The sequence below is a fragment of the Armigeres subalbatus genome, chromosome 1, assembly GCF_024139115.2.
Source record: "Armigeres subalbatus isolate Guangzhou_Male chromosome 1, GZ_Asu_2, whole genome shotgun sequence".
Classification (NCBI taxonomy): domain Eukaryota; kingdom Metazoa; phylum Arthropoda; class Insecta; order Diptera; family Culicidae; genus Armigeres; species Armigeres subalbatus.
Window position 1 is genome coordinate 189,286,188 of NC_085139.1, and position 72,089 is coordinate 189,358,276.

Sequence of the window (72,089 nt, forward strand, 5' to 3'; positions counted from 1 at the left end):
CCAAATGATATATTCGGCCTAATGATCTATTCGGCTATATGATCTTTTCGGACAAATGACTTTTGGCCTAATGATCTGTTCGGCCAAATAGTATATTCGGCAAACAACTTTCGGCCTAGTGGCCTTCGCTCAAATGGCATTCGACCGAACGGTATTCGGCCAAACGGCCCTTCCCAGATGCAACTATAAACGACTTTGATCCTCCCTACGTCATTGGCTCGAAATTGTTGCATCTACCACAGAATTTCGAGAGGTCACACCTCCGTTCCTCGTTGTTCGAGTGGTTATCTAAACAATGCTCACAAATGCATTTTTGGGCCTTGCATCGAGCCAAATGACCAACAACCAAAACATTGCATCGGAGAAGAGTAATAGGGCCTAGTTGGACACCTTAAGAAACGGTAGAAGATATATCCGGTCTTGAGGTCCCTCGGATGGTGAGGACGAGCAGGCATATTAACAGGTCAACTGTCCAGAATCCACTACCTTCCGCGAGAAAGCACCAGCTGTAATACATATTTTTTTTTTTGCAGGGTTCTATCGGGGATCCACAACACTGCAAACTCTACTGCCTCTCTTGGCAGGAGGAGGTAAACGGCACTACCTCAATGTCAGGCCTATTCAAGCACCTTTCACAGCCTTTTTTGAACTTTCACAGCAAAAAATGTTGGAAATTCAACGACATGCAAAAAAGCAACAGGGAATACAAATAAGCATTCGATAGTTAATTAATGAAATTGAATATTACAAGCTATGTCTGTTAGAATAGCTTTGTTTATTTGCCTGGTTCAAAAATGTAAATATACGTAAAATGTAAATATATGTAAATCACTAAATGTTGTCGTCTATTTTTTCTTCAGGTTCACATTTTCTTGTTCAAGAAACACAATGACTCGGAAAACGAATAAAATTATATTAAATTTTGTTTTAAAACTGGCTATAGCCTGATTTTTATTAATTTGAGCAGCACTGGTATGCATAGATGCTAATTAGATATTATTTTCGTTTCTCTTTGGATTCAACCGATGCTATTTATTATAACAAAATAGATAGGCATACATGCATGAATCTATTATCAATGCCTAAACAATAAAATATAATCATAATCGAATTTATAATATTTCCAATCTCTGGAAGTCTCTATAATAAATATTTCCAATCTGATCATCTAAACGTGGCTTTGGTGCGGGGTACCAGTTTTCCATTTAATTTCGAATGCTTCGACCACAAAAAAACTGTTTACCAAACAACGGAAGCAGGAAACCCTCAGCTTCACCATCTCTGCTATAGCTTTGCTTGTCTGCTGTCATTCCTTCATTGCCGCTGTCCACCTTCAGAAACGGTCAGAAGCGGGGGTCTGATGTTTTGGTTGTATTTTCGTAGTGTAGATGCAGTCTCGTTTCTACTGCTTGTCGTTTATGAAACTGTCAGTGTGGAACGCATCTATCTCTTTTTTTCCCACGATTCTTCTTATGGCTGTCAGTGCGGATTTTTCTATGTTGGCTACGGAATGAACTGTGGTGGAGGTATACAAGTGTCAGTCCCGTGGTCAGAAGAGCATCTACCGTCATGTCGTCATCTACCTACCAATCGCATTGCCTCCTCGTCCTTCCGACGATGACAAACTTTCTGATGCCTCGGTCGGCAGTATGGTGGCAGAGTGGTTGGTTTAAACTTAATTTAGGATTCGCCTTTGAAACTTATTTTAAAATTAATAGTGTGCTAAATAAATCATTACCCCGGCTGGGGTTTTGGACACGATGCTTGCCAGTAACGTGATTTCGTTCGAGGGACAATGATTTGCTTAGGAAAGATCGCCAAGAAAATTGGAGCTCGTCGTGTCTGTATTTATGGATGGGTAATGGTTTTTGGCGGGTTTTACGAGTAATGGAATGGAGAAACAAGGATTTCGTTGCAGCCAGGGAAAAGTTATAAGAAATATGGCCACCTTGGGACGTGACCGGTACGGGTGGGGAATATTTCTTGCATAGACAAGTTTTCATCACGAATCCCAATACAGCGTACAAAAGTCATGTTACTGTTAAGCGTTTGTAGGTCATAGTGAATGCATGTCACGCAAACGTAATATTTATTCCGTTTTAGTAGAACTGGTCAGATGTATTACAATGAACGTTCAAATTAATTTAAAAAAAAATCTGAAGGGTTATGTACAAGACACGACCGCCCAACGTAAACTACGTAGAACAGTCTGGTGCATTGAGGAATGTAGTCATATTTTAAGATAATTCATTCGATTACTTATGACACTGGTTTAGAACAAAATTACCATAACTTAAAATATAAAAAAACGTTGGATACCGTAGTCAGGGGTGACGTCCGAGCCTTCACCATTGTGTTCATTTGTCCATGTGGTGAATCCAGTGATCGTTGCTTTGTTCGGTTGCCATTAATCGAAGTACGTTGGAGGAATGCCTCCGAGAAGAACAGATTTGTCAGTCGTCATTAGGCAGCCGTGTCGGTGAGGCGCGTTCCCCAAAACGCCACCGTACGGACTGCGCTTCTGGCGACTGGCAAGGGTTTGGTGGAGGGGCTGGGAATCGAACCCATGACCATTCGCTGGATTAAATAATACTATTCTGAAATAAAAATAACTCACTAGCGTTACATGGTTATGATATCCCAAGCAGCACACGTTGAGCCAATCTTGTTGCAGTAACCATATTGTGAGAGAATTTGGGCATATATAAGTTACTGTGATCGATGTGCAATATGTTTGTTGCTGGGGGTGTATACTGGTGAGTGCGTGTACCGCGATTTAGCGATTTTACGACAGACAGAAGAATCTCTGCTCTGGATACGGACAAACAGGTACCTCTGTCCAATGGTAGTCAGAGCATCGAGTCATCACTGGTGGAAGAATACGAGCCTTGGACCTTTGGCAGAATCTCCGCCTTCTGTTATTTGGAGTGACCAGGAATAGTTGGCAGAGAAGGGATAGTCGTATTGTTGAGTTCGACAAAGAAGCGCGAGTCGATAAAACCCGGTTGCGCCAACTAGAAATCAACAAATACTAGCCATGTACCGTTTTGACTCAAATTCCGAACATGACTCATATTCCGAACTTTAGCTTTTAAAAGCCCATTTTAACTTTATTCGTGTAATTTTCTCCACAGGAGTTTCAATTCGTTTGTTATCTTGATCCTCAGTGCGGAAAACCAATGACAGTTTTAGTTTTAGGGCGCTAAAACGTCAGTGTTCGGAATCTGAGTCATATTCAGGATTTGAGTCAGAACGGTACCAAAAACCAAGCCATTCGGTTGAGATGCGCCAGAGTAGTAAACGCTAACTCCCACTATCTGGCAGTGGCATTATGGATAACACATTCGTGCAGCCATATTATTAATATGATTGCATGAATCTTAGATCCGGGGGCAAGAAAGTAATAGTTCTATTGTAACCTATAGCCCGTTTCAATAAAGTATGCGTTCCGAAGCTATAGCCGTATACAATAAGCCCCGCATGATTGTACCCACAGAGTATCTGAAGTGCATTCAAACTTCCTGAATTAAAATTGAAATCTTTTGATTTTGGCGCATATTTAATAATAAAAAACATATAATTCACAATTTGCAGTTTATCATAAAATGGCTTACCATTTTCCTAAGTTATTACATGTCTTATCTTTGAATCGAACATGTTTGTTCATTTTCATTGCGATTATCGCATTATGACATTGCATTGCCGTTGCTAACAATCGATCATCCTATCTTTGCACAAATATGCGCTTGTATGTATATCGCCGACTGCGGTCACTGCTCTGGCCCTACTTTTTGTGGCAAACTGGTGCGAAGCACCGCACAAAAAGAAGAGCCCAAAAACCAACTACACTGAACGACGGCCGAATGAGACTCACGTTGCCTGTCCAATACCCTACTTTAACGTTGATAATCAAATGTTTCAATATAACTGGAAAATTGGTGGAGAGTTTCCGAGTCGATTGATATATAAATCTCAAAAATCCATCGAAAGATGAATGCGCTATTAACGTTCAAAATCTTACATGATTTCGTGACGGTCTCGGATTTGGAAATTTTCATTTGTCACCCTGTATCAGAGTCTTCCCCTTAGACGTAGTTTACGTCAAAAGCACCAATATTTAATTATTTGTTATGGTCTAATCTCTCAGTTGTAAGTTAAATAAATATAATGAAAGAATAATTTATACAACTAGTTGCAAAAAGATGAGTTGTAAATTTATCCATTTATGCTTGCCGAGTTGAACAAATACTGCGAGTACTTTATACTACGTACATTATACTATAAATGAAATGTTATCATCATATATGTTCTTTTTCTATATGCAAAAATGGATGATTTCTTTTTATTTTCTTTAATACATCATGATCTTTTTATTTGAGAAACCGCAGTTACCCATTATTGAAATGTTTTGCAAGGAATCAGGGAAAACTGGTTTCAAACAAAATGTTATAAATTATTTTGATCATTCTGAGTGATGAATGATATTTGAAACATAAAAGTAAAGGCAAAACCAAGCAAAGTTTACAATGAATTACATTTCAAACTATCTTAACCATTACAAAACATTGTGAAAAGCACAACATCGTCGGGAAAGCACGTTTGTTGGGCACAATATAAGCCAGCATAAATGAAGTATTTTTACTGCAATTGGTGTGCAACGACCCATTTCGGTGTTTAAATTTTACAATGCACAACATCACATCACAAGGAATCATTATTTACGTTCGTTAATATCAACTAGGGAACGGTTCGGCACTTCATCCAATAACTCCTATTTCCATCCCATCAAAAACAAAGCAATGAAAAGGAATTTGGTTTGTTTCTAATTTTTTCATTTTTTTCACCGGTGAGCACGCGTGTTAGCAAAAAGAAATGACGAGATTGGTGTTATATTTCTTTGCTTTGCGATAAGATGAATATATATTCAGTGAGATGGAAATCAGAACAGTTCCCCTATATTACCTCCAAGCAATGCGTGATAAATCAATCATCACAAGTCTTTCCAATAATGATCCTTTATCTTATCGCTAGTCTTTCCCCATTCTGCTTATCACAATATATTTTTAATCAAATATTCTGTTTGAATCTCAAGCCTCAACTCAATCTACATTCTTATTGCTGAAAAGCCCACGATGGGGATCGAATGTCCCTCAATTTGTTGCAGCTATCAATCATACTCAATTATCGATATTGTTCAATTTCCTTGTCCGTTATCTCATACTTAAACGCCGATTACAAGCATTTTATTTTGCCTCTCGAAAAGAAATGCTTTGTAAATCAGCGATAAATCTTTTGTGATTTCTGTGTCCTTTGCGTTTTCGAGGTTGCTGCTTTCCTCTATACCCAATGCCGGGCTCATACAAAATAATAATATCTACCAAAACTAATAGTTTATTTGATCTAAAAGTAATCAAATATTTTTCATGCAGTGGACTCGAACTATGTTAAAATGTTTTCCTGGTATTAGAGGCATTAACGTGCCCTAATTACAATCTTTTTATGAGCTTTACCTCTTGATGAAGATAATATTTAGGGTAAGACGGTATAATGCGCCCCACCTAGCCAAAACGCCCCCCTTTGATTTCTAGAAAACTATACCTAACTAAGAGTAAAATCAGTTGGAACCTATAAATTTTGTAAAACCATTATACTATGTGAATGTGGAAGTATTTTTGTATTACACAATGAAAATAATAGCGAAATACAAAAGTTACAGTTTTGATGTAACTTTTCATATTTGTTTACTCAACATTCTGGAGCGACTCTAGCATACTGTCGCAAAACTTGTGGAACACTCAATTGCGCAACAAAATAACGCTTCTCAGTCATTAATATGATATAAAATTTCTTCATCTTCAAAAATATAACGATTTTCGAAACTGTTTCACTAGCAAAACGCCCCATTAATGGGCAGGACATATCCCTTACCAACTGTACACAGCGCAGCGAGCCTGCAGCAATTGCTTAAATTAATAGAACAATATTGGTATGCTCCTGCTTACTGTAACTTATGTGGTTTTTTAATGTCACAGTGCATGTTTGTAACCTTCTTATTATGGGATAGATAAAATACTTGAAGGGCTATAAACGTGTTTGATTATGGTGGGGCGTATTGCGGGCACTTTGAAACAGTTTTCGCGACTTTTCAAAAAGCTTTATACGTGTTCTCGTAATATTTTTATATTACTCTAGAGTAATGCATTTGCGACATTTGAACTACCAAATAACACAAAGTTTTGATAAATTACTTGAAAAGTGAAAAATTTTCATAGAGTATTGCCTAGGGGGCATATTATACCGTCTTACCCTATATTGAAGGAAATAAGATGTATCAACTTCATCCGATACACCGTAGATGGGTGATTTATTCCGTTGAATGGACGCATGAATGAAGGACGAGGCAATCATTTTTCCAGACAGTATGGCCGCCAGCTTGCCTACAGGTTAGTCTCTGTTTGCTTTGGAGGTCAACTGCACTCCGCTCCAGGCATTCTGACCAATGTGGCATATAAAGCCTGTCACGTTAAATTTCGACACCCATCTTCTTCTTCTTCTTCTTCTTCATTGGCATGACATCCCCACTGGGACATTGCCGCCTCGCAGCTTAGTGTTCTATTAACTTCACAGTTATTAACTGCGGTTTCTAAGCCAGTTACCATTTCTGCATTCGTTATCATGAGAACGTTGATGATACTTTTATGCAGGGAAGTCGAAACAATTCCCAATCCGAAAATTTCTGACCGGCACCGGGAATAACCACCACCCTCAGCATGGTCTTGCTTTGTGTCGCGCATCCTACCGCACGGCTGAGGAGGGCCCCTCGACTTACATCATACAATGCGATTTTTAAAATTTCAAAACTACCGAGAAGATCAATTCACACTGACAGATGAATCTCTCTCGCTCGTGATGCTTTCAGCATGTTTTCATTCTCGTCCAAATTGATGAAATGGCTTAAAATCAATTAGACATTGTCAAATTGTCCGAAGTTTAACGTGGACAGGCTTTAAGAAGGACTTCAAGACTTCTTATATACCACATTGATCAAAATGCTCGAATGGTGGGTACAGTTGACCTTCAGAAACGTAAAATCTGAAACTAACCCGCAGGCAAGCTGGTGCCCATTACCGCTCGTGGAAAACTGGATTGTAGAAACGGGTTTGCGTGAAAACCCAATACACAACAGCAAATTTACTCAAGAATGCGCAAATGCATTTTGCAGGTTTATCCCTTGTATTAGGAAAAATAATATTATTATTTCATGCGTTATGAACAGTATTTTGAAAAGAAGTCATATTAACGCATTCTTCAATAGTTCATACAGAAACCACCACAAATTGTAAAATTTGGTCAAAAGGGACATACGGCAGCAAATGTCAAACGACATATACGGGACTATAGCAGCCAAACGGCATTTTCGGTTCAATAAGCTTCTTGGCTAAATGACCTGTTCGGCCAAATAGAGTTTTCGGCAAAACGACAGTTGGATTTCAGCCAAATAGTTTTCGGCCTAATGACATTTTCCAATGGCTACTACGCCATTTCGGAATTTAATTGCCCCAACGAAGTGGCAAGATTTTCCACTCGCAGCAGACCCATTCAAAAGTTGGATTTTTCTTGATACAAATAGACTGATAACAATTTCGACCTTCGACCGATCCATGTTAGAGTTGAATTTTCTTACGTTGGTGAGTCAATTCCTTTAATTGAGTGCTCGAAACAACAATTACGGAAAGTACGAGTTGAAAGGAATCATGAGTAAAGATCTTTCAGCAAGTTTTATAATCTTCCAGCCACTCTGGATGGTTTTACAGATTCAACACGAAGATACAAAAATGCCGACGACTCTGCATATTTTGCATATACTGAACAAATTTCACAAAATTTAGAAACTTTTTAGCGGCATTCCACGGAATACTGTTTGCCATTGGCAGCAAAATCAAATATCCGTGAATTAAAAAAAATCGTAAAAAATAGAAAATTACCAATAAAGAAATCAGGATATGAGCAATAAATAAATATAAAATTTCCACAAGTAATGCAAAATTTCCATGAACAATTGGCAATTCTCCAAAAAACAACTTTTTAAGAAAAAATGAATCACAAAGGGGTATAAGTGAGAAAAAGCTTTTGAGAAAAATCGGCGCAAAGTGTTACAATATTTTTTCGCTTCATACAAATTGTATGAAAGCTCAAAAAATTAATAATTTTCAATGTATATTCACATTTTTTTTAAACATCGTACAAACTCTACCAACATATTGTCGCAAAGCTTGAGAATTAAAGCTTTTTGTGCTGTAGCCAATTCAATTTTGACCACAATGTCGCACTCCTCTGCAATTAACCCCCAAGAAGAATTTTCTATGGAAAAATCAAAATGTTCCACGAAGAAAAATAAAAAAAAACATGAATAAACCAATATCAGAAATAAACAGTCACAAACTTTTCCATATATTTTTTTAAATCCACAAAATAATCAATAAAGAACGGAGACGGGTCGTTTGGCGGGAACCCATCGAGCCGCAAGTCATTTCAGTCCGAAGTATCCGGCCGAATGACACATTTTGCCGAATGAGTCATTTATCCGACATTTGGCAGAATAGAACATTTGACAGAATATGACATTTGGCCGAATATGACATTTGGCCGAATAGAACATTTAGCCGAATAGGACATTTGGCCGAATAGGACAGTTGGTCGAATAGGACATTTGGCCGAATTTTACATTTCACCGAATTGGACATTTGGCCAAATGAGACCTTTGGCCGAATAGGACATTTAGCCGAATAGAACATTTAACCAAATAGGACATTTAGCCGAATAGGACAGTTGCTCGTATCGATCTCTCCGTGAGTCTGTACCGGAATTGCATGCATCGGCGCTGGGGTTCAGGTCGGGAGAGGAGTTCTACAATCCTCGAATTCCGCCGGCTATTGCCAATTGAGCCGTTTGTTGTGTCACGGGGATCATTCACCGAGTCCCAAATGAAGACGGATTACAGATGGCGGACTCCGCCTGAGTAGTGTTACACACTCAACAAGTCGTAGTAGCTTGGCTTTGTTCTTCTCGACCAGTATTGTCCTGGAAATTAAGATGGCGTCCCCGACAATAACTGGACGAGACAAAGGAAAGGAAAAAAAGGAAAAAAGGCCCTTTATGGACCTACCCAGACTTATTAGTTCACTCCACCCGTGATTATAATAATTTCGCTTTTAACCCAACCAATTTCGCCAGAAAATATAAAGTTTCTTATACACTATAACAAAGTATACATTTCATTACCTCTTTCTCCTAGATTTTTTATCACTTCTAACGTGTGACACGTGTACGACGAAGGTGGTTCACCTTACCCTAATTGAATGCACAAAGGGTTGAATATGTTTCACTATATTTTATAATATTACTTTTAGGTACCTTTTAATACAGTTGGCTAATTTTCCTACACAATGTCTACCACGCTGGTCTTGCTTCAGTGTAGACTGTAGACCTTACAGGCACACAACAGATGCTGCACAAAAACCACTACTTGTTCTTCGCAATTTAACTTGTTAACTTGTTACTATTTTAAAACCGCGCGCATTAACCACTCGCTTGTGCAGTCCGGTCAGAATTAATTTGGCGAGCGCTAAATTGCCAAGCTCGATCTTAACATTTTCACCTAAATACGAGCATACCGAATTTTCCGTATTTGAGTATTTAGGATATTCAAAGTCCATACCCCCTACTTCATTTGTGAGTTGAAAACCGCTCAAACCGCTGTCAACAGATTGCTTGCTTTGTGAGTGGTACCCATAGAGTGGGTTGGGATTTGGGAGAAAGAGCACCATGGTACCAATATTGAAAAGTTCTGGGGAAGTGTAGATATGAGACGTGTTAATCAGGCTGTTCTCCGCGAGTCACATCCCTTGCCGTTAATTGTTGAAATTCTAGAAGGTTTAGGCAATGCCAAGCTGGACCAAGTATGGTCTGTTCAGGTAACTGTAGATCAATTTGAAACAAAGTGAGATTAATAAATAAATTACTTTTAAATTCCTTGAACTTTCTCAGATACAAACGAGTTATATTCGGAATTTGTTGTGCTCTGGAACCTTTTCAAAAAGTAATGCACACACATGTCGCCGGCTTGGAAGGTGTAGTTGTCTACCTAGATGATATTTTGATTTTTGGCTCGACGCAAGAAGAACACGATAAACGTCTAGAAGCATTGATGAATCGCTTGAGAGTATGGAGTTCTCTTGAATTTGGAAGAATGTTTGTTCAATGCTATCAAGCTCGATTTCTTGGTCATGAGTTGTCACCTTAGGGAACTAAACCGATGAAGAGTCGCGTATTGGCAATTCAGCAATTCCGTGAGCCAGCAAATGCGGCGGAGCTGAAAATTTTTCTTGGGTTGGTAACGTACGTGGAACGATTTATTTCTCACTTAGCGACCAAATCTGAATCAGAATGCGAAGTTTCTGTTGAGAACTGGGAATAATTTTGAATGGAGTGACAGAAATTCGCATGAGAGGAAATTAAGCGAGCAATTTGTGAAATAAGCTATCTGGGTTTCTTCAATCCATAAGATCGAACAATTCTAGTTCCTGACGCCAGCCCATCAGGACTTGGGGCAGTCTTGCTCCAAGAGAATGCCAAAGGACTGAGGAGAATTATTGCTTACGCTAGTAAATCTTTTACTGACTTGGAGCGAAAATATTGTCAAACGGAAAAGAAAGCTTTGGCTCTAGTTTGGCCTGTCGACAGGATCACCTGACTGTAAACCCATACGGTTATTATTTAGTCCCCGCGCTAAATTATTCAAACCATAAATGACGGGAACTCTGTGTTTCCGAAGATATACTGCCGTTATACGCATATTTGTCCCATGTTTGCTGGGATTTCCTATACATGGACAGTTATGCTATAACCAGTATAGATACTCGCTGAGAGAGAAAGAATCGTTATTCCGTATTCTCTGCGGTCGATATTTATAATTGGCAAATGAGGGCATCCTGGAATAGTCGTATTGAAGCGGCGTTTGCGACAAAAAGTATGGTGGCCAAGTATGGACAAGAAGTCAAAGCATTCGTTAAAAGCTGCAAGAAATGCACTTTGGTGTCCTCACTTTCTCCACCAGAACCATTAGTACAATCTCAAATACCAGATAAACCCTGGATTCATATTGCAGTCGACTTTATGGAGCCGCTACCTTCAGGTCATAATTTGTTGGTCCTGATTGATTATTTCAATCGTTTTATTGAAGTAGTTATTATGCGAGAAATAACTGCAACAATAACGATTCAAGCACTCCACGAAACTGTCTGTCGCTACGAAATACCTGACTCTATGAGAACGGACAATGGCCCACAATTCGTGAGCGAATACATGGCTGAATTTTGTATAGAATTAGGGATGCAGTTCGTTCTCGAAGATCAAGTGAGGTAGACGTGTTTCCAAGTGCAAGGTTAAAGTCTCACCGAACAATCAGCCTCCAGGCTTCTTGTGTACGTTATAAGTTATAACAATAGTACTCGTTTAAGCAAAAAGGAACAATGGCGGAATCAATGCGGGTAAACTCACTACGTTTGCGTTTCAAGCGTGGTACGCCTGAACCAACAGATGCGGAGATTTTCGTTTTACGAAAGGAAAAATGTGTCTTAAAAGCGACAACCTGCTCTCCATGTACAAGGACAAGCCGTGCTCTGTTATCATTAAGTTCGATCGAAGATTTCATCAAGGAATCTCTTGCGTCTACCTGGAACTGGAATTTGCCTACAACAAATACCAAAACACATGCCGAGTGTCGGCCGCAAGTGAGATGGTGCGTTATGTACATCTTCAACTCCCGCCGGAGGTGGATGACCAAGGAGCAGCGTCTCTGTCGAAATACGCAAAATTCAGAGACAATTCGAGAGATGTATTCAGAGCACAGGGTTCCCCATTTGGAATTCTGTGGGTGGAGTTTTCATCGAACTCAAGGAAGCATGTGAAGTGCCAGCGACATTACCCGTGCGAAATCTGCATGCCCGGATTCACTACGAAGGTCTGATTAACTAATGCTTTCAATGCGGAAGCTTGAGTCATCTGAAAGCGGAATGTCCCAACAGGCAATCAGTAAACGATCGATTAAAAGGTGCAGATAATCACCACCAAAACAGCCAGGAAGCTTCATACAACGGAGCACTCACGGGTAATTGGTCAAAGCCTAAGTCCTTGGGAGAGTATTCAGGCAACGGAAAAATGGTCAATCTCAATTAGCTACTCTGTAGCGCGACGGATGGGGTCTTGACATGTGCATCGAATAATGTGAACAGCAGTAAGAACGCAGTGATGCAGTCTACAGCCGAGTGCCATGTGGCGGATGTAGGAGCCGGACAATACTAAATACTCATCCTACTTGGTTGACATGATGTGTACAAAAATACATTTGAGAGAGTTAGTTCTGAAAGCTGTTGCGAGAGTCGGCTGTACCTGGTGCTGGGAATTTGGTTTCATCAGTACCTGCTAAGCTGCGGTGGACGACGGAGGTCCTTCGAGCTTAGTAGGGAAGCACCTGTCATGCGAACTGGGGTCGTGGATCAAACCCACCGAAGGGGCGGTTACCCTCAATACCTTTCCGAACTAAATCTATCACATGTTGTACATATGCATAATCAAGTTTCAGACATAGTAATTAATTTCCACTCCGGGTGGCTTAATACCCGCATATAGGCAATTAACTTTGAATGTACTGATCTCGAGTGGCGATCTCTCTTCGCTTGTGTGGTCGTGTTGGGATCTGACGACCAAACTGGCACAACCTCACACAACCCTACTTCATTGAGCGCCGTTGCTGATGAAGCAAGTGTGTAGGAGCCGGACAATACTAAATCTCATCCTACTTGTTGACATGATGTGTCAAAAATACATTTGAGAGAGTTAGTTCTGAAAATGTATTGCGAGAGATCGGCTGGTACCTGGTGCTGGGAATTTGGTTTCATCATACCCGCTAAGCTGCGGTGGACGACAGGTCCTTCGTAGCTTAGAGGAAAGCACCTGTCATGCGAACTGGGGTCGGGATCAAACCACCGAAGGGCGGTTACCCATAATACCTTTTCCGAACTAAATCTATCACATGTTGTACATATGCATAATCAAGTTTCAGACATAGTAATTAATTTCCACTCGGGTGACAATACCGGCATATAGGCAATTAACTTGAATGTACTGATCTCGAGTGGCGATCTCTTCGCTTGTGTGGTCGTGTTGATCTGACGACCAAACTGGCACAACCTCACACAACCCTACTTCATTGAGCGCCGTTGCGATGAACAGTGTGTAGGAGCCGGACAATACTAAATACTCATCCTACTTGGTTGACATGATGTACAAAAATCATTTGAGAGAGTTGTTCTGAAAATGTATTGCGAGAATCGGCTGGTACCTGGTGCTGGGAATTTGGTTTCATCAGTACCCGCTAAGCTGCGGTGGACGACGGGGTCCTTCGTAGCTTAGTAGAAAGCACCTGTGCGAACTGGGGTCGTGGATCAAACCACCGAAGGGCGGTTACCTCCAATACCTTTTCCGAACTAAATCTATCACATTTGTACATATGCATAATCAAGTTTCAGACATAGTAATTAATTTCACCTCCGGGTAACACCCGGCATATAGGCAATTAACTTTGATATACTGATCTCGAGTGGCGATCTCTCTCGCTTGTGTGGTCGTGTTGGGATCTGACGACCAAACTGGCAACAACCTCACACAACCCTACTTCATTGAGCGCCGTTGCTGATGAAGCAAGTGTGTAGGAGCCGGACAAACTAAATACTCATCCTACTTGGTTGACATGATGTACAAAATACATTTGAGAGAGTTAGTTCTGAAAATGTATTGCGAGAGATCGGCTGGTACCTGGTGCTGGAATTTGGTTTCATCAGTACCCGCTAATGCGGTGGACGACGGAGGTCCTCGTAGCTTAGTAGGGAAAGCACCTGTCATGCGAACTGGGGTCGGGATCAAACCCCACCGAAGGGGCGGTTACCCTCAATACCTTTCGAACTAAATCTATCACATGTTAATATACTAATCAAGTTTCAGACAAGACTATACAACTGTATTGGTTTAAGAAAATGTGATCGATGACACACAAGCATTTGTGTCCAAATCTACTGCTCCCTCTATCGTTGATGACCAGCCCAGCTTGTTGGGTGCTGGCGGAGATAACAGCGATGGATCCAAAGGTACAAAAAGGGGAAGAAGACATGCGAAGCGTAACCGCGGAGAGCAGTCGAGCTCCAATACGTCTGTGGAATCGGTTAACCGGGAGAAAGGTGAGAACAGTGTCCCTAAAACGAATGTGATATCTCAACAACAGAATGCAAGAACGAGAAGTCGTTTCAAGCAACCAAAACTGACTAAGCAAAAATCTTGATATTTGAGTGTAGTATTCAATATCACTTCTTCTGGACTGTATTATTGAAATAATGGTTACGTTTTTAAAGTTGGATCAATTAACTTGAACAGCTCAAATGCAACGGTTAACAAACATCTGTTAAGAGATTTTGTTTTGAATGATGAAATTGATATTCTGTTTATCCACGAACTCGTTTTTGATAATTTTTTGTTTATTCCTACTCATAATGCTTTTGTTAACTTTGTGGAGGCTCGGGACTGCATTCTTGATCCGAAGGACCTTCGATTTTATCGCCATTACTCGATCCTAACGGTTCGATATCCTCAATCATAGTGAACAACATCAATTACGTTAATGTTTATGCCTTCTCTGGTACCAATAGGAAGAAAGAACGCGATTCTCTTTTCATTAATAACATGGCTGTACATCTCAACAAAGCTGGTGCTGCTTACAGTGTAGCTGGAGGGGATTTTAATTGTATATTGCACGATTTCGATGCTGCAGGTTCCAATAAGAATTTTTCAACAGGACTCAGAAAGGTTGTAACTTTGTTAAGCTGGAAAGACGTAGCATTAGAACTAGGCTGGCCAGATCCTTTCGGTGGAAAAACGGGACAAATGCACTTGCAAAACGGGACATGTCAAAAACCTTGTGATAAAATTCAAGATCTGTGGAAATTTCAAAATGTATGGGCTTGGTTTTAATTTTCCGTGTTAGAATTTTAAAGAAAAGTTTTAGAGTATTTTTTCACCATCATAACCTCCTATTAAGTACCTTAACTAATCTACTAAGCATTAAATCAGCTGTGCAAAATACTGAACAACAAATATTTCACACTTCAAAAGGTACGCGACATCGATAGGAACAAAACTACTTTAAAAATGTGGCTTGAAAATTTACTTAATCCACTTTAATTGCGATAAGGTCAAGGATTTTATACTGATCAATATCGAAAACTTTTCAATTTTGAACAATTGATAAAAAATAAGAAAATTATTTTGAGCTTTTGGTGATAAGTTTTCATTATAAGACGATTTAACATTTATTTACATAGTTACTTGACAGATGTATTGACCTCAAGTAGCGTCTTAGTGTCTCGTACTTGCTCGACTGCTAAGTCGAGGCAAGTACAGACGACTGAATTTTGAAGCGTACGTATCTGTCAAGATACTATAAGTGTTGGAATTCAATGGGATTGTATAAACTCGACTTATGACAGGTGAACAAAAAAATAGTCAAAGTATCCTTTCCTTTCTGAAGGCTAGTTTATAGTTCGGAAAACGTGTCACGGGAGTTGGTTCCTCATGCATTTTTCAACGGGGGGAGTCTCGTTTTCCTAGCTCAAATCCCATCCTTTTAAAAATGCATGGGGAACCAAATCCACACGTTCTAATTACGCTAACCTTCAAGCTGTCTGGGCATTAGAGAGTTGAAAAAAATAAATTTAAGATAAAAATGTCGAAAGACAAATGCTAAAAGAGTAAAATGGTGGGATTATTGATTTCCCGTGCCAACACGGGAAAATATATTTAAATGATGTTAAAAGAAGCATCACATCTCGGGAATCTTGTCCATTAATTTTGTTCTCATGTGCTTCCAAAAAGTCCCACACATATGGAAGCTCCTGATCTGTGAACTAGACTTAAAGTACGTGAGGACCGAAATCCGACCAAATTTTCACTGCTTAACTCGATTTGATTTTCAGCTGATTTATTGATTATTATTATTTTTTAACTTCGTCGTTTTTTTACAGTGGATGAATTCGAAATATTCTGAATTATTCAGACTTTGAATGATTCTTATTGTTTTGAAAAGAATCGAATGATTGAAAAATATGTAGTAACATAGATCTGAAAAAAATAGAATCAACCTACTTCGCAAGATGTAAAAAAAATCGAAAATTATCTTAATTTGGAAATCTGTCTGCCTCTGCGCTTCATTTTATTGAAGTTGTGAAGTTGAAGCGTGACATGATTTTCAGGATATACTGCCTCTAAGCTACCAGTTCCGTTCAATCTACTAATGAAATTGGTCAAATTTTAATGCCATTTGGAGCTCTTTGGGAGAATCAATGAAAAACGGACAATTGAGGATGTTTAGATTACGACGGGACAGCACAATAAGGTCTAAAAAACGGGACTGTCCCGTTAAATACGGTACGTATGGTCAGCTTAATTAGAACTGAAAAAGAACAATTTTACTTTTATTAGAAATGAAAGCAAATCTAGGATTGATAGGTTTTATGGTCCAATAGAATTCGTGAAAAATGTCAAATCTTTCGATAGTATTGCCGTGCCCTTTTCTGACCACTGTGGAATAGTGATGAAAGTTATCATAAACAAGAACGAAATGATTTGTCGTGGGAGAGGCTACTGGAAAGTGAATTCTAGCATTATGAAGAATGAAGACGTTATTGAACAACATTTAGAAAAGGGGTAAGCATTCCTTCTGATTCTTTGTCCACATATAAAGCTATATGCGGGCTAGAATCAGAAGAATAAATCCCCACTGTTACTCCCTTAAATGTTGGTCGAGATTGATAGGTTCAGCCAAGGTTACGACTTATGGAAAGTTCGTCAAGTTTGTGCCTCTCGAAGCTCTGGTACGTTGCACAAATAATTCCACCTTCAAATGCACACATTGGTCAGATTAAAGCGGCATGTGGAAAATTTATTTGGTCGGGCTATATATTCATAATCAACCGGAATCAACTATATCTAGATTATTTATTTATTTATTTATTTATTTATTTGACATTCAACTGACCGTTTGGGTCTTATTGAACTACTTAAATTATATTACAATCATCAGTACATTCAAATTAACACAGCAAGAAATTCAATTAACAAAACTTGTTCACAGTACACAACACATTCCTAGTTATATCTCTATAAATTCAATTACACAAACATTTATAGTCATTCTCTTTAACTGTTCCAAGTTGCATTTGCATGATTGAAAATTCACGAAACTTCACTTCATCAGGCCAAGTACTTCGATTCAACGCTAATGATTTCAGATTCGCATTCAACACTATTTTGAAAGACACGTAATCAAGAGTCGAAATATTTTTCCATTTCGGAACTAGCTTTATCACTTCTTTGCAGGATGATACCGGCACACAGAGCGAACGTGATACCATCACACTAATATCATTCTCGTAACATTCTTGTCATATCGTTACGCGCAAAACAATTCGCTTTCATCCTCCGCTTGTGGTGATGAGCAGTCAACAGGACTTGTTCGATTCATAAAGCAGTGGCGAGAACAGGTGTTGTAACGTTGCAGGACAATAAAGCAAAGTCCGAGGGTGTAGAACAGGATAACTTTGATAGAATAAATCTGCCATTATGACCTGAAGATTGATAATCGAACAGCAGATGTCATATATATGTATACATTGATACAAACGCAGCAACACCACCTGCCGCCTGATAGAAAATATTGCCATCCTCAGGTGTAGTGCGGATAAAATTTTGAAAGGGCCTCAAGCGGAATTTTTGCTAGAATGCAACTGACGACTCCTATTGAATCTGGTTTCCGTACGACTTCAGCAAGGGTGTGGACAATATCAGCTACCGTTTTCTTCAAGCCTTCTATTTCTTCCGCACGGTGCGGAATGGAGATGGATCGCTATTAGTGGCGGCATCAGCATTAGTACGATCGCGCGATTTGCAAAATAGAGCCATGCACGTATCCGAAATCAAATGATATTTACGCTTGATAATGCACAGACTTGAGTCTCATTCACACCAACGCTGAGTCGTCAGTTGCATTCTGCGAATTCATGGCGTATTTAACATCCATACAAGAAATTTATTAACGTGAAACGTTTTGGCGCATTTCCTTCACACACCGTAAACAACTCATGGTCCATTTTGATGGCAAGAGAGCATTTCTCGCAATTCTTCTCCATTGTAGAACACAACCTAATGGCCGTTAAGACAATAATATCGATTCTTGTCACAAAACTTGAAGAAGGAAGGCTCTTTTCCGACGAATAAATAGTCAAATAAATAATTCAACTATATTGTTAATGCATAGACTACTTTCTCTATTTAAACGTTGCGTTTTCTCGTTAAATTCGATATTCGCGGCCGGAGCAGAGCACCAAGCGGTTGTTAGCGGTAAGCGATTGGCGATTGACTGAAATTCGCGATTATCTGAAAGGTGGGCTAAAATTAGTAGATCCAAGCAAAATGTAAAGCTCTGTTTATTAGAAACATATTGTAAAATGTAGATACCCATGGAAATATGCTAGAAGAAACCTATTTATTGAACTTTAACCAACTTCAGAAATTGTCTCGTAATGCTAGAGAATAGAATGAAACAAGTAAATACTAAGCTGTTATATGACTATTTTCTTGAACAGTCCTTCCAGCCTCCCAAAGTTAATATTTATTATATTGCTGACTAGAATATTATTTGGGAAAATCTTAGCCAAAGTTTTTTAACTGAAGGCTTACAATATTAGTAACCTACGATCATCGGATTGCATTAAATGCGGATTTGTTGATTCCAATACACACAGATTAAAAACTTGCACCGAAGCCAGAAAAATTTGGGATTGGTGCAGCGATGTTATCCGTAGTCGTTTAAAAATGAGAATAAATGATATTGAGGATCAGCACTATGGCATGCTGTTCGAGCAATTTCGGTGAACGTGGTAGTCCAGGGGCAATCTTTATTTACATTTAAAAAAAACATTAGGGAGGTGAGATGGAATAATCGTTTAGCGTTTGAAAGAAAATGATAATAAAAACAAAACCATACTAACCTCAGCCCAACGGAGAAGTCGAAAGAGCTAACAGATCACAGATCACTGAAAAAGCGTCTCTAAACCAGTCAAGAAATGTCTAATGCTAATGGATTTGAGGATGTATTTCTTGATGTATAACTCTACGCCTCAATCGACGACTGAAGTAGCGCCATCAGCGTTGTTGTTCAGAAGAGTTCTAAGGGATAAATTGCCGGAAATGCCATCGCTGAGAACAGGATCATTTGAAGATGTCAAAGATCGTGATCGGGAGAAGAAAATGGAAGAAGCAGAATACGTTAGCCAGCAATTTCAGTCCCGAAGAATTTGAAGTCTTGCAACGCACTGGTTCCGACGCGGAGATCAAGTCAAAGGAGTCCGGGAGGATTCTACGCAGGAATGTTTCTCATCTCAAGCCCGTTCGATCTGGGCTCATTACAAAACCGGAAACGTTTGCTGAACATCACGACACAAAGGAAAATCCAGAATTATGCTCAAATTATCCAGGAACATCGTTGACAAACGTTGAGCGTAACAAATCCAAATACAGTAGTGTGCAATCAGCAACCTTAACGAGTTCTTAGTCAACCTAGTTTTTTTATATCTTTATTATAGAGGTTTGCAGCCCTAGGCTGGCTCACCTCTTAGTCAACCTAGTTATCTAAGCGATTTCAATCTTTGAATTATATGTAGTTTAAGACATAAAAGAAAAGGAGGAAATGTAGAATCGGTAACGGCTGAGCGTTACAAAAGTATGAAGGGGTTTCTAATATCTAATCATAGTAGCCCGGAAATAAAGTAGCTCTATACTGCCGTAATCTGGAAAAGTGACGTAACAGCCATTTTACAACATGCATGTTTTCTATTTTTCTGTTAAAGAGCTCGATGAGTAGTACTCGTTAACACCATTATTGGAAAATGGCGTATACGTGACTTTTTCAGATTACGGCAGTAGGTATAGCTTGATTGCGTAACTGAAAAACAGACCTGTTTCATTTGAACTGTACCGAATTGCTTGTGTTTCGAAACTGTGACTGAAAGTTGAATTTGTTGATTTTAAGGTTACTCATTGTTTCATCATTTATAACATACAATATACATTATGAATTATTACTATCAGTCACAGTTTCGAAACGTAGGCAAATGATATAAAATCATGAAAGCCGGAAATCTTTTTTTTTTTTCAAATTTCGTACAAAAATTATAAATATCTGAAGATTTGGTCCAGAATGTCCAAAAGGATCTCTGAAAAGTCAATGGAATTGAATGAAAGCATTGCGTACAGATTTTGTTTTTGGTAGAATGTGGCAGTTATCAATTTATTCACTGCTTTGCAATATTATCTTAGCACATCATTCAGAACTTAATTTGCACCTAAATATGAAACAGTTCTTTCTGTAAAGATAGTCAAAATAATGGATAGAAAGGAACATTATATTTTGAGTCTTAGAGTGTTGCACATATTATATTTCTCTTACTTTTTCAAAGCACAATGTTATACGTACTATTTAAGTCCAGAATATGCATTTGTTAAAGATTATTGCTCCTTCGAAAATCTCTCGCTTTTCATTGACCATTTTTGTCCCTCCCTCTATTTCTGCCTATAATAGTAATGAATTCAAAATGAATTCAAGAAATAAATGAGTTGAGGAAGGTATTTTGGACCACTTTAGAAGATGGTCAAAAAATTTTTCGAATAAAAGATAGATTTTGTAATAATGCTTGATCAATTCCCTATGTAACTAAAAAGTGGTGATTGCTAGGTAGGATTTAATTTTGGACCACATATTGAACATATTTTGGCCCACTCGAATAATTTTGTATTGCTCGCAAAGTTATGTTACTATTATATTTAATTAGTGATATCCAGCATTTTTGGCGTTTTCATCTTAAAAGTCCTTGTTAAACAATACATTGTGCACTCAAAATTTTAGAACAATATCTACCAGCAAGGGGTATTGAAACTATTATTAATTTTAAGTACCACTCGGGACAGCATCATCAAAGCAAAACAACGTGTCATGGCCATGATTATCAGATGAATACAGTAGTAGTGCTCCAACCTGCCAAGTTTGTGAAGAGAAGACGGCGGGTGAAAATTCATTTCAGTGCAAACGAAAACATGGCTCTTTATACTAAAATCCAAGATGGCTGAATCGTTAATTTGGCAGATTGGAACACCTAGTGGTGTATTCATCTTGTGTTCACCTGTTCACTCTTACAATGCCATATTTTCGATGTAGTTTGCCAGATTGCTTTCATTGATAGTAGTGGGTTGCGGTAATCCTTGCTCTCGCATTCTTTCCAAACGAAATATAATCGCCGAACGAACTGTTGCATTGCAGTAGCACGGACGAATAGCTCTAGCAAAAATTGGTTTTTGTCATGGAGCTTTCTTATGATAATGAAAACAGTTATATGTTCGTTTTATTAGACATTTTTCTAGGGGTTACATCAATGAACGGTAATTCATAAATGCGGTATGAACAGTAATTTATGAATGGTTTGTTACTAGAGAAACAAATGGTTGATGAAAACAATAGTTGAAGAGTTCTAGAACTTAAGAAGAAGATGTGTCGAAAATATGTTCGGTTCAATGATAAATAGGTTCAATTAGAAAAAGGGTTTAACACATGCCTCAGAATACTGTTTTTAAACTTACCATGTTTTGCTCGAGATATGAAAATGCTTCAATTGGATTTGATAAGTCAACAAACTCATTGACGCTAAAGATCTAATTGACTAAAACAGACAAACCGTGTAAAAAAAAGGGGTGAACATTGAGAGGAGCATTGCGGTCATTAGTCTTTTGACTAATTCAACCTAATCTTTTCGAATGATGAAATGACCATTTTTCGAAAAAGAAAAGCATAACATCTGATCGGTGTTTTGTCCAACAGTTCCAGTACACTGCAGTCCACTGCTTTGAATCCAGTATCTGAAATAAACAAAAGGAAAAATTCACAAATAGTCATGTATCATTTGAGATTATGTCATGAATAAACTCATAGAACTCGAATAAAAAATTTTACTCTGAATTATTGTTTATTTCAGGCCAATGCTTAATCCTGAACAGCTAACTTATACTCCCTCATTTCTTCGCCCTCTTCCATCACTTCAGCCATTTCAGCATTTTCCCAGTTCCTCCAATGCCTCAAACTTGGGAGCCTCCTTTTGCCACATGCTTCTGTTTACATGGAACGCAAATACTTATTCTTGAATACGAAGCCACAATACTCATAAGGATCTTTGCTACACCTGTATGAACTGTAGCATGGTGGTTGAGATACGCTTTTCTCCAGAATCGCTTCCCGCAAATGTCACACGTGTGGTTTCTCACGTGTCTTCCGATCCGTGGAGCGAGCTTTTGGTTTTGATTTTTGCCCCACAAATGTCACAATCGTAAATATTATCACGATCCGCATGCCGTGCCAGGTGACCGTGCAGTCCTGCTTTACTGGAAAAAGCGTGAGTGCAGCCTTCCAGCGTACAAGCGTAAGGCCGATTGCCAAGGTGTTCGTTCCTATGTCTTTCTTGATTCTCTCGATTAACCAGCACTCCACATATTTCACAAACCTAAAATGATACATGTTCGAATAAATAGCTTTAGGAAGGGCCGGAATGTTCGTTGAAAAAATATAAAACTCGTTCGTGTCAAGCTACTGCAAATCATCAAGTCATATAACTCATATTCTACGTATCCTATCCTAGTAGAGTATTTCATGTGTTTGGGACACTTTTTGATCAGTACTTGTGCCCTGTCTACCTTGTAATTGAATAAATTTGAAATCGTTGATCTTGAAACGGCATAATTCGTAATGATATACCCGGTACATAAAATCAATGTTTTTCAATGATGCTTCATATTGGTTTGGACTTCAAAATTTGGCCTTATGTTGCAAATCCCTAAAAGTTCATTTAACTAAAAACATTTGACTTACAGATTGTGGAGGCAACTTGAACTTAGTTTTCGGTCCAGGCTTTCTCTTTGGCTCGCCTGGCTTGCGTCTCCGTCGTTTCAAAAGCTCTTCTGGTAAGGCAGGTCTTCCTCGACGACGAGGCGCCTCAGTTAGTGACACGTCCTCCCATTTTTCCGTTGTGTTTTCTGTACTTTCCTTGTCGTCACTTTGTTCAGTATATTGTTCAAATTGATCCTCCGCGATGAAATCCGGGTCATTGAAGTCCGATCCCCCAAAGTCCGGTTCACTTTCGTGATGCTCTTCAAGGTGCTCTTCCTCAAGATACACTTCCTCTTCTGGTTTTTCTATCATTGCATTTCCCTCGTCGTCGATCTGAACAGCATATTCTTGCTTAACAGGGGATTCCCCCACGGAGTTTGTATCAGAGACGAATGATGCATCCAGCACTTGTTCCGTTTGAACATCGCATATCACCTCCAGTTGATCCGACAGAAGCTTTTCGATCTTTATCTTATACTGCTCTACTAGCTTTCGTCCTTTTCCGAAAACAGCCGGGTCGGACTCCTCAATCCAAAATGCATCACTGGAAATTTCTGTATTCTGTAGAAACAAAACTTCTGAACGTTCACAAGTCGCTCGGAAATCGTTGACCAAATTAACCAATTCCAAACAACAAAAGCAAATTCGAACGGAACGATCTTTTTTTGAGACCTGTAAGAAAACATTTTAGTGTCGACTATTAAGGGTAAAATAATTAACTGATACCTCTGTACCCACAGCCAACCGAATTGTTTTCGGCAGATTTCCACTTCCAGAAAAAATGCTGGGAAGTTGATCCTTCGGCAGCGTTCTCAGGCATAATCTACACTGAAGAGATTTGCGACTATATGACCTCTTGTGATCAGAATGCTCGGGCTCGCTAGTCGCTGCGTTTTGTTTGGCAGCTGATACCGTTGACCGGTTTTTCATTTTTACCGCAAACTGTAAGCTAAAATTAAAATTAAAATTTGGAAATTATCACTTTAAAACACTAAATGCATCAGAAAATCGGAACGAAAAATGTACTGAGCTAAAAATGTTGATAAACAAAATGCTGTGAGGGGCCACTCAACTGCTTTGACATATAAAAATGGGTGATTTCGAAGAAGAAAAACTACCTAAACATTGCTAGATTTCATATAGGAAATGCGTTCGAATTTTCCGTTCAAGAGTAAGCGAACAGAAGCTTTCTTATTGGAATTTATTTCTATATAAGCTTTTGAAAGCATAGTGAATCTATAAAGCTTCCATTCGTTTAAAGCTCATGTAACGTTTAGATATGTCCAATTAGATTATTGATCGATTAACAAGCTCAGTAATCGAGTAATTTTTAACCATTTCTAGAACAATTTTTGAAAAGGCGTAACGGCCAAAATTTATTCCCTCTGATTCTTTGTCCAGATGAGATGAGTAATTTACCAGGATCCTCGGAAGATAAATTCATTCTAACTCCTAAAGAGGGAATCTTCTCAATTTCTTCTTAATTTATTTATTTTTATTAATCTATATATATAATAACCAATCTATGTATGTATATATCAAGACAAAATTTTCAAAACGACTTATCTGCTTTTGTAAACAAAGATTCAAACGACGATTTGTCGAATCTGATAGCTCTCTCACGCAAACCAACACCACCAATAGGTAGGTGAAGGTTTCCGCTACCTGTTGATGGTATTGGTTTGCGTGGGAGAGCTATCAGATTCGTCAAATCGTCGTTTGAATCTTTGTTTACAAAAGCAGATAAGTCGATTTGAAAATTTTGTCTTTATGTTCGCTAACTATTTCTGAATCACTTGGCCGATTTCAACCATACTTGGTACACACATTTTCTATCCTCAGGGGAAGTTAACAAAGGGGGTGGGATGGTTATTTGGAAAAGAGGGAGGGGTGGTGGTCATTTAAACCTTTCTCACAGATTTATCATATATGGATCCGCAATACAAAATGTCCTCACATTAGAGAGAAAATATTCGATACGGAATGGGATGCCTTACTAGATTCGGGGGCAGGGATCAGTATTATGAATTCCTTAGATTTGGTAGACCGGTACAGACTGAAAATACAGCCAGCGACCATCCGAGTTACAACGGCGGACGTATCGATTTACGGTTGTCTAGGGTACGTCAATGTACTATAAAGGACTAATCAAAGTCATTCCTACGCTAGTGGTTTCAGAGATTTCTCGGCAGCTGATCCTAGGTGCCGATTTTTGGGACTCCTTCGGCATTAAGCCGATGATCGACTTGGGACGAGGACTTGAGAACTGGAGACGGTGGAGTACCAGAACAGCTCACCGTTGTGTTTTACGGTGGAGCCATCTGGCGAGATACCGAAGCTGGAAACGGTTGAAGAGGATGAAACACTCGAGATTCCTGTCTACCAACTCAAACGACACCGAACTTAGACGAAATTGAAACCGAACACGACCTCACAGTGGAACAGCGTAGACAGCTAGCGGACGTAATAAGACAGTTTGAGTTGACAGGAGTGAGTAAATTGTGAAGAACGACACTACTCGAGCATGAGATCATACTGAAGGAAGGTGCCACACCAAGGTACGCACCAATGTACAAGTGCTCGCCTTACATACAGCACGCGATAGACAAAGAAGTAGAGAGCTTCAAAAGTCTAGATGCTATAGAAGAGTGTTATAGCGAATGGACTAACACTCTTGTTCCCGTAATGAAAAAGAACGGGAAAACGAGGGTGTGTCTGGATTCGCGAAGAAAAAACAAAATGACCGTGACGGATACGTACCCAACGGTGAATATGCAAGACATATACCGGCACCTAGAGAAAGCGAAATTCTTTACGGTAATCGACCTCAAAGACGCCTACTTCCAGATACCCTTGAAGCAGGAATGTCGCAATTACACGGCGTTCAGAACGGCAAAAGGCGTATACCGGTTCAAGGTACTTCCCTTCGGATTGACCAACGCACCGTTTACTATGTCGAGACCCATGGACACCTTGACGACATAGTGATCGCGTCCCGCGCCTTCGAGTAACACCTACGTCTAATGCGAATCGTAGCAGAAAGATTGCGGAAGGCTGGACTGACGATTTCAATCGAGAAATCAAGATTCTGCCGAAAACAAGTGGTCTATTTAGGCTACCTCCTCAATGAGAACGGAGTGGCCACAGACACGTCAATGATTCAGACGATTCTTGACTATGCGCAGCTCACAACGCAGGAGGACATACGGAGGTTGATGGGACTTGCAGGGTTCTATCAACGCTCTTCAAAAAATTACAGTAAGGTCATGGCTCCGATTACAGACTTGCTATCGAAGAAGAACCAAAACTCAAAGGTGCAGCCCACACGGGTTGTTCGCAAACGTAACGTAGGACTACGTAGCTATTCGAAATTGATGGTATTTGCCATAATAATTTGTGTCGTTTTATTAACATTGAGCAAACTGCTCGGAGGCCAACTGAATCAAAAAGTCGAATAGTTGTTCCCAGTTGGATGGACTTTGAGCCTCTAACCGTGGAATTAACATGACACATCGGCCGCTGAAGCCACTCGACTGGCTTTCAGTCGGGGACAACACAATCTATACTTTGCCACGTACGCTTACATCGCGGGCGAAAACCAAACGTTGCAAATAAATATATTTGTGATTGGTTTCACGCCACTTCTGATTCTGCTTATTTCTCCTTTATTTCGGCCATTTTAGAGGATGGTGTCCTCCAAAAAGCTCTTTTTACAAAGGTAGGTTGACTTGACTATCCGAAATAATCTTTCTTCAAAGTACAAAACTCAATCGTAAATAGCGAAGTAAATAGCGCGTCGGAGGGAGATGATGCAATAAATTTGAATGAATGGAATCACTAACAGCAACCAAGCTACCACGCCAAACCCGATGCCACCAAAACAATCCATTTTCACAATTAACTCTTTCTTTCCATAAAATGTTGGTCCTGAGAAGAACCATTTTTCATCTCCCAATGCGACTTTCCAATAACTAACTGCATCCAAGCGCTTGCCGGCACCTTGCGTTGAAACTGTCCGACCGCCACTTGATGATTTTTCGCTAAGCCTCCAAAATTGGGAATGAATTTTCCGCATTGCCACTGCCACCCACGCCTTCGTGCTGCTGTGTCCGCTCCGATGCATCGAATGTCGAACCGCTCTTTGTGGAATCCCGATCTAAATGGCTAGCGCGCGCCGAACAGCAGCTTTCATGTATTTAATAAATTAAGCCCGTTAGCCCCACCCTTTTGTGATATGATATGGGTGTAAATAAAACGTGCACTCATAACGATTAATGAAGGGGCGAGGCTAATGGAATTACTTCATTAGATATAAGAAAGGTGGTTTTCGACGCGCGCGAGCCATTTGGATGGGGATTCCGCAGACAATGTGGGAGAATGTTATTTGCCACTGCCTTGCAAGCGGGAAAAAATGCAACAAAAATATATAAGAGATTTAAGAAAAAATAGGTTTTACGTAAAACAGTCAAAACTAGGCACGTTACATTTGCAACTAGTTGGAAAACGCATCATACGTGAAAAAAAAATGTTTTGCACTTTTTTCCCAAGCAGTTTTGTCAAAAATTCAAAAACAAAATATACAAGAAAGGCAAAGTATTTTTCACACTAATCAGGCCATAATCTAACACATGAGATTCAAAATAATTATTACCAATGGGAAAAAGTATATCTTTGTCGTCATTTTTCAACGAATTATAACAGAAAATCCATCTTCCACTCGAAACATTTCAATTTTTATGGCTCAGATTCATCTGGGGGATTACTAGGTAGTAAATATGGTCACTACATGGGAAATAATGAGTGGAGCTCTTGTTAATAAACAGAAAAACAAATAATTTGTTGATGGCAATACAGTTGCTACTGCCTTATAAATGGTTAAACCGCTGGTTAAACCGGAGTCCCGATCAAAATGCGTCGCGCGCCGGGAGGCAATTTTCTTGTATTCAATAAATTAAGCCCGTAAATTTGAATGGATGGCAGCACTAACAGAAACCACGCTTCCACGTCAAACGCCGATGCCACAGAAACAGTCCATTTTCGCAATTAAACCTTTCTGTTCAGAAAATGCCAGTCCTGAGAAGAACCAATTTTCTTTCCCCAATGCACGTTCCCAATCTATATACATAAAAATGAAAATTGAATTTCGTCGGGTCTGCTAGTAATGTAATAAAAGCATCGCCGCTGGCGGCACGGCAATCGGGATCGCAAAAGTGCTATTTTTATAGTCAACCCTTTCTTCATATGAAATGCTGGTTCGTTGAGGTTGAATGATCTACAGCAACACACCGAGGACCACCACCAATGCGATGGATTTCCGTTGAAAATGTTACCAGCGCCTCCGTGATGCTGTGTCCGCTCCGCTGCGATCGCTTTGATGCGTCCGCTCTGCGTGAAATCTTGATTAAACTGGTGATTAGATCCAAACCCGCAAGTTGCTTGATTTTGATGTCTGTGCTAGTGATGCATGTACGTGATTGGTTGGATTACCTATTTCTAAACCTTTTATCAATTATCAATAATGAATAGTTAAAAATTTAGTATTTTCATATAAATACAAAGACGCGTTGACTCATCCTTGATCGAATAAATACTTGATACTTAAAAAAAATTCTTACTCTAGGGAAGATCCATTAATTACGTAACGCAAAAATTGAGAATTTTCAACATCCCATCCCCCCTATGTAACACTTTTTGTATGAAACATTTCAAAATTTTGTATGGACCGTAACACCACAGACAAACAGACGTAACAGCTTGAACATTTAAAAAAAAAATCCATCGCCCAACTCCTCTACCACCATCTTGCGAGCATGTTACACGAAACAATGTTTCGTATGACATTGTCACCAGAAGGCGCTGGAGTGAAATGTCAAACTCGAAGGATTACGACGCTTGCGCCTCTAGTTGTGAATTGCGCAATCTATCATATTCAAATCCAGCGTTGAAGTCATTGTCGATGGGAATTTCTCTAGTGTTACGTCTGTTTGTCTGTGGTAACACTTCGCTCAACTCCGCCTCTAAGCGTTACGTAATTTGTGGACGCTCTCCTATGGTATTTAAATGATTCGTATGTATTTTCTTATTTGTTCATCCCCTTTCTTTATTCATCTGTCGCAATAACAAATCACAGAGTCATTCCTCTTGATCGGGTAATATTAAACCTCCTTTCCGCATATCCCGCCACAATCTCTAATCAGAACGTTCGAAATACCATCCGCACATCCAAATGTCGAATTTTTCTTTCTGATCACAATCGTCTATAAATCTAAAACTTTTCACATCCCCATCATATTATTCTTGCGAAGTAACACTACTAACTATAACACAGGATGCATTTATTGGGGGGGTGTTCTGACTTGTCAATATCCCCAACTCAGCCATCTTTGATTTTTGTATGGAATTTTGGCTTGTTTGTTTACCCCCCGCGCTGGTTATTCCCATCTACTGACGAAGTCGTTTAAAGGTCCTTGTATAACATATCATTTTTCCTTTTTTCCGTCATCGGAGCTCAGCCATTCCATATCGATTCGGTTTCCTAATGCCTGTTTTGGTACCCTTCTTCTAATTTGTTTTTCACTGCTACTGGTACACTGTTATATTCAACACTACTTTAAACTTTAATGAACGCCTCAATAAATCCAAAGAAAGCGTCCGCGTGAAGTGCAGCCAATCAGATCTTGATAATCTTTCCAATTTACTAAAATTTTCTTCAAGAAACAATTTTCAGTTTATGACAGCTGTTTTCCTCTCTAACGTCCGTTCTCTTTCATGGCACACTTCCCGAGCAGCACAAGTTAGTCAAAAATGGTTGCAGCAACTTGATTGTGACTGAATCTGGTCACATATAAGTTGCAGTAGCCTATGTGGAACATGTGTGCTGCTAGGGTTCGAACTGTGTCATCAGGGAATGTAAAACAAAAACATGGCCAATAACAACAACATTTTCCTCTTTTGTGAATCTTGAGACAAACTTAACTCGCAATAAGCGTTTGTCCTAAACTGCAAAAGAATAGGACAATGATCGCCTGCAGCGCATTTTGAGAAGCAGTCGGTTTTCGACGATGTTTTTGGTTAAATAAGTATCAGTTATCAAAGTTTAGACATAAACTTATCCAGATAAAAATACAATAGAGTTGCAATAAAATATCACAAAAATGCAATACATTTTATTGATCAGCATTAAATTCTATTGTTTTTATATCATACCAATTGGGTCCTAAAGCCCTACCTCGTTTATGGTTGCAAACGACAGTGCATCGGTCAAGAATACTTGAACCGATGTTATAAAAATTCTGGTAAATTTCTAAATCAGTAAAAACAATATTTTTGTGTTTAAGACATTTTAAGGCAAATTTTGGACTGTGCAACATTTCAGCACGAATCAACCATCAGCCCAAAACTTCAGGCTCATACATTAACTGTCAAAGGTTGAGTCAAGTGCCCTGCGGTGTTTTACTAGTGCGTTTGAATCATATTATTCCGTACGTCAAACGAGACCAAAAATGTCGTGGAAGCATTTTTCATCTATTTTTAAATTTCAAATTAAACAATGTTCCTTTCGATTTCTGAGTCAAAAGAAAAAATGACGCGTTCAGGATGATTAGCTTCATCGTTCCATGAAAGAAAATCGAATATCGATTCTTCATTTTAGGACCCAATTGAAGCAAGCCGCAACCCAGAATCTTTTGATACTACGTTCTCTACCTTTTCTTTTTGTCCATATATGTTTTTGTTTGGACATTTGATAAATATCGTGAGGATTTTATTGTCACCTGCAGTATCGGATTATATGCTTGCAGAACTTAAAAATCACATAAGCCAAAACGCTTCCTCCAGGCGGTTGAAATTCTTCGGCATACCACTTTTGCCTTCTGTACCGAACGATAATCAGACAAAATATGTTTCACGCCGCGTTTATTGCCATTATTACTTAATCCGTAATGCAATTCTCATTTTTTTTTCTAGTTGATCAAGAAATTGATGAGTACGATCTCTTTATTTATCCATCAAAATAATTTTAAAAAATTCAAATTTTTTTTCAGGCGGACCAAAATATTGAAGAGGAATACCTGGAGAATGACGAAGATGATGGAGCTGAAGATTAACCGTCAGAGTATTGCGAAACCCGAAAAAAATACTGCAGCCGATGATCATTCAGAAGGGAACAACGATTCAGGGCCGTGTGATTAATCATCAACGGTTGAACGCACAGATTCTGGAAACGTCTGCCAAAACTGTTATGCCGGCATTACTTTGGAACGGATGAGAATATACGTTTTCACTACTTAAAAAAGCATCGAAAAAACTTAAAACGTCAGAAATATCTAATGCGGAATTACACTATTTAGAATGTCGAACATCTCTTCACAATTCGTTCACGTATACAATAAAACAATTAAGGAAAAAGTGATATTTTCACTTGAAATTCAACTATATGTTATAAAATAATGTATAAACAACTCGATCACAGCACAAAATTTTACGCACCTTGTTGATACTATTTTGTTGATGTTTAAAGATTGCAAATCTCGCAAATCTACACCAAAGGGTCCTTTCACAAATTACGTAACGCTGAAGGGGGAGTCAAGCCGAGCGTTACGGTCCATACAAAAAAATTAAACCTTCCATACAAAAAGTGTTACGAGGGGGAGGGTGGGGGTCCGAAATCACCAAATTTAGCGTTACGTAATTTTAGAAAGAACCCAAAGAACGTTTTATAAGAGCTCAATGATTTACAAAAAGGTGAGAAGGAATCCTAAATATTAGTGTATTAGTGAATGGTGAAAGTTCAATAAAAATAGATATTAGAGTAAGAAAAAACATATTTTGTGGGCGTGACATTTGTGTATGTATGATAAAATGCTTTTACTACTCCATTCGAACAAGCTCCCATAACTAGCCGTGCAATGGTGTCACCATTTTTTGTTTACTTTCTCCACCATCCACGCGCTCGTAGTTGGTCTTCTCCCTCACATTAGGATGTATGCTCATTTGTGAGAATGTAAACGAAATGTTCACCGTGGCGTATAGTCACTTTATCACAGACTGGCGGATAGAATGTTTTAATTCATGTGATGAAAATACTTCTCAGTCAAAAGTAAAATAGATTTGAAACGATTGTAGCATCTGAATATTTATGATTGCTTTTAATTTCAGGAAGTTGATATGAACATAATCTTCACAAAGACCGAAGGGAAGAAAATGAACTGATTGAATCGCTTCGTGAATCAAAGAAACCCAGTGAAAAAACCATCAAGCAGATTACGCATCTGCTGTGCATCTTGATCTCGAACTACGGAGTGTGAGTATGATACACTGCCAAAAATATCTGTATCAGATATATGTGTCGCCGTTATAAATTTTTGCAATAGCTCCACCCAAATATAATCGATATAGAACCACACATAAATTAAATAATTGCTAATTCGAGACCACACGTAAAGTTTATTTAGATATATATTTTATTAGCAGTTCACGTGGAGAATGGTTATGAGTGCGCTGATATACATCATAAGTTAAATTTATGGATGTTTGCCAATAAATATGTGTGAACTCAGAAAAATATATTAAGCTCGTTTAGTGGAATGTATTAAACCGTCTAAGACGAATTAAGTACTGTCCATTTAATTCCACCAGTTAATTTTCGTTATCTTTGCAGATACGTATTTCGACCACAACTGTGTGGTCGTCTTCAGTGTCTTGTACTTGACTCGACTTGTGAACTTTTAGTAGTGTACCAGTTACGTTCGTATGCAAACGTAATTAATACAATTTAATTTACTATAAGCGTGCACCATCCTATTATAAAGACACGCTTGCTAAGTCTTTGGTTCAGTCCTATCCCGTACATGCATCTACAGTTTCGATTGTACCACATGTAAGTTTCAAAACAACTGTTTTTCATTACCCATGTGTTTAGTCTACATTCACAATACTGCCCGCATAATTAAAAACGATATGTAGTTTTGTTGTTACTATTCACATGACATAAATAATATTGTTACTATTTATACCATTGTCGATTTAAAATGTGACTATATGTTCAACTAGAACAGGTAATATAACACATTGTTAAGCTACGGTACCATATGCAATAATTTCATAATTTATTGTTTCTTTACAATTTGTTATTATCCACTATGTTGGAAAAATACGATAATTTACTTTAAATTGCTTATAGTTGACACAGTAACAATATGGATTATTGTTTCAAAATAATCAAGTATCTTCTGAAATTTTTAATTTGTGATAGGTGGTGGTGGTTTCACGCAAACTAGAGGAATTATATCATTCAAATATAAAAGTACCATACACGATCCAGTTTTCCAAAAGTGTGTGTGTTTTTAATAGAACGTATAGTGCTCATGCATTGTGCAGCTGCCATGTTAGATTTTGGTGAATTGCTCGAGAAAGTTACGGTTCTTGATGCTCATTATTTAGTTGATTATTTGGATCGTAAATTGTTTATTGCACTGAACAAAAAAGGTAAGTAATAGAATTAACAAAATTTAAATAAAGTAGCCTATGATATTTATAATCTGATGTTTTTTTGCTTCCAATAGTTCCTGCTGGTTGGATTTGTGACAGTCAGACGGGTTGTTGTCGATTTTTCTTCGGTAAGTTTCTTTTACGTACTTTAAAATTGCATGCATACTTAGACTTAGTAATTCTTTCATGCGTTTCTTGTAGTCAACATGGTTCTGATGCACGGATGCGGCTTAATTCCGGGCACGCGCGACCAGAATATATGTAGTATGAAGTGTACTATGTACTAAGTGTTTTATAGTTTCTTCTGAAGTTTAATCTGTTAATAATATTGCTTCTGAAACGGTGCTTATGATGTAAAACTACCTATTCAGTTTATAGACAATACAATGTGTGTATATTTAATAGCAATGTTTTAACTTTATAATTGAGGAAAATAATGAAATGGTCTTCTTACTTCTGAATGATATGATATACGGTGCGCCATTTTTTCTCCTATCATACTATTGTATACATACCGCACCCCATATTGTATCTCATGAAAAACATGGATTATAACTTTACTATACCATATCTTGTATTGCTAAAAAAATGTACTGGAAAATGAAAGTTTTTATATTGTAATTATACTTAACCGCCTATTACCCATATAGTCGATTTGCTAAATACAACATAACATATTGTGAAGATGATTTATGATGAGGTTAGCTTATCTTAAGTATGAACAACAATCAGTATAGTAAGAGTAGTGTTATTTATAATCATGTATGATCAGAGAAACGGTACAGTTATGGTTCAGGATTATGCGGGTGGTTTTAGGCTCTGTACTCCATTGCACGGTGACGTCATCACCAAGATTTTTTTATGTACAGGTTATATGACTTCGTCAGTACATGGGAATAACCAGCGCGGGGGGGGGGGGGACATACATTTTCAGTGCAAAACGTATTTAAACAAACGAGCATAAATGCCATACAAAAATCAAAGATGGCTGAGTTGGGGATATTGACAAGTCAGAACCAAGATGAATACACAGCTAGGTGCTTCAATTTGCCAAGTTTATGGACGAGAAGAAGGCGGGGGTGAAAAATTCATTCTCGGTGCAAAACATAAACAAACCGGCTGGCTCTCCCATACTAAAATCCAAGATGGCTGAATCGTGAATTTGGCAGATTGGAACACCTAGTGGTGTATTCATCTTGGTCAGAACACACCCCAATAAATGCATTCTGGTCATCACATCGTCTATCTTTTTTCCACCTGTTGAAAATTAGAAACAACAGGACCAGTACTTGTCAAATTTGACAGGTAGTGGTCCTGTTGTTTTCTAATTTTTATCAAGTTTTATCAAGTGGGAGAAAGAGATAGCAAAGATCCGTGCAATGATCTATGGCTCTATTTGAACGGCAGAGGCGATGGGAAGCATGCTGGTAAAAAAAAACTATCATATGGAGCTGGGAGGGAGATACAGACTCAAAAAATATGAATGTCAAAGCAGACCTAACTTTAGTTGTCATGCAATGTCACCGCAGACCTAGCTGAAATTTATCTATGAATGGGGAGTATCGATACTGATAATTTACTTGAAAACGGTAAAGAGCACAAAAATTATATTGAACATTATCAGTATTTAAAATGACCGTTGTTTAACAAAAAAACTTAATGTAATCGATCCGGTCCATCAGGGAGCTCGCGAGAAGACAATAGTACCAGTGGGTTTTTCCTGGACAGTCTAATTCACGTTTCACAACTCTTCACATATTTCTCCACAGCTGCTGACATGCCAGGCCACCAAAAGAATTCACGCATGATTCTTTTCATCGCCGTTTCCCCAACGTGACCTTCGTGTGCTGATTGCATAGCCTGGATTCTTAATGATTTTGGAAGAATCACGTTGTTGTCCTTGAACAGTAGGTTCCTAAGCAACGTAACTCTTTTCAATATTTTTCGAACTTCCTTTCAATGAATTCGAACTTTGCCAGACTGGGATCTCAATGATAGGTTTCGATAGCGGTTTTGACTAATTGCAGTTCATCATCATTTTCGGACCTAGATTGAATGTGATGCCACGTAAGTTCCATATTCCCAGAATCAAGGGAATACAAAAAATGATGTTCATTGTCGATGTCGAATGAATTGCTGTGATGAACTTTGTAAACATCTTAAAAATCACTCTAATAAAGTAAAAAAAAATGCCATCTGCGAATCTCGCACTAATCTGAATAGCGCATCTGCTATATTGAGGTTACCTGATGCATAGACATTTATTTAGAGACAATAATCATGTAATGACTATTAATAAATACCTTGAAAATCATATTGCTGTATGCGCAACGCCCATGAGTCGGCTCTAGACACAGCACACCTCCCCAATCTGTATTTACCGTTGAAAATTAATTCGTTGGCTTCCGAGTCCGTACGAACAGCAAATGTTTTACTCAAAAGATATGTAGTAAAACACTCAATTCCCCATACTACAGCAAGTGCTTCCCTATGGCTTAGTGGATAACGCTGTTCTGTAGGCGTTAACGACTTGGATGCACACGAAATGACTCTTGGTACGGACTGACTGTTGAACTGCACTAAGATTGCGCCTAGACCGAGTGGTGAAGCGTCAACGAAAAGTTCAGTTCTATCTCGTGGATTATAGTAACCCAACCGCTGGATGGTGTACGTCGAAAGGTCGCGAAACGCTTCAAATTCGTTATCCTCGTTGGCGATCCAATAGAAACTGTCAATATTGGAAAGGCGACGCAAGTATTCTGTTTTATCTGCTCGATTAACCAGGAATCGATCAATGTACGTCACCAGTCCTAAGAAACTTTTAACTTCTTGACAAGAATTCGGTTTCTGGAAAGTCTGTATAGCGTATCTTTTCGTCCTCAACATCCCATCCATCAGCTGTTAGTTTGAATCCCACAAAAGTGATGGGAAAACATACTTTTTTACATTTTTGCTATTAGCTGCTTCAATTTATCATCAATCACGTGACTCAATACGTTAGCATATAGTCTGGAAGATGCCGAAAGATTTTGCCGAAGAAGGTACGTAGCTGGAAGGTCTACAAAAAATGTTATTACGTTTCGTAAATTGATTGAAACCATATGCAAGAAATCAATGTTTCTGCCAGCACTACCGGGCGACCTATGCTTATCGAAAGGCAAAATCCATTTTCCTTCTTGTCGGTTATTTTTCTTTGTGAAATGATTCAGGATAGCTCCCATGAGCTCTAAAACCCAATAAGAACAATTATTTTGAAATAACACTCAGGTAAATTATTGGTCTACGTAGTTCGGCAGTGCTGGCAGAATAAACGATTTTTTGCATATGGTTTGAACACTCAATCTTCGAAACGTTATAACTTTTTTCGTAGACGTTCCAGCAACGTGCCTTCTTCAGCAAAGTTTTTCGGCATCCTTTGGGTTATACTTTAACGCAATGTGCCACTTGGTTTACGATGAACTGAAACCCCTAGTAGTAGAAATGCAAAAATATACGTTCTCCCATACTAATTTCCATACAAACTTCAAACGCGATGCGGAAAGCGAGGAAGCAACCAATCGGTCTCAAATTCTGCACAGTTGTTCAGGTCCCAGAATGGCTTCGAAAAACCATTGATTTGAAAAAATGACCATGACGCCCCACTCTAATATATATATATATATATATATACATATATATCGATTAGGTCCTCTCAAATCGATTACCAGTCGTATGTTATCTTTCCCCTTCGGAACCACTAGCATGGAGGAGCAAAATGGCGTATCCATGCTCTCATTCACGGGTTCAATAATGTCTAGCAGCCTTTCTCGTACGATCGATTTTAATGCCAATGGAATGTTCGTTAAGATATTCCTACTCGAGGTGACTGACTTGTCATAGTGTATTAAGCAGGAGGAATATTGAATTTCGGGAATGCTCCTCCACTTTTTACAGCTCTGATTCCAAGCCTTTGGAGGTTAAATTCGAAATCACTGGCTGAGTAACATGAGGAGATTTTCAGGCTCAATAGAAGCACACACTCAAATAAATCTGTAAGGATATTCTATCAGAAATTTCCCATACGTTTTATTTTCCATCCGTCATATCTACTTTACATGTATGCCTATGCAAATAGAATGTGGATCACTTGAAATTAGTTGATGTTCATATAAATATTACAGATATTAGTTCACATAGAAATTATATTCAGCACGAAGATACCTGTTATATGTTCTGCACACAAGGAATGTAATTGTCGCTGAAAAATGCAAAAAACAAGCGACAAAAGAGAATAGCGATAACTCTTTGTCCCCATCTGCAGAGGATCACTGACAAAAATCCAATCATATCCATTATGTGTGGCACACATAAATTTTGACTATAGCATTTCCCACATAACGGCTATGTGAATTCGCATAGCATATATGTGGAAACACACATAACCGTTATTAACTAATAACCTCCCATAGCGGGTGGTTATTAACGCACACATAAAATTTATTTGTAAATTTCTTTAGATTTTTGCCAATAAAAATGTGTGGATTTTTATTAGTGTACATTGTTGCGTTCCATTTTATTTGCAACAAACATGGAGAGATAATTGTTGTGAACTTTTCAAACTGCGATAACTTGTGTATTTTAGAAGTAAAACGCAAATCATGTCAACAGATGGTTAAGTTTATGTCTAATCTATGATAACTGATACTAATTTAACCAAAAACATCATCGGAAACCGACTACTTCTCAAAATGCGTGGCAGGCGATAATTGTCCTATTCTGTTGCAGTTTGGGACAAACGTTTATTGCGAGTTGAGTTTGTCCCAACATTTACAAGAGAGGATAATGTCGTTGTCATTGGCAATGTTGTTATTTTACATTCCTTGTCTGCACATAATAATGACAAAGCCGATGTTTTCGCGCATGTTATACTTGTATGACAGGAGTTTCTCCTAACATTCTGTATTTCAGTTGGTGATGTCGAGCCTGAAAACTTATAGACATAAATTCCTCGGACATAAAACTAAATTCTTCGACATTATATTTATCGAAGCTAAAAAAGTGAGCTGATACCAACATCTAATAACAGGTATTGTATTAATTTATAATTTTATTTATTTTGTGAATGCGAACCACGGGAATTTTACAAGTTGTAACCGTATTACATGTTTATATTATAATAAAAAACTATGCATGTTTTCGTAATCAATAAATACTTGTACTGCCTTGGGTATTGCCGCGTTTAATTTATTCACAATTGCTCGCTGAAACTGCACTTTTTCGATATATGAAGCTCCCATCAAAATGATTTGAACAACATATAAGTGATAAGAAAATTATTTTGAGCTTTTTAGTGGAATGTCTTCACTTGTCCTAAGACGAGTTTATACCATCCCATTGAATTCCACCATTAAGTGGTGGAATTCAATGGGATGGTATAAACTCGTCTTAGAACAAGGGAACATATAAGTAAAAAATGTTTTGCATATATTTTCTCCAACTATCTAAATCGACTAATATTGGACGGACTAATAATATCCATACATGGTTAATGATTGTAAGACTGATATTAATTACACATAACAAGAACATGAGCGTATACACAGGATATTATATGCATTGCATATAACTTTTACTCAGCATCTTTCGTCCAATATACAATCTATAGGATTATCTAATAGTGCAGAATTATATGCGATGCATATAACAATAATCGAGGAAATTAGCTCAGTGCAGAATATCGGATAGCAGTGTAGACCTACCAAGCAAGGAATAGCTTTCGGAGACTATGTAAAATTTTTACTGTAAAACTGGTCTGTCCTCCGATATATATGAAGGCGCCTCAAATGTATCAAGTACTTTGATCCCATCTGAACATGCGTAGGGCTATTATATATTCCCCGTCTATATTTTTCGTTCTCGTTAAGCTCCCTGATTTTTTTCTCAGAGAGGGTATTGACTTGAGCCCCGAAGTCTATAAGAAACTCACAAGGCATGCCTGCTACCGTCACTGCAATCATCCCTTGATCTTCCATGGACAATGCAGCTCAAATATATCAGATGGACGTACCTGCGCAAAATGAAATTTAAGAATAAACAGTTTCGTACTTAATTTATTTGTCAATCAGTTCCATTTCAACACAGCTTGAACATATTTTTGTTCACGAGAAGAACATTATTGTTGTTTACAACAACGAAAAGTTTACATTCAAACAAAATGAAAAATGAAATTTAAGAATAAACAGTTTCGTACTTAATTTATTTGTCAATTAGTTCCATTTCAACATAGCTTGAACATATTTTTTTTTCACGAGAAGAACATTATTGTTGTTTACAACAACGAAAAGTTTACATTCAAACAAGCCAAAAACAAAACAAAGTATACATTCATTGTAAAAAAAATCACTTCATAAAACTTAAAAAATCATCAGTTCAGGTTTTTTTTTATAATTCTGTAGATGCACTTAGGGAAGATCCATAAAGTACGTCACGCAAAAATAGGCGATTTCCAACCCCCTCCCCTTTGTCACGTTTTTTGTAACAAACCCCAAAATTTTTGTATGGATCGTCACGCTGCTCAGAACCCCCCCTCCCCCCTAGAGGCGTGACGTACTTTGTGGACGGCCCCTTACTTCTTTTTCTTCGGCGGTTCGATGGCAGCCATTCGCTTTGAGTTCTGTTTCCATGGTATCTGAGTCCGAAATTCTTTTACGTGACATACGGCTTTTACCTTAAAGATGGTAAACATTGTTGACTCGTCATGGATCCCGAGTAGTTCCATAGAATTCACGAGAAGATCCCGCCACGTTTCGTATAAGTGACGTATACCTTCTCCTTCCGCAGTCGGTTTACATTCTGGTACGATCAAAGACGAAATGTAAAGTTGTTGTAAACTTGACAAACATTTTGATTCCTCCTTATTGACGGGCAACTCCCTCTTGGACAACACCGTCATTGTTTTGCTTGTCATCTGCCTCCAATAAAACAGTCTCGGTGCGCGAGTTGCGTAGTAGTTCATTTTCTTCTCGTAACTGTTTGACTTCCTCAAGCAATGAAACAATGCGACCCTTCGCCAGTTTCAGTTCGTTTTTCAGTTCCCGTCTTTTTGGCTGACGTAATATTATAGTGTCCGGTGACTCACTATAGGAAAATGGGAATAATACACAAATACATATCAATATACTGATATGCAAATAATTTTTGCTTTACAACGATTATGTCCAGATAATTGCAACTGAATTTATCTAGGTTACTTCCATTCGTGAACCCTACCATACGTTGGGTAACCTCGGAAATGTTTCAGCAATCGTTGCTTTACTAGAGGTTACCCTTAAGAACTTCAAGGCCTATCGCCAAACTATTACACAGAGAAAAAATCTCACTGTTAAAAATCGAGCCGCATCACGACTTTTCACTTGTCAATAATTATCATTTGACGAAAATTCTCATGTCAATCAACAATCATATTGTCAAGACCTATCGCTTGATGGATTGTTCCACCATCAGGAAATCTTTTTAGTTTACCATTAACAATCAACTACTCCAATATCTAATCGCTTGACAGTTTCTCAGTCCAATCTCTGAGGTTGTCAGGACCTATCGCTTGACAGATTATTCAGATCAATCCCTAGAGTTTGCCAAGACCTATTACAATCTACGATAACCAATCAACCATTCCGTTATTTTTGCTTGTCTCTGGACACATCACTGATATTATCAAGCATTAAACAATTCTTCAAAACACCATCGCTTAACTATAATAGAATTTTGTTATTAAAAATACATACCTTCGTCGGGAGCTGCTATCCTCCACCACGCCATTGTCGTAGTTCATCATGGTTTGACGCCAACGAGTTTATTAAATTGATGTTCGACGGCCGCAAACAGCTGGGGTGATGATGGCACTAGTTGAAGCCACACGATCGACACGGCGCCTGTCGATCACTCAGCACCGAGACCTTTCACTTCGTTCGACGACCGCCTCGTGAACGACGATGAAGCGAACGACGTTAACGGTTATTTTCCGCGACCGCTGAACAGCATGGATGAGTGGGACGCCTGTCATTAATATAGGATCCCTACTCATAAACACAACAAAAATAGAAACACTACTAGGCACAATTAAAGACAAGACACGCGAAACAGATCAGAGCAATGTTTTTTTATAAAATAGACTGTGCAGACAGCGAAGCCTGTTACATCGGAATGACTAGCACTGAGTTGAAGCAAAGAATATCAGACCATGGCTCGAATGTAATGAAGCATAAAACACTAATAGATGAGGGACACACAAACACTGACACGGAAGTTCTGTGGATACGGGAAACAACAGCACTCGTTAATCATGCAGCGATGACGAATCACTACTACAAGCTACAAGAAGCTACAAGGAGCAAAACTACTAGATAGAACATTCAAAACAAACAACCTACCCATCCTTGAGAGTTGCCACATATACAATTGTAAACACACTGTAAACAAACGAACAGACACAGACAACCTCCATATAGCTTATGCGGCTTTCTTACATACATTAAAGAACGAAAGAAATACTCAAAGAAGATGAGAACAAAAACAAACAACATAAGGAAAATTCTCAAACAAAATTGTAAAACACACACACTTAGAATTAAAATCATATGCTAACACACACAAAGTCCAGACACCGAATTTCTGACAGCAGAATTTTATTCTGCCAAATCTACCTATTGCACTGTCAAACCGTCTACCTATCGTGCAAAGTAAACAAATGCTTGTTGCTAAGGCGGAAGTATTGTTATCACCTAATGATTATTATGGCGAATTGAAACGCATGAATTGAAATGTATTAGATTGGTTCTGGAAACAGCTTAAAAAACTTCAATACACTGGAAGCTGATATATCTCCACTGGTAAAAGAAGATATATCAGCTTCCACACTGATATTCTTCCCTCCCCCTTCATACGGGAGCTTGTCAGAAGGAAGGTCGTGTGATATGTGCCATCACAAATATTGCCCTCCGCTCGCTTTCAAATCGACTTCTATAAAAACATTCTTCATGCCTGCCGTATCCTAATGGAACTATCAATTCTATACTTTCGCCTCTAATTCTATCATGAACATGTACGTCCAAGTTTAGAAGATGATATTAGCATTTCCATATCATTGTAAATCGTTTAACTTCACGTAGAAGTAACACACACAAAATCATTAATTTAGTATCAAAAATATAGTTTTTAATTCCCTCCAAGACTGTGAAGCCAAACATGTACCAAAATAGGCTATTTAATATCAGTATTTTTATTATCTCAGAATGAGGCCGGAATGGCATGTGCAGTAAATAAAAGTCCTCTCCATTCAGCTCGGTCCATTGGGTGCAACCAACCGTCAACCACGCAGTCTACGGAGGGTCCGCAAATCGTCCTCCACCTGATCGATCCACCTTGCTCGCTGCGCACTTCTTGTTCGCATCCGATCGTTCTGCAAAAATATTTTCACCGGAATACTATTCGAATCAACTGTTCAATAAATCGCTCGAGGGAGCGATTCGGATAGCTGGTGTGCAAAGGTGTGCATTATCACAAAATCGCATATGCTCCTGGGATTTGCAGACGATATCGATATTATCGGGATTGATCGCCGTGCCGTGGAAAAGACTTGCGCTTTTTAAGAGGGAGATAGCAAGGATTGGACTCACGATCAATACCACCAAAACGAAGTAAATGGTTGCTGGAAATCAACGTGGGCTCATTAGTGGTGGTGATAGTGAAATAATTCTGGATGGTGCAAAATTTGAAGTGGTAGAAGAAATTGTGTATCTTGGAACATTAGTGACGTGCGATAATGATAACATGTTAAGCTAATACAACACGGCAGACTACGGTAGGCTGAACACGTTGTTCGCATGCCGGCAGACTACGGTAGGCTGAACACGTTGTTCGTATGCCGGAAGAATGTCAAGCGAAGATAATATTTAGTAGAGAACCCGGAAGAGGCCGCAGAGTTAGTGGAAGGCCGCGTACACGATGGCTTTTTACAGATGAAGAGGACCTGAGGGCGCTCAATTTTCACGGCGACTGGATGCGATTGGCCCAGGATCGAGTCCAGTGGAGAAGGATACTCCATTTGGCGTAGGTTCATCGAAGAACTGTAGCCCATCAAGTATCAATACTATTCGACATTCTGGCAACGTGCCTGACCCACCGCAGTCGTACGATTTTCGCGGTGTGAACGATGGATAGTTCTCCAATCAGCTGATGCAACTCGTGGTTCATTCGCCTCCGCCATCTGCACCCCACCTTTCGAAAACTCCAAGTGCGCGTAGGTCCTCCTCTTGCATCTTTAATGGGTACACTGTTCCTTTAGTGGTGCTAAAAAATAATGTTGGTTTCCATTGTGGTGCTTCCATTGGTTTCTTACGAGACTGGCTACTATTGGTACTGTTGTCAATTTTGCAACGGAGTACAAGGAAGTAAATTTTATTAGGAAAAATCATTACATATTTTCTTTAATTTTTCAAGCGAAGTCTTAGAGTTCAAATGCATATTTACAGCATGATACATCAACTGAAATCATCGTAATGTGTAAAATTATGAAAAATCTCATTAAAACCCCACTATCTTCACTATTGGTTCTACCTCCACTAAGGGTACGGTTACCCTACTTAATCCATGCTTGTCGCAGGTTTAATATAATCGCGGAGTTATTTATTATTTTTAATCGTTTGAATGTCAAACTTGCTGGGCATTCTATTAGATTCGGCCTCAAATTTCCGTAAATCTACAACTCGTACAGCTCAGTCCCTTGTAGTTTCTACCAAAAATCCGTAAGCTAGTTTTAAATGCATGTTTGGGCGTAACTAGACCAAATTTGGTGATTCGATTGCAGTCAGCGGATATCAAATCATATTTCACTACAACCTTGTTAGTCGTATGACATAGTCGTTGCGTAATTTTCTTCCGTAGATCAAAGTTTCCCGCAGATAGAGAATAGTTTGCTCAGCGATAGATATAGACATAATTCCAGCGTCACGCTCGTACAGGCCGAGAAAAACACATATTCTATCCTTCTTCTCCACTTCGTGCACCAGCAGCTACATCAGGACTAAACACTCTTCCAAATGAGTCGGTTTCACATAAATTATCCATGTTCGCTTCATTTCATATTGCCATTCACCGGGCTAGGAGTCGGATGCCTTCGCGTGTGGAATTCAGTGCCGGTCTGATTCTTTCCCCTACATCATCGAGCCGACCGAAAGCATCACGCGCTTGTTGAAGGACAAGGTCTTGTTGTTTGCTGAACGGACTAACCTACTATGGGAAGCAACGATGATGACTGAGGATGGCAAGGGTTAACGGGAAATCCACATAAATACTTTCGCTGTCTCCTATGAGTCTGGCACGATTATGGTTTGGGGTGCCTGTGCGGCACCGAACTCGGTTCTACACTGTTGGGAACGAATACACACAGGACATTCGGTGAAGAGAAGCTTTCCGAAATGGAAGCGCTTTGATTCATTCGTATTTCGTGGCTGTCATTGCACTGCGCATTGGTTCATTTGATACGAAGTAAACAGTGTTGCCTTTTGCTGAATCAGTTCATTGCACACCCAAACCAAAAATTGTCACAAATTGCAAGAAATACCGAAGCGTCTCTATTATATAATCCTTCTCCCGACTAGTTTTTGTCTAATTTTGTAACAAACCCAAATCTGTATAAGTAATAGACATACACGAAACTAGTGGTTTCTAATGCAAATATTCTAATGTTCCTTGCAACTTCGCCAGCCTTCCTATCTAGTATAATAAACTTGCAATTCAGTACCGTTAGCCCCTCTCATTCAACAACGAAAGCATATGGAGACGCATGGTGCGCTGATTCATTAACTCCTTGTGATGGGAGATTGATTTTGCTTTGCATAGTAGGAAATGTTTTTTGATGAAACATTCCTTCCATTAGATTACAACTCTACAGTTCAGGTATTAATTTAAAGTTCATTAGTTGTACTTTGTTATGCGTATGAGACTAACTGCCACAACTTGCTCGTTGTCAAGTTGCAGTTAAATCAAATATGACTAAAAAATTTATAGCGCGCAAATGCGGCTAAAAGTTTTTCCCCTTTTCCCGTCCCGTTCCCGACTCCAAAAACAGACGGCTTAAGCGTCACCTCTGAAGAGGACCGTCTGTCGAGGTTTGTTTGCCCGGCAAGAAACCCAACTCAGGGCGGGTTTTATGTATAAGAGTCCAAATAGCGATTTAGGGGACGAAACAGGAATTCAAACAAAAAAACCTACTCGATATTTCACCAACTTAGGTAACGCCTTAAGCACTTCACAAAAATGGTTGGTACTAACCGTCGTTCTACCAGTACACAATGACACCACTCACGCGTATTATCATCGAAAGACTTCCCCCAATTCAAAAAATCCTAGTTGCTTCAGACACGTGAGTGGAGAGACTGATTTCCCAGGCATTCTATCCTGGCGTAAAAAAATAATCAGAAAATCTAAATCGGTAGAACGACGCGAACGTGAGAAATCTCGAAGACAAAATAAACTGTTACAGGGAAAGCGCTAACATTACAAAACTACAGCCATAGAGTAACACAAACAAAATACATATTTGGTGTTATTCACGTTTTCATTAAACCTAGGTTTTTATTTCATATTTCGTGTTCCTTCTTCTCTTCTTACCTCTCTAGCTTTCCCTACTGTGTGTGTGCGGATTTCTGTTTCTAGTGACGTCTATCTACTAATATCGACGTCGATCTTCGAGCTCGGGATTAGTGTGTGGAGTTTAACGCATGTGTATTGTTAATTGTTTTGGCTTTCTACTCACGGTACCGTTTGCCGGCAGCTGACGAATGTTGATGGTAAAGCAGAATTTTACCGGCGGGCCGTCGATGGAGGCGATGTATTGCGGCAACCGTGCCAAATGCGGCGATGGCGGAGTTCTCTCGTGGACTACGGCGACGATTGGTCCAAAAACGTGGAATTGCTGCGCAACGGAAATTCCCAGTCGGTGGTTGGTCCCGAGTTGGTACTGATGCTCGCGCCGGAGAAAGATGGCGCAGATAACGACGATGGGGATCGTCGATGCTTGGCGTTGGTTTCGCTGCGTGTCGTAGCGAAGGAAAAACTTACGTTGGCCACTCTGTCGGAACAGTGGAACAGTCGGAACGGGACTTCTGCACGCTGAAGCGTGGGGTCGAGAGTCGCGTTTAGCTGGTAGTTGCGGTGTGCCGAGTTTTGGCCGTGGATCGCTAGAAGCGATTCCTAAATAAAAAGCCGTCGAACGGCTGTTCGACACATTTAACAAAAAAATTCTCCACACAACAATTTCACTAATTACCTTTCCTGTTTACAATCGCACACACAAACTTGACCGCACGTAACCTTTTGGCTTAGGTTATTGAACTATTGGCTACACTGAAGGAACAAAAAGTAACATTTTAATTTAATCTAGAAGACTTCTCACATTTTAATAAATTACCAAATAAAACACACCGCGACACTAAACAATTATCACGCACTCTCGCCTCTTCCACGGTCCAGGTCAGAATGGACGAGTAGAAGTTCTTGAAGCCCTCAGAATAAGTGAGGACTTATTGCTTCGTGACCGGAAGTACGTGAAAATACCGAAGTAATTGCACGACTTGATCAAACGACGATTCTCACCAACCACGAGTGTGAACCGATTAAAGCGCTGTCTCTTTCGCTTTCCTTTTCGTCTGAATGACCTGTCTCGCTTAATTTATCTTTGGACTCTTATACTTTTTAAAAGAGAGCAATGCTCGGATTGACCCTCGGGTTTATAGTGGAGTGGGAATGATCGCATACGCTTTAATTAACGAAGGCGACTTGATTGCAAGCTATGCGGATTTGAAGTAGTGCATTTTATTGGAAATTGGGACACTGAATATCTTAAACATAAATGACTATGGGATGCAAGTGAATTTAACAATGAACATAAATAATTATAAAAAGAAAATAAATTAACATTGAGAACAAAAATAATAAATAGAACGGAAATATTTATATTAGGTTATTATATTATATGTACAATTTCACGATTATATTCAATAAATCTAAAAATAATATTTACAAAATAGTGACCATGTTACAAATCCAATAAAATTGTTATAATTTCATTATTTTTCAAGTTTTTAAGTCGCAACAGCCAACGAACGGCGTATTTCAATACATATGGTTAGAAAGTTTCTATAACATGCAAAAAATGTGGAAATGAAAACGTAAAAGATATTATGAAAAACCCATTTTTAAGGGACTGTCTGCATAAAACGTAAACAATCTCCAAAAGTAACGGAATTTCGAACTTGGTGTCTTCGACAAAGTTTTTCAGGGGAGCTTTTGCTACAACTTTTATGAAGTATCATACCTTATATGTTGTGACGTGGAAAAAATAATTGTTTCATCTCACTTTTAGGGGGATTGATCAGTAAGCTGAATACCTTCAAAGAAGCGCATTATCTTACTGATAACATGTCTTGAAGACACCATTACGCAAAATTACATAATGAAGGTACTATTAAATGAACTAATTAAAAACACAATTTCAGCCACTGTGCAGTGGATTGAACGGAAGAACTTGGTAGGCAAGTATTTCCTGAAAACCAAATATCGTCCGTATAACGGTTCGGGGGCAGCAGGGACTATGCCCGAGGGCTTGACGATCCAGCCCCAGGCCAGTTGCATGTATCCGCAAGTAGACTCCGCCAAAGCGACCATGTGTCACACGAATGACATAGAAGATAATACGACTCGATACAATCGGCAACGACCTAGGCGACGAATAAAGGATCACGATTGGAAGCTTGGAACATGGAACCGCTAGGCTTCCCTAGGCTTCGCAGAATGCGACATGATAATCTCCGATGAATTACATCACCGCAACTTCGACGTTGTGGCGCTGGAGGGAAACTTGCTGGACAGGACAGCAAGTATGGAAAAGCGGGCATCGAGCGGCTACCTTCTACTAAAGCTATGGCACCACCAACGAGCTGGGAACCGGCTTCATAGTGCTAGTGGCAAGATGCGCCAACGCGTGATTGTGTGGCAGCCAATCAACGCAAGGATGTGCTAGCTGAGGATAAGGCCGTTTCTTCAACTAAGCATCATAAACGTGCACTGCCCATACGAAGGGAGACCCGACGACGAGAAAGAAACGTTCTATGCACAGCTGGAGCAGACATGAATGGATGCCCACTGTGGGACGTCAAAATCGTCATCGGCGACATGAACGCACAGGTAGGAAGGGAGGAAATGTATAGACCGGTCATCGGACCGGATAGTCTGCACACCGTATCGAATGATAACGGCCAACGATGCATAAACTTTGCAGCCTTCCGCGGAATGGTAGTCCGAAGCACTTTCTACCCCCCACAAGGCCACATGGGAATCACCTAATCAAGAAACGGAAAATCAAATCGACCACATTCTAATCGACGGTAAATTCTTCTCCGACATCACGAACGTACGCACTTACCGCAGGGCAAATATTGAATCCGACCACTACCTCGTTGCAGTATGTCTGCCCTCAAAACTCTCGACGGTGTACAACACGCGTCGGAGTCATCCGCCGCGGCTAAACATTGGGCGGCTACAAGCCGGTAGACTAGTTCAAGACTACGCGCAGCAGCTGGAAGTGGCACTCCCAACAGAAGAGCAGCTAGGCGTAGTGTCTCTTGAAGATGGCTGGAGAGATATTCGATCCACCATTGGAATAACCGCAGCCGCTGCACTTGGCACGGTGCCTCTGGATCATAGAAACGACTAGTATGACGGCGAATGTGAGCAGTTAGCTGAGGAGAAGAATGCAGCATGGGCGAGATTGCTGCAACACCGCACGAGGGCGAACGAGGCACGATACAAACGGGCGCGGAACAGACAAAACTCGATTTTTCGGAGGAAATACCGCCAGCAGGAAGATCGAAACCGCGAAAAGACGGAGCAACTGTACCGCGCTAATAACGCACGAAAGTTCTATGATAAGTTAAACCGTTCACGTAAGGGCCACATGCCACAGCCCGATATGTGTAAGGACATAAACGGGAACCTTTTTACGAACGAGCGGTGGCGGCAGCACTACGAAGAGCACATGAATGGTGATGTGGCAGACAACTGTGGCGGTATGATAATGGACCTAGGAGAACGCGCGCAGGACATACGACTTCCGGCTCTGAATCTCCAGGAAATCCAGGAGGAGATCGGCCGGCCGGTTGATGAAACGGTTGATCAAGGCGACGATGGATCGGGTGATGTCCGTAGTTCGAGTCCCAGGGGCATTCTCGAGTCCCTTCGAAACGCGCAGAGGGTTACGGCAAGGTTATGGTCATTCGTATCTGCCATTTAACATCGCTCTGCAGGGTATGAATACGAAGGGCAGGGATTGACACGAGTGGTACAATTTTCAAGAAGTTCGTCCAGTTATTTGGTTTCGCCGACGACATTGATATTATGGCACGTAACTTTGAGAGGATGGAGGAAGCCTACATCAAACTGAAAAGCGAAGCTAAGCGGATTGAACTAGTCATCAACACGTCGAAGACGACCCAGTAAACCACATATCGTATAACAAACAGCAAATAAAGTCGCATTTAAGTCAATTAAAAATCTAAATCGCACTGCATATCAAACTTTATCAGATTATTGTCGACAAATGTTGTATAGAATGTATCATATACGATAATTTTTACCATAGTGAAAATCAATCGTAATTGTGTGAATAAAAACTCATAATGACTTATATTCCTTGCAATATCCTATATCAGTGCGAATGAATGTCTACGTGAATCGTAATACAATCGAAACCACTTCAGTCCACATGGCTTGCAGAAGTTTCAAGCAGTTGTAAAGATATAAATTGTATAGTTTATGTTGGACAAAAATCCGACTCTCTTGAAGATGTGCAGTATGGTTCAGTGATAGAGTATCCGCCTGCAAATCCAAAGGTCGCATGTTCGAGTCTTGGTGCTGGCAGTTTTTTTTTTAAATTTTAATTTTTTATCGTAATACTGTTCGTATGATGTCGGAAAAAATCGTGAAATAAAACTCGTATGTACCTATATCGCCTCCACTTTGGTACGTATATAGCCAATCTGTGCATTATATACGATTTAGTTGGTTCTTATATAATAACTTATATCAAGAGTTATAGGTACCAAAATGTTGACTGGGGAAGTGCATGATAGGAAGAGGTTCAAGAGAGGGCAACGTAAGCCACCCACCACGAGTTTGTATTGGTGGTGATGAAATCGAGGTGGTTGAAGAATTCGTGTACTTGTACTCACTGGTGACTTCCGATAACGATACCAGCAGAAAAAATTGGAGACGCATCTTATTAGGCAGTTCTCTACGGACACGAGATCTGGACGATGCTCGTGGAGGACCAACACGCACTGGGCGTTTTCGAAAGGAAATCCCCATATATGGTGGGGTTCAGATGGCAGATGATACGTGGAGGAGACGAATAAACCACTAGTTGAATCAGCTGTTGATAGTACCATCCATCGTTCACACCACGAAAATCAGAAGACAGCGGTGGGCCGGGCACGTAACCAGAATGTCGGACTGTAATCCAGTGATCATGGTTCTCGACAACGATCCGACGGGAACAAGAAGGCGAGGTGCACAGCGGGCAAGGTGGATCGATCAGGTGGAGGACGATTGGCGGACCCTCTTGGCGACATGCAGCTATGGACCGAGCTGAACGGAGAAGACTTTTATGTGCAGCACAGGCCTCTTCGGCCTTAGTCTGGTAATAAATAAAAAAAATACGATGTCGTCTGTTTCCGTGACTTCATCCAGTTGTTTACACTGCAGGAACACTTCCGCACCCAACGACCTCACCTCGACGCCGACTCCCATGACCTCCTCGGCTAGCTTCTTGTAAGCCGAGCCGCTAGCCTGTGCTCTACGTTTTAGCACCAAGATCAGTTCTCCTCCCTGGGTGCGTCTAACGCTTCCTTACCCAGTACTGAAAGGATTTCGGCTGCCCGCATTGATTTCAGGACTTCAGCGTATTTAGCCTGTCCTTTACTTTTTTTCTTTGCGGGTGCTCCCTAATACCGTTTAGCACTACTAACCAACTGCCGAGAATTTTCGATCCCTTGTGCCGTTGGCACAGGCTGGCTGGTAGGCACATTAGGCATGATGACTTGTGCTTTGTTAGTGCCTTTCACCTTCTTTTTGGCCCAGATGTTACCTTCTCATGTCACCTCCACCACACCACCATCTGCATCTACCCAGTCAATGTTTCGACTTGGTGGTCGCTCGTCGCTTGGCGATACGTTCTACACCGCCATTTGATTGCTGTCTGGAGCATTTTGAACCAGGTTCGTTAGCCCGCAAGGCGAAATCTATCACCTTTTGGGCTATAGTCGCTCCTCCTAGGAAGGAGAACGCCTCGGTGTGCTTGACCATGTCAGCTTTCTCCCTTCCACTTATCCGCCTAACGAGTACTTGCGGAGTACCAGCAAGCTGTGTTTCAGCTCCTTGCTGATATTCATCCGCGTGCTCGTGAGATTTTCGACGACCACCCTGATTCCGGGTAGTGGCCCGTCAAGAGTAATGATAGCCATCGCAGAGATTCCGCTGCGGTGCTGCTGGTAGCAGCCTCCGTCACTTCTGTCTCCACCCTATTGTGAGTTTACATGCCCTACGACATGCAGAAGGCCATGCGAGGGTTGACACTTTCGTTTTCAGAGCCGGATCAGCGCTTGTTGGAAAAGGGCATCTGAGCCTACTGCCACTCAGAAAGCAACCGGGGTGGCAGGATTGGACAGCGTGCTACAAGGTCCGCCACGGTTTAGCCATTAGCCCTCTCGCCGTTTCGAGTCAGTGTCACCCGGCTCTACTAAGAAAATAGAATGTCAGACTGCCAGCACTTGCTTTCACAGTATTACTATATCCTACACAAGGACCGTTAAAACGCGGCCAGAATACCATAATCAGTATCTCACTGGTGTTGATCCTGATGTGCCAGTTGGCACTCCTGCGCGGAAGGCCGTCATGCCAGGTCTATTTAGTTTCCCACCCAAAACCAGGAATTGGGCTTGTGCGCTTTGAGCGGCACACGGTCGCTTTAGCGGAGCCTGCTTGCGGATACATGCAACTTTTTATAGAAGTTTAACAGAGCCCACTGTCAAACCCCACCAAATTCTAGGCAGTAACCACAATTTGCAGTTGGCATGGGGAGGGATCGTCAAGTATTGGAAGTAATTTCCGATTAAATTTCTGAAGGCATTTTTGAGCAAATTTCTGAAGGAGTCTGTTGAAAAAAGCAAGAGAATTTCTGGAAGAATTTCCAGAAAAAAATTCAACGGATATTCCGGTCGAATTCCTGAAATAATTTCTAGGATATATCCTTAAGGGTGTTCTTTGTAATTTTTTTGATAAAATTGAAAAGAGTACATGCATTTCCTGCAAAATGGTGGGTTGACATCAAGGAAGGAGCGCCCAACAGAGCTCTGGTTCCCACAAGTTCCTATCTCACGCTTCCACGGGTCGTCCGATGACAAAAGACCGCCAGCTAAGGGTTGTGTAGTGCAGCCTCGACACTGTTGTCCTTCTGACATCAGCTAGAGTGAGAAGGTACGCCTCGAGCGTCTGTTCACCAGGAGGTGCGGCTCAAACAGCGTCTGCCTGGTACCCAGCGGCTGATTAACGAAATGCTGTATCGCGTCAGCTATACCTAAGGTGGCAGCCCCATCATCGCGGTGTAGGTAACGCGACCCCGGTAAGGTAGTTTACTGAAGCCTTTCAAATACCACGAAAAATGGAGATAGAAGAAAAAGAGAACGTTATTTTTGGCAACCGACCCGGCAACGAAATAAGAACTATGACTGGAAACTCGGTACCTGGAATGTCAGGACCCTAAATGAACCTGGACGAGTGAGCCTTCTGGCTCGCGAACTGCAGAAAATTGGAGTGAACGTGGCCGCTATTCAAGAAGTCCGATGGCCCAGATCCGGAGAACGTGAATTCCGAGCTGTGGACCCCACGACCAACAAAAACGACAACGAAAAGTGGAGCATGGAGTTGGTTTCGTAGTGATGGGCAAACAGATGAAGCGAGTGATGCGGTGGAAACCCATTAGCGAACGAATCTGTGTGTTGAGGATATGGGGCAAATTCTTCAATTACAGCCTAATCAACGTTTACGCACCGACAAACGATAAATCCGACGACGTGAAGGACACGTTTTATGAATGTCTTGATAAAGCCTATGGAGAGTGTCCAAAGCATGACGTGAAAATTGTTATCGGAGACGCTAACGCTCAGGTCGGTAGAGAGGACTTTTTCCGTCCCATAATCGGTAGGGAGAGCCTTCACTCCGCTACCAATGACAACGGCCTACGGCTAGTAAATTTCGCTGCTGCCAGAGGGATGGCCATCAGCAGCACTTACTTGCACGAAAGAATATCCGAAAGCACACCTGGAAACACCCAAATGGTGAAACTTGCAACCAGATAGACCATGTTCTGGTGGATGGGCGCCATTTCTCGGATGTTATCGATGTGCGGACATTCAGATGTCCGAACATTGACTCTGATCACTACCTCGTTGTCAGTAAAATTCGATCACGGTTGTCAACCGTATCGAATGAAAGAGCGAACGATGCGTTACAATATCCAGCGATTGTCGGCGGAAGGAGTATCGGCTGAGTACCGCTAGAATCTCGACGAACGGATAAGTGCAATCAACGTTAGCGACAACATCAACGATCTATGGGAGTCGATCCATGGAGCGGTGAGCACAACAGCACGAGAAGTGGTAGGCACTGCACAGAGGCGAACGGGTTGGTTCGATGTGGAGTGTCAGCGAGTGACAGACGAGAAAAACGTTGCCAGAAGCCGAATGTTGGTGTCGGGTACCCAATCGAATAGAGATCGGTACAAGGAAGCAAGAGCAGCCGAAAAACGAACCCATCGCAGGAAGAAGAAAGAGTATGAAGATCAAGTTATTAGTGAGGCGCAGGAACAAATGGAGCAGAACGATATGCGGTGGTTTTATGAGTCTGTAAATGGCGTGCGGAGAAAGACAGCGCCATCTCCCGTCATGTACAACGACCAACAAGGGAATTTCCTGACAAATAAAACCGAAGTGGCTGGTGGAAGCAACACTTCGAGACTTTGTTGAATAGTGGAAGTGACAGTGCATCGGTGAACAGAATAGATGTTAGCGACGATGGACAAGCTGTGGAGTCACCTACACCAGATGAGGTTAAAAAAGCTGTTAAAGAGCTGAAAACCAATAAGGCTGCGTGGAAGGACCAGCTCCCGGTTGAACTTCTCAAACATGACAGTGAGCAGCTCTATAAAGTTCTGCACCATTTCTTTCCTTTTTTTTTCATTGGCATTACATCCCCCACTGGGACATTGCCGCCTCGCAGCTTAGTGTTCACTAAGCACTTCCACAGTTATTAACTGCGAGGTTTCTAAGCCATGTTACCATTTTTGCATTCGTATATCATGAGGCTAACACGATGATACTTTTATGCCCAGGGAAGTCGAGACAATTTCCAATCCGAAAATTGCCTAGACCGGCACCGGGAATCGAATCCAGCCACCCTTAGCATGGTCTTGCTTTGTAGCCGCGCGTCTTACCGCACGGCTAAGGAGGGCCCTGTTCTGCACCATATTATGTCGAAAATATGGGAAGACGAGGAAATGCCTGCCAGCTGGTTGGACGGCCTCACTTGCCCTCTCTTTAAGAAAGGGCACAGACTGGAGTGCGCCTATTACCGAGGAATAACACTCCTTAATTCGGCGTACAAAACTATGTCCCGTATTCTGTTCAAGAGGCAGGTTTTCGTGAGGGCCGATCAACGACGGATCAAATGTTTACCCTGAGACAAATCCTTGATAAATTTCGGGAGTACAACTTGGAGACACTTCATCTGTTTATTGATTTCAAGGCGGCGTACGATTCAGTGAAACGGAATGAATTATGGCAAATTATACTTGAACATGGTTTTCCGGCGAACTGATACGGCTGATTCGTATAACGTTGGACGGATCGAAATCAAGTGTAAGGTTGCGGATGAAATATCGACGTCATTTGTTACCTTAGATGGATTAAAGCAGGGTGATGCACTCTCGAATCTACTGTTCAATATAGCGCTCGAGGGAGCGATTAGGAGAGCTGGCGTGCAAAGAAGCGGTACTATTATCACAAGATCGCATATGCTCCTGGGTTTTGCGGACGATATCGATATTATCGGAATTGATCGCCGTGCCGTGGAAGAGGCTTTTGTGCCTTTTAAGAGGGAGACAGCGAGGATTGGACTCACGATCAATACCAGCAAAACGAAGTACATGGTCGCTGGCAATCAACGTGGGTTCATTAGTGGTAGTGGTAGTGAAATGGTGTTGGATGGTGAAAAATTTGAAGTGGTGGAAGAATTTGTGTATCTTGGAACATTAGTGACGTGCGATAATGATGTTACCCGCGAGGTGAAAAGGCGTATTGCAGCTGCAAATAGGGCTTATTAAGGACTTCGTAACCAGCTTAAGTCCCGTAGTCTGCAAACGAAAACAAAACTCGCGCTGTATACTACTCTGATTCTTCCGGTGGCTTTATACGGTCATGAAACATGGACGTTAAAGGAGGCTGATCGGAGAGCTTTCGGAGTGTTTGAGCGAAAGGTGCTGCGGACAATACTCGGCGGTAAACAGGAGAACGGTATCTGGCGGCGTCGCATGAATCACGAATTGTACCAAGTATATAAAGGGTTGGATTCTCCCATCAAGTATCAAGTAAGAGTACATGCATTTCCGGGTAGCACACATGTTGTAGAAAAGTTACTGTAACTCGTATGTAACCAAATTTGGTCACATTGCTGCAACCAAATCAGTGTGAGTTGCGCTACTCGGGATATTGGATGGAGTTCTGGCGATTTTACTGAGGAACTTCCTACGGTATTCCTGAAGGTACTTTTAGCGGCTGAATTCTTGGAGGATCATCCTGGAAGAATTTCTGGTGGAATTCGTGGACGAACTTCCGAAAAAATTCCTAAAGGAACTTTCGGTGGAAATCCTGGAGGATCTTCTGGCTGAATTCCTAGGTAACATTCGAGGGAATCCCTAAAGGGAGAACCTTTTGACGGTGTAGCCGCGAATCTTACCTCACGGCTAAGGAAGACCCGTAATCAACATACGTATAACTACCACTATTCGCATAGCTGTCCCATATACATTTGATTCCCAGCAAACATCGTACAAATTAAGTGTAGAAGGAAAGACAATAGCCGAGTAAAGATTATTTTAGTGTCTATTTGTATTTTGTTGCACAACATCTGCAATTACGAATTTTCTGTTTAACTATTAGATATTAGTTATCAAGTGGGAGAACGTCATTATTGCAATTCTGAGCTCACTGTTACTATGGTTCAAAATTCTTCACCGCACACCGTTGCCTCCCCTACGGTAGGAGAAAAACCATTCATCGCTTCGGAAGAATTCATGATTCACCAGAAAGCAGCCCAATCAGCTGTCCTCCGAAGACGAAACCGAGTTTTCGTGGCACAGTTCGTGTCACGGTCACGGCTGCCGTTGGTCATGCGCCCTTTGGTGCTAACTGTGGCATTCCGCCAGTATCACGTTCCCGATTGGCTCCGGCCACAATCTCAGGCGCTGGGCACACTTGCCCCTTGGAAACGGTTTTTGGCGGCAGTTCTCACGGTGATGGGGTTGCGAAAACACGCGTTTTCCGGCGTGATTTCGATCCGTGCAAGCAAGAGTCTCAGAATTTATGTCAGAGCAGTACCTGCTGGAGCTCTCCAGTGAATTGCCCTCAGAGTAGAGAAGTGACTTTGGAGGAAGCAGGTGGTGTCTGCCGCTTAATGGGAAAACGGATGTAGTGCACCTAGGATTTTTTATTTCCGGATAGCTTTCAAAAGTGTATCATATCTCCCTGTGTAATACGACTCGGTGATCGTTTGTGATGGCAATGGTGGTGGACCGAGTGATGACCATTAAGGTGAATGAGTGATAATTTGTTGTGTCACTCTGCGGATCAGTCAGTGCAGGCTTGTACGCTAGGAAGTCACAAAAAACGGAAAGTAAAAATAGCGATTCACCCAACATCAGCAAGGATACCGGTTGCCGATGCCAACGATGATGATGATGATACACACTGTTCGCTTTCCTGAAGAAGCCGTTTGAATAGCTTTTTGTGTAGCGATTTGTGCTAATCCTTTCAGTCTGAGGCACCTGGTCGAACCCCACACGTATAACTTCCCGGATGTACGAAGCGGGATGCAATATTCAGTGCAGGATGACCCCAGAGGGATTGCAATTTGAATGTGTTGTCCTGCATAGGAAGGAAGGTGCATTTGTCCCATTGAGTGAATGTTGTTTGCTTTTTACTGATTCTGTACGAAGAGCTTCGCAATAAGTAAAGTGAATACTGGTATAGATTAGCGCTGGAGCAATAGATTGTACCAAATGTGCATGGAACAGTTTGTGCCCGTAGCGAATGCCAGTCTACTACAGCAAGTGTTAATGTACGCGCAGTAGATTTGAGGACCATTTTTTGTGAAACTTTTAGAAAACTTCAGACCAAGAGCAAAAGTTCAAATGTTTCGAGGATTGAATAGTTTTTATAGCGTATGTTGTTTGCTGTGCTGAAATTAAATTTTGCGGAAAAGTGTTCAGCAAAAATAAGTGTTGTTATGAGTGTATACTTCAAATGTTAATGCAATAATAGTAATAATCATAGAACATACTTGGTGATGCAATGCTGTAACTTCAATGGATACTTAGGATTAAAAAGCCGAATTTCCGTGGATTAAATTATTTGTATAGGTATGTATACACCCATCGATGTCACATTATCAAATACATTTCTTCTTAAAATCAAAAAAACTCAGCGGAAGTTCAAATTCTGTTTGAAATCTTGACAAAGCAAAACTTACAGGTGCTGCTCGTAGTTCCTAGAGTGTTCTACAAATAAGTAAGCTCTTAATACCGATATTGTAAAACATACAGAACTACAAAAGTAATATTATTCAATGTTTTATAAGAATCAATAATTTTCACTTACGACAAAGATTGTACAGTTTGTTCAAGGTTATTGAATATAATTGATCCAGATGATCCAGTTTTTGGATATTCTGGGTCATCTAGAGTCGTCGCGTGATCAATACTTCAACTTTTTCGCTCCCCTATGCTTAAAGGGTGGTATTTACGGTTTTAATAATCCTCATAATTTTCTAATTAATATAGTTGTTATTTGACTGAGCACGAGCAGTCTGAAGTTTGTATGGAAATTGCTACAGAAATCGCCACTTATTTGAAAAGCGATTTAGCGAGATGGTCCATTAGCTATTCAAATATAATCAATCCGTTGACTGCATACAATACTTTCTAAGCTAGAAGACAGTTGCTGTTGCGAAGCGATCTGATTTTTGCAAGCGAGGTTATAGGCCCGATGTCCACGTAGCGGTTTTTTACGCTGCGTGCACGCCGCGTTCACGCAAGATACCCAGCATCAAATGTAGTCGTGCACACGTTTACGTGCGTATTACTCCATTTGATGATGAGTACCTTGCGTGAACGCGGCGTGCACGCAGCGTAAAAAACCGCTACGTGGACATCGGGCCATAAACACTGTAAACCGGACAATACTCTTTAATGAGTAAAAAAATCAACAGTATTTTTCGGTACACGGAGCTGTCAAAATAATGAATAATGGATAATGCATTTTTTTCCTATACAAAGCATTTACCCATTAATGGATGAAAAACATCTTACAGTGTTCATTTCAATTTCAGTCGCGACTCGCGCGTTGTTTCATTTTGAGAATGTGTCATTGTGGGAGCTTCTTCAAAATAAATTATATTCGAATACGGTAAGTTTTAAAATTGTATAATGTTTGAATTAACGGAATCCTAATGTCGAAATATTTTTCTTTTAGAACCGATGCCCACGTAGCGTCTTTTCAACGCCACGTGCACGCAGCGTTAAAATAACGCTGGTGTGCAACGGTGCGGCGACGCTGCGTTATCGATTTTTCCCGATGCACTGCTGCGTCTATTTAACGCCGCTTGCACGCAGCGTTAAAAATACGCTACTTGGGCATTGGCCTCATTTTTTTAGAGTGCGTTAGAAAAAAAACTGGTCAGGTAAACGCAACTTTGTCGTCGGTGGACGCCAATATGCCGGTTCTGGAACATCAATCCCTATCAAGTTAAAAAAGATACGTATTTATCTAGGTACTTCCAAGTATGCAGAAGATATTGGACAGCGACCTACCCACAACTGTAACTAGCGGGTGATTTTTGATTTTCTAACTGTCACTTTCAAGTTTAAATTGATTCCAAATGGTTTGTGTTCGTATCCGCATTCCTTCAGCAAATACCTATGTTCATTATAGTTTCCGACGTGTTTATATGATTTTTCCTCATGCGGAAATCACGGGTCAAGTTGATTAAATCGTGAAAAACTAGAATTAAGATTCGTATGGAAATTTTGCATGGCAGTTCACTACGCGCATTCTCGCCTACTATGCAGCATTCCTTTGAGAATATCTTCTGGTTCTGGAAGCCCATTGTCCCAGCCCATTTTTTTAATGGCTTCTGGAAGTTTATTGAGAAATCAATCATAAATTTCATTGAAAATTCCTCCATGAGTTTATCATTAAGTTTATAAAAATTATAGAGATTTGAATCAGAAATTCCTTCGCAAATTTCTTTAGCAATTACTTCAAGAAATCCTTCAGGACGGACTTGATTTTTAACGATTTTTTTAACCAGTTCATTTATTTGGTAGGCTCAGTCGTGTGTGACACTGACACAGGACGGACGGGGTAGGGATTTGGTTCTAGGTTATTTCAGCTGTTCATCCGGGCGTTTGACGTTGAACGTTTAAAACGGTTTTGCGTGTCGTCGTGCTCGATTTTGGTTCGACGGACTTGATTTATGAAATCTCTAAAGATTTCTTTCAAATAATTCAGCAAAAAATCATCGTGAATTTCATCTGGAGGAATATACCGAAGTCGTACAATCAATTCCCCGAATGCAATTTCCTCGAATGTAACATTTCCCCGAAAAGAAAGTATGGGGCTGTCCACAAACCACGCAGAACGAAATTTCTCATTTTCAATTTCCCTCTCCCTAGTAGACTTTCGTAGATTTTTCCGAAGCACCTCCCCCTTCCTTTGAAGTCTAACTGGATTTTTCCAAATTTCATTAAATAACATATGCGATTGGAAAAATATGGGAATCAACCACGTTTTAAGCAAATCAGTTATTCAAATCCATTCCAGTATGCAAACATTACAATAAAATTCTAATATCTTTTTCTAATTTGGACTATGGACTAATTTTTCTATGGACATTCCAAAGAACTTTCTGAATAAATTTCAATAGAAATCAATGTTTTGGTGAATTTCTCGTAAAAATTTCGAATATATTTTTGTGAAAATTACAAAGACTTTCTTACAAAGATTGCAAATATTTTTTAGCGGAAACTCAAAAATTTGTTGGTGGGAAATTAAAAAAGAAACTCGTTAAAATTTTCAAGAATTTCTTTAGAAATTCAGAAGTTTTTCCATCAACAATTCCAAAGAATTTGCATTAGAAGTACGGAAGAAATTGCCGTGAAATTTACGAAGAATTTCTCATGGACATTCCCAAGAATTTCGCTTATATGTTGGAACAAACTCCTTCGGCGTCCTCACGTCTGTGGAGCGGACGTCCTAACGTCCCAAACTAGCTCGCCTCGTTTGGGTTTCTAGAGACAAAGGTGGAGCAGCGGACAACCACAATGAGCCAAGACAATCCCATGCAGGTCAGGACTAGTAGTTCAAATGAAGGAACATAATTGTTACATTTTACTTAATTTCATTTAATTTTCTTTTTGCCTTTCTCGTACAACAAAGTTGTACCGAAAGGCTATCATTTCACTCCGCAAACGAACTTTTTATAGAAGCCTCTTAGACCCATAGTATTATATACCAATCGACTCAGCTCGACGAGCTGAGCACATGTCTGTCTGTCCGTGTGTATGTATGTGTGTATGTGTGTGTGTATGTGTGTGTGTATGTGTGTGTGTATGTGTGTGCACAAAAGCTATAAAAAACATTAGACAACTTTTCGTATAGTAATCCTTAACCGATTTTCTCGCAACAAGTTTCATTCGACAGGGGACAAAGCCTTGTTGATCACTATTGAATTTTATAACGATCGGTCATTGCGTTTAAAAGTTATGAAGAAAATGGTACATCGGACCATTTAAACCTCATATAAGGTTGGTGTCTTAACTAAATGCGAGAAAGGCACCACCAACGCTAGGTGGATTAATCTGGGTTTTTTCATTCTTAGAATTAGTAGTTAGTTCGGGTTAGTAAGAATCGTTGCGGCCGTTTACAAATGTGAGCTCATACCTTGGATGTTTTGCGGGGATCCGCTGGCGAGATGATGGGAAACGGGTTGCTTGGTGCCCCAAAGAGGGGGGGAGGGTTTGGATTCAGCCGGGGAAGGCCTGGAACTTCGGCTTTCGTGGCGCCCCAAGGACGAGAGTCGAATTCGGCCGAGGAAGAGCTGGATCTCCGGGTCGCTTTGCGCTTTGCGCGATGATACTGGGACTTCCGTAGGGTTCACGCCGGGACTAGTTCCCACTGGGGTGACAGGATGTGCCCGTCCGATGCGGAGGTTCGTTCCGTGATGGGCCCGAAAGACCACGTGGCTAAGTGCGTAGCAGCGGCTCACTTCTTGGTGTTCGTACGCGGGACTTCGAGTGGGCGGAAATGGGTGTACTCCTTCTAAAAAGGATCGGTCGGCCTAGGACCCACGCCGGGCTCAGAACCGTTCCTAGCGCTCACACTGAACTCGGGCAAACACTTTCACAGGGCTATCAGCACTGCCTCTTCGAAGGTTGCTTTCACTCGGTCGGTGGGTTTTCCGAGTCTCGCTGTGTCCAGTCGAGAAGGTGGCTTCGGTGACGGAAGGCGAAATTTACCGTCCGGAACCAGTATTTTGGGTTTTGGCAGATTAGCACCACGTTTTTCGTTGCTCTTCTCTTTTTGGTCACGTTCAGCAAAAATTGACTCCTCTTTCTGGAGCATTCACCAACCGACTACCTCGTCTATCACCTTGCTTTCTTTCTTTCTGGCTCGCTCCCCTTCTTTTCACCCCGGATCTACTTCCAATCTTCCAATCGCCTCGATGATAGGGGTGGTAGCAGCGTTAGTAGGTACACGATAAAGACGGAATACACAGGTAGTCGGTAGTTTACCCGTGTATTCCACCTTTTTGGGTACTTGATGCACAGTCTCACAATTGTTGGGTTTTCTTAATTATTTATGAGTTAAATGCATGGGTGTCTCATCGTCGACGCATTCGGTAACAATGTCAAAGAAAAAAAATCATCGCGAAAATTCGAAAGATTTTTGGAGGAATTTTTTTTTTTGGAAATTATGAAAAAAAAATCTGCCTCGAAAATCTTTAGTGGACATTGTGTATGGTTTTATTCGCGATAATTGAGAAGTTTAGCAATGAGTATAGATTTTTTAAATAATATTTGGTGATATGTAACTCTTGTGGTATGACATTTGATGGATTATACCCTTCCAGAATGACTTTTGGTGGAATGCCATTTTGCAGAATGTTCCATTAGCAAATTAATATTTTCTCATATAAATGTAGTGTAGAATAGGGGCAGTTTCAAAGCATATAGAAAGAAACATTTAAAGAAGGCATTATCTCCTCCATTCACATTATTCCGGGCTACCGAGTTCATTTAAGGAGGGGACTATCTACCCTTCGCTTCATGCAGGAAAAAAGCCTTTTCTCCTCGATTTGCGTATAACGGGCAGATGCCGTCATTCAAAGAAGGCATTATCTTCCCCTTTGCATTAAACCACACTGATGCTTCATCATACCGAGCAAACGTATTCATTTAAAGAAAGCTTTATGTCCTCACTACTCCTTATACCAGCGGAAGTGCCCTAGGCCGGGACAAGAATCAAACTCGCAATCTCCAGAATGGCCATCCTACGCCTTTGCTCACATGGCTAACTGGATACCCATCGTTTTGCACCGTATTCAAATAGAAGAGGGAGCCATTTGGGGAATTCGGGGAATTGGTTGTCGTACAATCTACCGGAACAGTTCCTGGAATCTTTTTTGGGATTGTACGACAAATTCCCGAAAACCAACTCCTCGTATGCAATTTCCCAGCATGTAATTTCCCCGAAAATAAAGTATTTCTTCCAAACACACCTTAACAATTGACTGTATGCGTCCGATAAGAGCAGTGTTCAGATATGTTTAAGAGTGTCTTATTGTAGATTATCAGTTCAATATCCTTTGGTAGTATTAGATGTTCTTGATCCTCCAAGATGTGTGTGTTAAGTTATAAAGATATCAGAGCACAGTGTTTTCCAAGGTAGTTTTTTTTAAATAGTCGAACAAAGTCTGTATTTGAAAAAAGGGAAAATCTCAAACGGCAATTCCGATTGAAAGCGTTTTGGTAAATATTTTTTCCATCTTCGAAATTAAACTCCTGTCCTGTATATACCTTCTTAAGAAATGTAAGGTAATGGTGGATTTGAATCCTTGTAAACAAAAATAATACAATGATATGGAAATGCTAATATCATCTTCCAAACGTATATGTTCATGATAGAACTAGAGGCGAAAGTATAGAATAGATAGTACCGTTAGGCATGAAGAATGTTTTTATAGAAGTCGATTTGAAAGCGAGCGGAGGGCAATATTTGTGATGGCATATATCGCAAGACCTTCCTTCTGCCAAATTCCCGTATGGAGGGGGAGGGAAGAATATCGGTGTGGAAGCTGATATATCTCCACTGGCCAGCTGATATTCCAGACAAACGAGCTCATTTGAAGAAGAGATTATCTATCCTCTTTGCCTTATACCGGGCAAATATATTCATTTGAGGAAGGCATTATCACTTCCTTTCCCCTAATACCGGGCGATGCTATCAGCTAAAAAGGCATTATCACCTACCCTGCCGTTATCTGAAAATGTAACGTATGCGACATTTTACAACATACATGTTTTCGATTTTTCTGTTAAAGAGTACAATGAGTACTACTCGTTAACACCATTTTTGGTGTAAATGGTGAATACATTATTATTATTATTTGTTTATTCAGACTAAGGCTGAATTGGCCTGTTCGGTATATAAGAGTCTTCTCCATTCGTCCGGGTCCGGGAGGGTCCGCAAGTCATCTTCCACCTGCCCGCTGCGCACCTCGCTTTCTTGTGCCCGTCGGATCGTTATCGCGATCCCCGGCCCACCGCAGTCGTCCGATTTTCGCAGTGTGTCCTCTACGTACTGTTCGCCATCTGCACCCCACCATAGATGGTACGCAGCAGTTTCCTTACGAAAACTCCAAGTGCGCGTTGGTCCTCCACGAGCATTGTCCAGGTCTCGTGTCCGTAGAGGACTACCGGACTAATGAGCGTTTTGTAGATTGGTGCTAGTCGTCGCGACGGCATACAGAGTACCTTGTAGGCGGCGTTCAGCAATGTGATTGCGCGGTAATTGCTACAATCCAGCTTATCTCCCTTTTTGTAGATGGGGCACACGACACCTTCCATCCACTCCTGCGGCAGAACCTCATCCTCCCAAATCTTGGTAATGACCCAGTGCAGCGCTCTAGCCAGTGCCTTACCACCGTGCTTAAATAGTTCTCCTGGTAGTTGGTCAACCCCAGGAGCTTTGTTGTTCTTCAGCCTTCCAATCTCCTCCTAGATTTCCTGGAGATCCGGAGCCGGTAAAATTATGTCCTGCGCGCGTTCTCCCAGGTCCATCACCATACCGCCATCTTCGTCTGCCACATCGCCATTCAGGTGTTCTTAGTAGTGCTGCTTCAACCTGTAAGATTTTGTTTTTCTCATTATAATTTCTTTTAATAAATGTCTTGAGTTTGAAATGAATAATGAATTTCCCTTAGTGTCACCATTAGCATACAAGTCATATATGTATACATGTGCTGCCTCCTATCTGTGAGATTGTTTAATTCAAAATATTCGGGCAAGAAATAAAGTACTAAAATAACTTGTTGCGTAACTTAAGGCGAAACACTTGGTTTAAATATAATTAATGCGCAATTTCCACTGACCTCCAAATCAAGGAATCAAAAAACGAATATCGATTAAGAAAATCAAAAAAACTCGCTCTCCAAAACTGACCAATGCGGAAAGATTACATTATTCTTTGGTACAGCACTGGGTTACAATTGTGTATCATACAAAAAGCTGATTCCATTTTGAATCGTGAATACACGCTTTATTCTGGTGGAGTATTAAGTTGAGTTCGGACGCATTTTGGCCGAGTTAAAAGTTTCGGAAAGCTTGAAGATTATTAAAATTATTATAATATATTCTAAATTAACTACATTCGGAGTAAGTCTGCGCGAATTATAATTGAACGATCTTTATTAAATGATTATTTATATTACAAAAAGTTTCAGAAATTGAATTTTAAGAGTTCCTAAGTACTCTGAATAAATAAAAAAAGTGAACTATTGGGAAAGGAATTATCAGGTAAGCTAGATTATATTGGTGAACTTATGAAGTGAAGTTAATAAGATTGCGTTGTTTAGGCGTGTTGCCCAATCAACGTGGGCTGCAAGTTTGGGTTGTTTGAAAACCCCTGCGTGGTGCGGTCGACATACACGGCGGCAGTAAAGACACCTGTGGTGAAGTCAAGTCACGGTTTACAAAATTGGACGAAACGATCGGACACAGCGAGTGGTTCGAGTCCTCAAAAGCCCCGTGATTGCTCGTATAGCCAAGACGTGAGGCGTAGAGCTTCGCAACCAAAAGCTCTGACTCCACCAAGCCCGAGGACATCTCTACCTCGTCTAAAAACGCCATACGCACGAGCAGTTTGAATCCCACACTGCGACTTACGCCTCAAATGAGCTTTCGCTCACGTTTCAACGTTGAATTGCATGCAACCGTCGAGGACGCTTGCAGATCGAATAAGGTCAGACCAAACCGTTCACCTAACTAATAGGGCCTGTATAGATAATTTAGGCTAACCAATTTAATTGCATGTGACGTCACAATTGTAGCTTTACCTGAAAGGAAAGTAGAATTTTAATAAATTTAGAATTATGTAAAGCTCTAAAAATTCAATCGGTTAAATTAAACGGAAGCTCGAATAAAATGGAATTTTAAATTTACTTCGAGTCTAGTTTTGCTTCAACCAGAGACGGTCGACACATGTGGTTTATATTTAATCTAGGATTAGCTTTTCATTGAGAAACTGTTGTAACCATTCAGTTCTGGAGATTGGCTTTTTGAATTGATTATTATTTATTTTATTATTGGTTGGAAGTTGGTCGAATCGTGTGCGTTCATTTGTGCGGTTAATTCTATAAAAACTGTTTCAACCTGCCTTGAGAGGGTTGTCTCTTGCCGGGGTATTTCAAAAAAAATTAACGGTCCTTCAGATACGAAGGTGGCGCTTAAGCCGTTGGCTTTAAAGAAAAGAATTGAACGTTTCAAACCTTTGGATAACCTTACGCTCGTTCGTAAGAAGGTTCCCGTTTATGTCCTTACACATATCAGGCTGTGGCACGTGGCCCTTAAGTGTACGGTTTAACTTCCCATAGAACTTTCGTGTGTTATTAGCGCGGTACAGTTCCTCCGTCTCTTCACGGTCTTAATCTTCCTGCTGGCGCTTTTTCCTCCGGAAAATCGAGTTTTGTCTGTTCCGCGCCTGTTTATATCGTGCCTCGTTCGCCCTCGTGCGGTGTTGCAGCAATCTCGCCGATGCCGCATTCTTCTCTTCCACTAACTGCTCACATTCGCCGTCATACCAGTCGTTTCTCTGATCCGGAGCCACCGTGCCTAGTGCAGCGGTTGCGGTGCTTCCAATGGCGGATCGAATATCTCTCCAGCCATCTTCAAGAGACGCTGCGCCTAGCTGCTCTTCCATTAGGTGTGCCACTTCCAGCTGCTGCGCGTATTCTTGGGTTAGTCTACCGTCTTGTAGCCGCCCAGTGTTAAGCCGCGGCTCCCGACTTCGACGCGTGTTGTACACCGTCGAGAGTTTTGAGCGCAGGATACTGCAACGAGGTAGTGGTCGAATTCAATATTCGCAGTGCGGTAAGTGCGGACGTTCGTGATGTCGAAGAAGAATTTGCCGTCGATTAGATCGTGGTCGATTTGGTTTTCCGTTTCTTGGTTAGGTGATCTCCATGTGGCCTTGAGGATATTTTTGAGGGGAAAGAAGGTGCTGCGGTCTACCATTCCGCGGGAGGCTGCGAAGTTTATGCATCGTTGGCCGTTGTCATTTGATACGGTGTGCAGACTATCCGGTCCGATGACCGGTCTATACATTTCCTACCTGTGCGTTCATGTGACCGATGACGATTCTGACGTCCCGCAGTGGGCATTCATCGTATGTCTGCTCCAGCTGTGCGTAGAACGCTTCTTTCTCGTCGTCGGGTCTCCCTTCGACAGACGTTGTCCTGCATACCCAGTCAACACAAACTCGTATATAATGCAACATAAGATGCTAAAGTGGAGGCGATATACCTACAAGTTGTATGGGGAAGTACGTATATCGCCTCCACTTTAACATCTTATACGACATCATTTACGATCTTGTGTTGACTGGGTAGTAGGCGAAAATGCGCGTTGTGAACTGCCCTGCCCATGCTAAATTTCCATACGAATCTTTATTTTAGTTTTTCACGACTTACTCAACCCTACTCGTGATTTTCGCATGAGGAAACATCATATAAACCCGTCGGAAACGATAACGAACATATCTGCTGAAGGAATGATGAAAATACATCCAGCCGTTTTCGAGTTATGCGGATACGAACACAGACCATTTCATTTTTATTATATAGATTTAAGATATGAGCTATTTCCGAAAGAATTCCCGGGGGTAGGTAGGAGTTGCGTTATAAATTCTATGTGAGATTCGAAAGTAATTGGAAAATTTACTCTGGAAATTTCTAAAGAGTTCTCGAAGTAATTTATAAAAAGTTCTTGAAGGCATTTCTGAAGCACTTCCAGGGAGAATTTCGGGAGAATTCCAGAGGAGTTTACGTTAAAATCTTAGTAATCCTCAGGTAAGTTTCTGGAGGAATTCATGGTGAAATTTCGTAATAGCTCCTATGGAATATTTGAACTCCAGAGAAATTTTAAAAGGGAATTTGGAGGAATTACTTCTGTAGCTTCTGGTAGAATTTCTGTGCGGGGCTTCCGGACGAACTCCCTGAAGAACTTATGAAGGAATTCCTGGAGAAGATTTCGAGAAAATTCTTAAAGTAACTTGCTGTAACTAAAGTAGTATTTGTTCAACGAGAATTCGCTCTTTTGAGAGAGAAACTCTCAGCTCGGTTGCCGAAGATGGTCGAAAGCGACCGAATGTGACGTCACGTCTGGTATACTCAGTACAATTTTTATAACAGACGTGACGTTTCACTCCGCCCGCCCACTGTGGGTGGCAATGTTTACATTATTTTTTCGACTAAAACAGACTTAGAGGACTTTGGTCCACACCTTTACTTAAGCACATCGGACTGGGTCGTACAGACTACTTCTTATGAACTATTTATAACAAAACAACGTACATCGATAACATCTGCATTGAATTGAATTGCATTGCATTGAACAAAATCAAAAAAACACAACGTACAACAATTAAAATGGTCCTATTATTGGGCCACCAAACATAATTAGTTTGATTTTTAAATTCCCTGCATATCACACCAGTTCGAAGTGATAAATGCGTTTTGACGATACTGTGCATCCATATTCCACAACAACTTTGACGGAAACGTAATCAAGCGTTGAAATATTTCTCCAGGGTGATACCAAACGAGTTACAGTTTTAACGTCTTCGGCTCCAACTGCATCACAAATCCTACATTTTATCTCTTGTTCCGATACATCATTCGCTATGTTGGCTACAAATATTGAGTAATAGTATCGATAGGCTGATCTGTGGCTTTTTCCTTATTGAAGCGAGCGACGATGATACCAGAGGAGATGAATCCGAAATTTCTTGTTGTAGCGTAAAACGGCTTCGCGATGCAGTACAGGCAGAATCAGAAACTACACTCAACCAGAGATTGCAACATTTTATTGCAATCTCGCATTAGTTTCACGTACAGTTTGCCATAATTTGCGACATATGCACAGATTAGCACATCTAGACCGAAGCACTAACCATCTGGACTATTTACCAGATGAGGAACGACGCGACTAAAGGTAATCATAATCCACGTTTCATGGTATGCGCATGTGACAAGTGGAAGGGTAACAGGGATAGCAATGAGTGATACGAGTGGAATAAGCACCATGCATATTTGTGTCCTTTTCTGTTACCAAGCTTAATTGAAACGGGAAAATTGCGTGGGTTAAAGTTATATTGCTGTACACGATTCTTATACTTGTTCTAGGAGGAGCCAACGAAGAAAGTGCGACGGAGTGCTGTAGTTGTGGGAATCGCGATGATGGCAGATATCAATTAGTAAAAACAACTTCCTGCTGAAAAAATATGTTAAGCTCTTTTAGTGGAATGTATTCAACCGTTTAAGACGAGTATCTTCTTCTTCTTATTGGCATTACATCCCCACACTGGGACAGAGCCGCCTCGCAACTTAGTGTTCATTAAGCACTTCCACAGTTATTAACTGCGAGGTTTCTAAGCCAGGTTACCATTTTTGCATTCGTATATCATGAGGCTGGCATGATGATACTTTTATGCCCAGGGAAGTCGAGACAATTTCCAATCCGAAAATTACCTAGACCGGCACCGGGAATCGAACCCAGCCACCCTCAGCATGGTCTTGCTTTGTAGCCGCGCGTCTTACCGCACGGCTAAGGAGGGCCCTCCAAGACGAGTATAGTACTTTCCATTTAATCCCACAACGGTTTGTTATCTTTGCAGATACGTATTTCGACCTAAACTGTGAGGCCGTCTTCAGTGCCTCGTACTAGACTCGACTTAGCTTTTGATTCGCTGCTCTTATGATGTACTTCAAAGTAATAGCCTTGTAGACGAATAAGGCGACGCGGGTATGCCGATTTTATCGTAGATGAATCACACCAAAAATAAAAAAACAAAGGAAACGCGAAAAAGATTATGTCTAGCGTAATCATCTTACAACAACAACAGAACTTCCGGACGACATCCTGAAGGAATTTCTGGACGAAATCCTGGAGTAACTTTCGGATGAAATCCTGGAGGAATTTCCGAACGAAATCCTGGAGGAACATTCGGATGAAATCCTGGAGGGACTCCTGGACTTAAACCTGAAGGAACTTCCAGAAGAAATCTTGATGGAACTTCCGCATGAAAAACAGGAGGAATCGGACGATATCCTGGAGGAACCTGCAGAGGATATCCAGCAGGAACCTTCTAGGAGGTAATCCTGCAGGAAATCCTGCAGGTACTTCCGGACGATATTATTAAGGAACTTCCGCATGAAATCCTGGATGAACTCCGGGACCAAATTCTGGAGGTACTTCCAGGCAAAATCCAAGAGGAACTTTTGAACAAAATCCTGGAGAAACTTCCGGATAGGACTTTGGAGGAATTTCTGGATGAAATTCTGGAGGAATTTCCGGAAGAAAATCCGGAGGAACTTCAGGTTCCGGACGAAATCCTGGAGGAACTTCCGAGTGAATTCCTGGAGGAACTTTCGGACGAAATCCTGGAGGAACTTCCCGACGAAACGCTAGAGAATCTTCCGGATGAAATCCTTGAAGAACTTCCGGAAGACGTCCTGGAGAAACTTCCGGACAAATTGCTGGAGGAACTGCCTGAGAAATTTCTGGATGAACTTTCGGACGAAATCATGAAAAACCTTCAGACAAAATCCTGGAGAAACTTTCAGACGACATCCTGGTACAACTTTCGGGCGAAATCCTGGAGGAACTATCGGACGAAGTCTTGGAGGATCTTTCAGACGAAATCCTGGAGGAACTTCCGAAGGAATTCCTGAATGATCTTCTGGATGAAATTCTGATGAACCTTTTGACGGAATCCTGGAGGAACTTTCGAAAGAAACCATGAAGTAACATCTGAATAAATTCCTGGAGAAACTTCCGGGCGAAATCCTGAGGAACTTCCAAACAAAATCCTGGAGGAACTTCCAGACGAAATTCTGGAGAAAATTCCAGACGAAATTCTGGAGGAACTTCCGGAAGAAATCCTGGAGAAACTTCTGGAGGAATTCCTGGGTGAACTTCCGGACGAACTCTAGAAGAACCTTTGGACGAAATCTAGAAGAACCTTCGGACAAAATCCTGGAGGAACTTCCGGACGAAATCTTGGAGGATTTTTCGGACGAAATCCTGGAGAAACTGGAGACGACATCCTGGCAAAACTTTCAGGCGAACTCCTGGACGAAATCCTTGATTAATTTTTCGGGCGAAATGCTTACTTTCGGACGAAATCCTGGAGGAATTTCCGCACGAAAGCTTGGAGGATTTTTTGGACGAAATCCTGGAGGAACTTCCAGTCCACATCCTGGCGGAACTTTTTTTTTACTGGCCCTTCACTATCCCCCACACCAAAAGCTCACA

The 72,089-nt window shown here is 40.5% G+C and overlaps 1 pseudogene; it reads right to left on the minus strand.

Annotated features, from left to right (window-relative positions):
- Positions 1-22,180: 22,180 nt before the first annotated feature.
- LOC134209270 (zinc finger and SCAN domain-containing protein 21-like) lies at positions 22,181-41,405 on the minus strand (annotated as a pseudogene).
- Positions 41,406-72,089: the final 30,684 nt, after the last annotated feature.